We start from the raw sequence: 53,298 nt of genomic DNA, 5'->3' as shown, positions 1-53,298 counted from the left end.
GAAAGATTGTATTTGAGAAATCTGCTAGTTTGTTTTACTGCAAAGGTAAAGAGCAAACATATTTTCTTAGTCAAATAATCAGTAATTGGATCACAGGGCCTTGGCACAAAATTTTTAACCAACGTATTCATATATAAATTATATTACTCATAAATAGGTATACCAGTCTGTTGGGTAAAAAACTATCCGTAACCAGTCCCTGTGTCAAGATTTTTTCGTTTTTGGGGGGGGGGGGGGGGGTTGGTAAACTTATTTTGGATAAACGATTTTTGATAATTTTTTATATATATATAAAAAGGTGCATTTCACCATTCTCTTATATTCCTTATCACACCTTGGAATTTATACCAAAAGTTATATCTTTATTACTGTCTAAGATCTATTTTTATGTGTTGAAACTTTCCTAAGCTGTAGTGTATTCAATTTATGAAGCAAGTTTAATAAGATTTTTTAAAAAGTTATATAATTACATACATAATAACATTGTGTTACACATGTAATTTAAACCTTAGTTACTTAGAGTGAACCATACATTTTCATTTGATGTTTGTACAACAGGGACGCCATTCCAAATGTTTTTAGGGTTCGAGATGTTTTTTACAATGTTTTGTTTATTTGAAAACTACAGGTACATCAGTTTGGACTACATGTATATGGACATACAGTGGGTTGACAACCATAGGAAGATAACCAATTTCCTTTATGAAACTGAAACTCAGCCAGTTCATCACCATTTTCCAAACTGCATTATTTAAAAATACCATACCTGTATCTGACTTTTGAGTCTTTCAGAATTTAAATTCCATACAGTATTGTGAACTTTTACAAGTTACTGTGTTAAAAAATAAACGATGACAGACACAATATATAGATACATGCACATGGATATTCTATACATACATAATGCAACCAAAGGCCAAAGATACAAGATATATGTATGTGTCTACAATTCTGACAAGTCACAACACACATGTGCATGTATAGATATACGGACACCTCATAATGTAATACAGTATTGCCCGTAAAAAGAGGTGTCTAAGGCCTGTGGTAGACGCCATATATAAATATATATATATATATCTGCAATATGATCAAGACAACATACATGTACATGTATATGTTTGTAAATACAGCAGTGTATCTATGAAATGGACAAGACATATATATACGGTGCAGTGTCTACAAACTAAACAAGACATATCACAGTACATGTATGTACATTTGTATACATGTATATGGGGATTTAGTGGATGGGGGCTCCTGTCCTATAAATTACAATGGACATGTATATGTAGTATATAGATGTATAGATACTGCAGTGTATCTACAATATGGACCATACATAAAACATAATTGTATAAAGTGTATCTACACATATGGACTATACATAAAACATACTTGTATAGATACTGCAGTGTATCTACAATATGGACTATACATAAAACATACTTGTATAGATACTGCAGTGTATCTACAATATGGACTATACATAAAACATACTTGTATAGATACTGCAGTGTATCTACAATATGGACTATACATAAAACATACTTGTATAGATACTGCAGTGTATCTACAATATGGACTATACATAAAACATACATGTTAAGTGTATCTACAATCTAAATAAGACATAAACATACAATATACATTTACATGTAGATACTGCTGTATGGTCAATACATATACATGTATGTAGACACTGCAGTGTATCTACAATAAGGTCAATGCATAAAACATATACATGTATAGACACTGCAGTGTATATACAATAAGGTAAAGACATAACACATACATGTTTGTAGACAATGTATACAATGTAATATGGTAAATATACATGTTTGTAGACACAGCAAGCAATGGATCTATAATATGGTACATGTAAAGTACATATACCACAGTAAGTGTACTTACATAGTGTCTACAAATAATGGCAAAGTATATCACACATAACACAACGAATATGCACGCAGCATTTTTGTTTAGTAAATGCAGACATGTAATTGGGGAAAGTGGGATACCAACATATAAACTTGTACCTTTTTGGTTATGAAGCATCAATATAGAGCCGGTAAATTGTATCCACCATATATAACTACACAGTAAATTAACATGTTGACATTAGAAGTTTTTATATTTTCTATCATTATGAAGGAATATTAACATGCAATAAATTATCAGGTTGATTACTTGAATAAAGTGTAAAATACACAACACAATTTATTTGTCATGGGTAAGGTGAAAAAACTGAAAGCACCACATACCATTTGTCTACATGGTCTTTTAAATCATTAATTTTGATTTTTTAATATTGTTTGCTTTTTGTTTTGTTGGTTATTGGATATCCTTTTGTTCGTGGGATATATATTAATATTTAATGAATTGACACTCTCGATATAAATTGCACTAAATAGTTTTGGCCTTTATTAACTTTTTTCTTATTTATATTTACCTGCCAGTAAAACGTTTGGTCTTGCATTGCTTATTTTGTTTTTCGCTGAGTGATTACTTATAATATGATTTTTTGACAAACTTATCTAAAGCATCTTGTTTTGGGAGAAGAAGAGGGGAGAGTAGAGAAACAAGTAGGAGGGTGAAGAGTAAGGAGATCATAGGAGGGGAGGAGTGAAGAACACAAGCATCATACCTATTTGGTAATGTACAGTCTTCGACTATCGATGTCAAAGGAAATGAATTAAATATGAAATAATGTTTTTATGGAGATTGGTTTTTTGGAGTTCCACAAAAAAAAAAAATGTATGATCTGAGTCGAGTCATGTGGATGATATATAAAATATTTAATGTTCGTATAAACGGAAGCTAAACATGTACAAACAAACACAATTTTGAAAAACACAATACATTTTTTTCGATGTGTTATTCGACTGAACTAACCCATGGACAATGGATTTTCATTTCAAGCGCGCAAAACAGCATTTTTTCGTAACTTTAGTTTTTATTTTGGGTTGCCATGGTAACATTTTTTACGCAAAAAAATAATGATTTGATACTCATTCTGGCCAACGTCCTCTTTTGAAATTAATATGTTTGATAAGTTTAAAAGATTAACTGAAGCCTGAAATATAAATTAAAACTTTCTGATTGTTGATGAATGCGCAAAAGACAGGTGTTTGGGTTATAACACTGAATTTTCAACATTTTCATAAATCTTCGGGTTTTAAATGTATGATGGTTTCCAGGCGAATACATTAATAATTAAATTGATAAATAATGGCACATTTCAATTATAATTGTTCAACCCTTCTGCAATAATTTACTTGATGATCAGGTTGATTTAGATATGGAGCATTTAATTAAGTTTCGTTTATCAATAAGAGTGATATTAAGATGTAGGAAAACTTTAACTATTTTTGTTTCCATGATCCATAAAGTTTTCGGTTGCCATGGTAACATAATTAACTGTGGAAAACATTATTTTGTCCTTCAAAATTTGAAATGGATGTTGATCTACCAGATTTTTAAAGTATATAATGGAGTTGTGATTACCAAAGATTGTTGATGGCAAAAGGTCTGTGAAAAAATCCCTTTGAAAGAAAATGTCGGATTTTTCGGTAACTCTGCTTAATAATTCGATTATTGGGGAGGTATAAGGGTTTTAAACTAGTCGTGTATAATTATCAACAGTAATACCATTCGTGAAGATAAAAAATGCTTGATCTATAATGTAATTATTAATAGACCCATTAGTAGAAACACAGGTATGATATTCGTGTCATGTTGGCTAATCTTATCATGTCAGCAAGGTAAATATACGATTATCTCTCCTCCTAGCTGTTCCAAATGGGTATACTGCATTTATCACCACACCTCATTGTACACACATGTGTAGCCCCTGACATGGTCATGTAATCCTATTTGACAATAAAGATAATCGTGTGAGCACCAGACTACGGTAACTAGTGATATATTACCTCCCTTTCCATTGCCAGGGGTAGGAAAATGCATTTATATAGACGATTATATTGTGATTATAAATAGGTCTGTTGAATTGGATATTCTATAATTACAACAGCTATTTAGCTTCTCTGGTTTTAGAGTAATATGAATTTAAGATAATCAGCGATGTTGATTGATTAATATTGTCTGTACTGTTTATGTTTTTGTGTGTATTTTAATCACAAAACCATGTTATTGTTAACACGATATTTAGAACCATCAAAACACTCAAAGAAGTTATATTTGTGTTAAAACCAAAGTGCCACTGGTTTCCTACCAGAACATTTACACATATCTCCATTGTTAAGTGTACATGTTGAGTAACAGAAAAAGACCCGGTACCAGCCATTTCCAATGAAATGTAATCTGGTTTAGACCATAAATGGATATTGTTGTGTAGTAATACGTGCAATGCAATGTGAGATATATATATGTGTAGCACAGACGTTTGTGAGATGTTTGCATATATGTGAATGCCGAGGTTATTACAATATCGTCTGCTTGTGGGCCATGGCTACAAATCATTTCATCAGTTTAACAAACAATGGTGAAACAGCAAATAGGATACAAAAATAGAAGGAAATACTGGTGGGACATTAGACAACTCGCGAAGTACAAAAGAAAATATTTTCAGGGATTGGTTAAGTTCAAATATTTCTGTCAAGTATTTTATGTAATAAGTAGCTAGATGCTTGAATTTCTGATGTTATAGACAATCTGGTTGCTAAAACAGCATCACCAGCTTGAAAATAAAACCAATGTGTCTAATTATCGTTGTATCTACAACAGCTTTTCTTCAAGTTATCAAATTCAAAATAATGTTGTAGGAATGAAATGATTAAGCTGCTTTTGAATACTGAACCCATGCCGGGAGCTCTGTAGCTGCGTATGAGATTAATAGCGAACACCTGACCGAGTTAAACATAACATTTTTCATAAACAACTTCTGCTTAACTCACTGGGGATCGTAAATCTGAAACTGAAGAGCTAGCTAGAATGTATAGCAGACAGACATAGTGAATATGTCGGTCCTCAATTTATATACGTTCAAACTTATTCACAGTAGGGGTTATACCTTCTTATAGCCGGATTTTCGTCCCCAACTTGGAATAAAGTCTTTATACAGTGTAATAGTTTCTGATAATATAACATATAACGGACACCCAGGGGCTATGGCATCAATATTCTGTACAACGACAGTGTATCGTGCAGCGGAGGCCTCGGACTGAGAGACGGGTGAGTAAGGCTATTCACATTGACGGTTTGTCAGCGACATCATTGAGAGAAATCGATTTATAGGGATATAGTCTCAAAATAGTAAAAAGCATAGAGCGAGCTTTCGGATGAATGTGTGAATGTGTACATGCATTGCCTGATTGGAAAATGTTTAAGTTAATCATAGTAACTACTTTCGATTTAATGTAAGACTTAACTGCTGATGTATCGTAACGTAACAAATAACTTCTCATTCACCTCAAAAGTTCTATGCTCAGAATCTTGCTCAGAATCACGAATCTCACGTTCTCAACTTTCCTTGAGTATAGTTCTACCCCAAGTGCTCAAGATCACAATAAGTTCGCAAGATGGCAGGAGGTAGATTTGTGCAACGTGAATTAAGAGAACGTGTTCTTCCAAGACCAAGGGTATTCGTGGACAGGACAAACCCCTTAGAAACTTTAAACGAGGACGAAGTGTTCCGTCGGTTTAGGTTTAGACCAAGAACGATCATTTTTATTGTAGGTCTAATAGAAAATGTTGTAACACATCGTACGAAACGCAGCCTCGCGCTTCCGCCTCTATTGCAGGTGCTAGTAACATTAAGATTTTTAGCAACAGGCGCGTTCCAGCAGTTGATTGGCGATTCTTTGAACAGGATTTCCCAGCCCACCATTAGCAGGATTGTGCGGCGTGTCACAAGAGCTTTGACCAGTCTTGTGAAAGATTTCATCAAATTTCCGACTGGCAGGGCGGCAACAACAGTCAAACAAGAGTTTGGGTCAATAGCAGGTAAGATCGTGCATGAAAAAATATTGTTTTCAAAACAAAAAAGCTCACATATATTGAAATAACAGCAGTTACACACGCCGTCCTTCAAAACAACACTCAATCCAAACTTCAACGGTAGCGGAAGTGACGTCAGTGATGACGACGGTGTTACTAAACAAGCACCTTGTGTGACAACAAGCTACATGTAACTTGAGTTGAACACTAAAGTTGTTCATGGTTTGTTCGTTTGCATTTCATATCACAGTTTGATGTAATTAAATTATACACATCAAGCGACTACAGTATATGGAACTAATAAATGTGTATATCATAACTAATTAATGTCAATTAAAAACGCAACTAAAAAGAGTTGCATTCAAGTCAATGATCATTAGTCCGCAGTCTTATTAATGTGCCGACACGACGTTTGTTTGTCGACTTTAAAAAAATTGGAAAGGGCCTCAAATAAGATCAACACATTTTTGAAAATTCAAAGTATATTTAATAAGACAAAAACGAAATCAATATGGACAAATCATAGCAACTTACGAAATTATTTAGATAAGAGAGAGAGATTGATAAGGCCTAGTACATGTACATGTACAGTAAATGAAATACAGTAGTTAGTTTGATATATTTCAATTTAGCCTAAATATCGATTTGACGAAAAGACAATGTAAAACAATGAGCCAAAAAAACGATAAATGAAAATACATAAATAAACCAGTGTATATATAATTTCAAGCATTATTGTTCATATATAGTAATTACAGGTGCCCGGGTTCTATGTAATATAGAAAAAAATCATAACCCCCCTCCCTCCCCTATATTTTTGTACAAAATATAGTACAGTATGGGGGAGCTATATTTACTCTATATTACATAGAACCCTGGTAAATAGTTAGGAGTGTGTTGGGTTTTTTTCTATACCTGTGACGATATCTAGTACTTGCTGGAAAGCATTGCTCTCTGATAAAGAGTTAATATGAAACAATCACAAGTGTATGTTTGTATAATAGAGATAAAATGTACCGCGTATATGCAATGCACTTATATATACATGTATACTGTACCTGTGTTTCATTGATAACGAGAAAAGAAAGCTGAAACAAAACAATCATGAATAAAATACATTGATGTGAAAATATGAAATACAATACCGGTTCCCTTTACTCATTCTAAGGATTCCCTAATGTGCTCGGCTGCGTTGATGGAACCTTCATCAGAATAAAACGCCCAACACAGAACGAAGCTGACTTCCTGAATAGAAAAGGGTATCATTCCCTTAACGTACAGGTAAAATTACGAAAATAAATATTTCTTCGATACACGAAATGTATGTCTCATAACAGGTCAAGAGAGACAACTCCTACAGGGAGGTGAACTTTTTACCGGTAGATTTTTGACTGTCCAAATAGTCATTAATGCCTTGACAAAGTTAGTTGCATACGTAATGTGCACAGTCTTTCAAATAATAAATATCTTACCTGTGTTGATCTTGAAAAGTTTATGGAAAGTATTATTACTGATACAGTTTTTTTATATGCAGGAAAACTTTGATTAAATAGATCTTCTGTACATAATAAGCTATTAAATTTGTGATTAATATTAAATCGTGCTTTTTTTTTTTTTTAATTATGGTAATTCACTATATTTCACTTTCTTTTGATGTGAAATTTCACTTTTCATATGAAATGAATTATAAACCATATTGTAAGATGTTAATGTAGTTTCTATACAATGCTGAAATTCATCGTTTTTCTATATAAATAACAAGTATAAACTAATGCACATATAATAAATATGAAATACACTGTTACATGTAATGTGTATTAATGCAACAGGCAATCTGTGATGCCCACATGAGGATAACAAGCTTCAATGCATCCTGGCCAGGCAGTGTCCATGACTCCAGGATTTGGAATTCCTCTGCATTGAAAGACCAATTTGAAAATGGTAATGAGTCAATTATATTCTTAGACAGTTGATTCGAAGACGTTCACGAATTATTTCATACGTTACAATATGGAGATTTGATATCTCTACATAGATAAAGATTGATAATGAAAACAAGATGTTTATGTAGGCTAATTATTTAAGTTTTGTTGTTTCAAATAATTGAAAAGTGGGGATTTTTTTTAACACACTATTGTTGAAAGTCTAAATAGTCATCTTTTAATTACATAACAGGAGTACATGATGGTTTGTTGCTGGGAGACTCTGGGTACGCATGCAGAAGGTATATGATGACACCATACCTTCATCCAGCTGACCGGTCACAGGAACGGTTCAACAGCAGCCTGTGTAGGACCAGAGTTCGAGTAGAACAAACCTTCGGAGTATTGAAGGCCAGATTTCCTTGCCTGAGATTCGGTCTCAGAATGGCACCTGAGTGTGCAGTGACTGTGACATCAGCATGTATTATATTGCACAATATAGGTATTTTAAGGTCGGACATCTTGGATGTGGAGATTGATAACAACAATCAACTCCATATCCAAGATCAGGGAGTACTTGCTCAGCCAGATGGAAAACATGTAAGAAATCATATTGCCAGACAATACTTTTAAAATAAGTCAACTCTGTTTGATATGCCTATGTATCACTTCTTAGGTGTACTTAAACATAACTAAGTTGATAAAAAGTGTGTAACTGTTGAGTTGTAGATTGTTGTATTTTGCCAAAATTTACAAACAACACAACAATCTGTAATTATATATAAGTCAACAGATATACCTAAGGTTAAGCCCCATGCATAGCAATCTCATTAAAATTAGACTTGAAATTCTGCTCCCACTATGCTGTTCTACGTTACGTTCCAATACAAGATCTAACAACTTCCCATACAGGGTCACCTCAGACCATGTAAGAACTTGTATTAGAGCGTAAGGTAGAGTATCGTAGTGGAGCGGATTTACAAGTCTAATTTTAATAAGACTGCATGCAAAGACACTTTGTATCAACTTATTTGTGTTCAAGTATACTTTAGAAGTAATATATTGAAACTGTCGCTTGTTTTAACAAGATATAATTCAATTTTGCTTGTTACGAGCATTTTCATTGGCTTAAAAATTTACTTTATCAGCCCATAAAGGAAACAAATGGCGTCACCGTTTGTAACGTCGCTTCTGATTGGCTGAGATGACGGCGTAATAATTTTATAGACAAAAGAGTCCCAAAATGAATTTTAAATGTTGAAGAGATTATCTTTAGTAAATTGAATTATAAGGATTAATTTGAATAGATTTTTTATGTTATGGAGATATAACACAAAAATCTGAGTGTACTCTCATCATAAACCGCTTCGCGGTTTATTTAGAGTACACTCAGATTTTTGTGTTATATCTCCATAACATAAAAAATCTATTCAAGTTAATCCTTAAATAAAAGTTAAATACATGTACATTTAAAATTGAAATTCGTGCTGTAACTTCAAGGTCCAGTAGGCAAATTTTAAGTCAAGCACTTGCTTTTCTTTTTCCAACTTTTCACTTTCAGTTTTGATTCTTTTTCTGTCCTCTTTTATTTTCTCTATTTCTTCTTGAAGCCTCTGGTTGTCAAGAAGGAGGTTTTTTTCTGTCAGGACAGATGTGGTTTTCTGTTTTTCTGAAGTACAAATGTTCAAACACACATTTATGTTTAAACAATAAAAAGAACCTCTATCACAAGGTGAAATCAATAACAAAAGCATGCAAATTATGTGCAGAGTTAGATCTCTAATATTTCTAAAAGCACAGCTCAGTCATTGGATTTCTGGGATTTTGTTACATGATCATAAGATAGATGTTGTTTTAAAAATACCATTAACTAACTTATTTTTGAGATGGCTTCATTTTATGTTTACATGTTCAATAACTTTCACAGCAATTTATGTTCTTGATTTAAACTCATTTGAATATTGAATGACAGATCAAAATACTTACTACTTCTGGATTCATCACAATGTGATGTTGACAAACGTTTTCCTGAAAAAAATAGAGAAACAACTTCATTACCTCTTACCAGTATAGCAAAAAATATTTAGTACAAAATAAGAAATCAAATAACTTACTAGACTTACCAAAACTAATTTCTCAGACTCCTTGTTTTTCCACTGGTTGAGGAACTTTGAAAGATGATTTGTTTTTAAAAGAGTTGGGGGAGTTATCAAAATTAAATACTGGTAACATGTATTCATGTATACAAAAAGAGAATTTTATAACAAATTGTATTGTGTTCTAGTTAATTGATTATCTGAGTGTGTTGATAAAACACTGCAACTGTAAATACTTACCACTAATGGGCTCATCAGTAACGGTAACGGTAGTACTACATGTAGCAACGTTAGGGGCATCTGAACATGATGGGACATCTGAACATGATACAGTGACTGAAAAAAAGTTAAAAGTATTACATAGGGGTTCCAATTGTTCCTCAAGCCACGGAAACTTATTAGGTCACCTGATTCCTATTAACAATTTTTCCACGACTTACCCCCAGGAGCCCGAGAGGTGGGGCCAAAATTGGTCAAAATGGCTAAAATAAGAAAAAAAAAACTCTTCATAGATTTTTTTTGTGTCTTTGTTTCATTCTGTATCCGAACTCAGGTGACCACTAAGGCCCATGGGCCTCTTGTTTTAACATTGAAAGCACAAAGTGAGAATAAAACCGTTACAGCAGTTCAACGCTTTCACAGTTCAGATCCTTTATTTACTTACATGTAGTATTTCCTGATCCATTTGTTGATGGAAGTGCAGCTGGAAAAAAATGAGATCGAAGTAATATAATCTGTTGACTAACAAAACTGTCAATTTTGGACATATTTTTTGTACAAAATAAGATCAAATATGTTGTATTGAGGTCATAAGAATTTAATATGCTTGATTACTTCAACATTTAGATAAAAAAAATCATGACTTTTGTATGTTTGCTTCAATACTTCAGTTGGTTAGTTGGTTATCGTGTGTATTTTATGATAAGATAAGCTGCTGTTTTAATTGAGATTACTTTTACCACAAATAAGCTTTACCTTGAATTTCATTCAAACTGTCAGCACTGCAAATCCTCTCTCTGGGCAGATTGGCAACACTGCTGTTTTATAACATGAAACATCAAACAATGGTGATAAGTATGAACTACCTACAGTTATTAAGTTTTATCCCCTTAGAAATCTAAATAAAGATTGATTTACTTCAGGTATCAAGTCAGATTCTGTTTTTTTGGCTATTGAACCCTGTTCATGCATATGTGTGTAAATGTAAATTGGAGTAGATGTGTTGTTCATCAAAAGATTGTGTATGTTACTTGTACATGTATATTCACTATTTTTACAATTTAAGCCTAAAATAATTCATATATTACACAAGTTAAACTATCCCTTTCTTTATCTGAATTATGCATTTATTATCTGGCCATAATAAGGGAAAGATTACAGTCAAATAACTCATATTAAATATTTGTACACACGATTCTGTGAATCTAAAAAATAATTCTCACTAGCCTTTATTACCTATTCCTGTATTATACAAATATTTGTCTTGTTGAAACACATCTTTTGGGCTCTGTCATAGCAAATATCTGAGAACTAAATAAATGAAAGATAAATCCAGAACTATTACATTGTGTTGAATCATTAATATATATAATACATGTATGTATATATATTACAATATTATACCCCCACCCTAATAAGTGGACTTACCATCTGTATCTATCCCACTAGGGATACCCATCATTCCAGGCCTTGAGCCTGTGGCAGCTAGAATAATCTCTTCAGCAGCAGAAGGGCTTTCTGGTGGTGGTCCGCCTCCCGTCCCAGGGTGTCTGGCACTATCCAATTTGGCCTTGGCTAATTATATTGAATGAAACTATTAATGACATACAATATTACAAAAGTATCAATTTTGTATTTCACCTTCCATGAGTTTTAATGACCTTTCTGTTTAAATCAAAAGGCTTTATATAGTGTGTTCTTTCTTCAAAAGTTCAAAGTACTGACACCATTTGCAAGAAATACTGCAAGTTTTATTTAAGAAAACAAAGTCACACACTTTTATTTTTAGTTGATAGTAGTTGTTCTATTACTTAAAAAAATAATACTGAAGGACCAAACAGTTTTATATTAAAGAACTATTTATGTTTACTTGAAATAGATATATCTTAATAAACCTTCAAGTGTGTCAATACAATCAGCAGAGTTGTAGAGTAATTTACATTGGATATTTATAAATTTAGCTTAGTTAAAAATTACCTCTTTGTTTGGTATTGAAATACTTTTTCTTTACGTCTTTAGTCTCTCTTCTACAGTTCTGGAATTGCCTAAATTCAATAATTGAAGAGCATTATTTATTATGTTCAGTCTGCAGGTCAATACAAATTATGTCATACATTTATCACAAAACTAACCCTTTCAGCCCTATCATGTGACACAAATGTAAATCTGAGTCTGATTTTACCACTCTTACATGGAAACAAAATTGAAGGTTTTTTTTTATCCATATTTCTGTAGCGGGATTGGACTGGGTCGATCATCGGTGACCAGGTACATGTAGCTCAGTCGGTAGAGCACTCGGCTAGTATTCTGAGGGTCCCTGGTTTGAATCCTAGCTGGTCTGGCCGCTACATTTTCTCCTCTCCTGTTACATTTCCATAAATACTAGTCACGTTACCACTACATGTAGCTTCATTTGTATACTATGCTGACTGGACAGCAGGGGCAATATATATTTATTGCTTATCTTAACAGAACATATTCTGTTGCAAATAAAAAAGCTATTTACTACTGTAACATTTCATCTATCACTATCAAAAGTCTTTAAGTTAATGTTGAGCCCTGTTATGAAATTAAAATTATTTCAATAAATTGATATATCACAGCCATTAGGCCCCATACAGTTGTACAGGATCCGGAGCCTGACGTTCTGCAAATAAACATACAAAATTAGCCGTATATAAGCCTAAATTTCAATAATGTATAGGGGTATTTTTATATACTTATCCTGTGTATGTATTGTATGTAGATTCTAGTAATATAAGCTTTCTGTGGTTGAAAATTTAAAATTATTATGTATCCAAATACATTGTAGATCTACTTTTGTCCGATCTCTGTACATAAGTAGACCTACATTATCACATTACAAAATACACCTAGATATATTGGTGGTACAATGTAGCCCTAGTTAAAAGTTTGTGTCAGGCCATGCAGAAACAGAAAGTTGAACACCGAGGCGACGTTTTGGGCCTAGTCAGCTTAGGCTTAAATCACGTAAATTGTAAACAATATTGTAAGTGCAGTGGGATAGATTATAAAAATAATAGGCATGGGCCAGCAATTAAACTTATCGTAATGGTCAGCTTGATCCGGTAGATGACAAAAGAGCTGCTTCGTCTGTAAATGATGTCTATTCAATAACAAATCCTATATTCTAAAAATAGATACGAAACGTGATTGGGTGACGCGCGTAACACTAAAAAGCGGCACAGCTGAGAAGCGTAAACGGACAAACAACGCCAGGCCTCAACTACGGGCAGATACTGTAAAATCAGTGTTTTTCGCTATGCGGAATTGTGTAAGCTTATGACTATCAACTTAATACCCTTTTCATAATGGTATATGTACGCCTTCTGAAAATGATTTTATTATTTCATGTGTGTTTTCATGATACTTACGAATTTAGGACCTGGGTGATGTTGTCCCATGTTTCTTTCCTCTTAGCAGTTAATTTTGTAATGCCAGGCCCAGACATTGATCCAAACAGTACATTTTCGTTAGAATGTACTGCTTGGATCAAGGCTGCCTCCTCCTCCGCAGTCCACACAGTCTTTTTCTTTCTTTCCTGGCCACCTTGACTGTTGTGGTCAGCCATATTTTGTCGTCTGCTTATTTACAGGTGCGCGGATTGGCGCGTAATTTAAAAATCGGACCCCAAACATTAGAGAGTTCTCTTAGTTACCGTTCTCCACTGAGAACGTTCTCAGAAAGTTTCGTGAATAGGAGTTTTGAGTACGTTCTCACCGGAGCACAGTTTTGAGCATGAGTATAAAAGTTGAGTATGAGCATAAGAACGGTTTCATGAATACGGGCCCAAGGGTATTCGTGGACAGGACAAACCCCTTAGAAACTTTAAACGAGGACGAAGTGTTCCGTCGGTTTAGGTTTAGACCAAGAACGATCATTTTTATTGTAGGTCTAATAGAAAATGTTGTAACACATCGTACGAAACGCAGCCTCGCGCTTCCGCCTCTATTGCAGGTGCTAGTAACATTAAGATTTTTAGCAACAGGCGCGTTCCAGCAGTTGATTGGCGATTCTTTGAACAGGATTTCCCAGCCCACCATTAGCAGGATTGTGCGGCGTGTCACAAGAGCTTTGACCAGTCTTGTGAAAGATTTCATCAAATTTCCGACTGGCAGGGGCGGCAACAACAGTCAAACAAGAGTTTGGGTCAATAGCAGGTAAGATCGTGCATGAAAAAATATTGTTTTCAAAACAAAAAAGCTCACATATATATTGAAATAACAGCAGTTACACACGCCGTCCTTCAAAACAACACTCAATCCAAACTTCAACGGTAGCGGAAGTGACGTCAGTGATGACGACGGTGTTACTAAACAAGCACCTTGTGTGACAACAAGCTACATGTAACTTGAGTTGAACACTAAAGTTGTTCATGGTTTGTTCGTTTGCATTTCATATCACAGTTTGATGTAATTAAATTATACACATCAAGCGACTACATTATATGGAACTAATAAATGTGTATATCTTAACTAATTAATGTCAATTAAAAACGCAACTAAAAAGAGTTGCATTCAAGTCAATGATCATTAGTCCGCAGTCTTATTAATGTGCCGACACGACGTTTGTTTGTCGACTTTAAAAAATTGGAAAGGGCCTCAAATAAGATCAACACATTTTTGAAAATTCAAAGTATATTTAATAAGACAAAAACGAAATCAATATGGACAAATCATAGCAACTTACGAAATTATTTAGATAAGAGAGAGAGAGATTGATAAGGCCTAGTACATGTACATGTACAGTAAATGAAATACAGTAGTTAGTTTGATATATTTCAATTTAGCCTAAATATCGATTTGACGAAAAGACAATGTAAAACAATGAGCCAAAAAAAACGATAAATGAAAATACATAAATAAAACCAGTGTATATATATAATTTCAAGCATTATTGTTCATATATAGTAATTACAGGTGCCCGGGTTCTATGTAATATAGAAAAAAATCATAACCCCCCTCCCTCCCCTATATTTTTGTACAAAATATAGTACAGTATGGGGGAGCTATATTTACTCTATATTACATAGAACCCTGGTAAATAGTTAGGAGTGTGTTGGGTTTTTTTCTATACCTGTGACGATATCTAGTACTTGCTGGAAAGCATTGCTCTCTGATAAAGAGTTAATATGAAACAATCACAAGTGTATGTTTGTATAATAGAGATAAAATGTACCGCGTATATGCAATGCACTTATATATACATGTATACTGTACCTGTGTTTCATTGATAACGAGAAAAGAAAGCTGAAACAAAACAATCATGAATAAAATACATTGATGTGAAAATATGAAATACAATACCGGTTCCCTTTACTCATTCTAAGGATTCCCTAATGTGCTCGGCTGCGTTGATGGAACCTTCATCAGAATAAAACGCCCAACACAGAACGAAGCTGACTTCCTGAATAGAAAAGGGTATCATTCCCTTAACGTACAGGTAAAATTACGAAAATAAATATTTCTTCGATACACGAAATGTATGTCTCATAACAGGTCAAGAGAGACAACTCCTACAGGGAGGTGAACTTTTTACCGGTAGATTTTTGACTGTCCAAATAGTCATTAATGCCTTGACAAAGTTAGTTGCATACGTAATGTGCACAGTCTTTCAAATAATAAATATCTTACTTGTGTTGATCTTGAAAAGTTTATGGAAAGTATTATTACTGATACAGTTTTTTTATATGCAGGAAAACTTTGATTAAATAGATCTTCTGTACATAATAAGCTATTAAATTTGTGATTAATATTAAATCGTGCTTTTTTTTTTTTTTTTTTTAAATTATGGTAATTCACTATATTTCACTTTCTTTTGATGTGAAATTTCACTTTTCATATGAAATGAATTATAAACCATATTGTAAGATGTTAATGTAGTTTCTATACAATGCTGAAATTCATCGTTTTTCTATATAAATAAGAAGTATAAACTAATGCACATATAATAAATATGAAATACACTGTTACATGTAATGTGTATTCATGCAACAGGCAATCTGTGATGCCCACATGAGGATAACAAGCTTCAATGCATCCTGGCCAGGCAGTGTCCATGACTCCAGGATTTGGAATTCCTCTGCATTGAAAGACCAATTTGAAAATGGTAATGAGTCAATTATATTCTTAGACAGTTGATTCGAAGACGTTCACGAATTATTTCATACGTTACAATATGGAGATTTGATATCTCTACATAGATAAAGATTGATAATGAAAACAAGATGTTTATGTAGGCTAATTATTTAAGTTTTGTTGTTTCAAATAATTGAAAAGTGGGGATTTTTTTTAACACACTATTGTTGAAAGTCTAAATAGTCGTCTTTTAATTACATAACAGGAGTACATGATGGTTTGTTGCTGGGAGACTCTGGGTACGCATGCAGAAGGTATATGATGACACCATACCTTCATCCAGCTGACCGGTCACAGGAACGGTTCAACAGCAGCCTGTGTAGGACCAGAGTTCGAGTAGAACAAACCTTCGGAGTATTGAAGGCCAGATTTCCTTGCCTGAGATTCGGTCTCAGAATGGCACCTGAGTGTGCAGTGACTGTGACATCAGCATGTATTATATTGCACAATATAGGTATTTTAAGGTCGGACATCTTGGATGTGGAGATTGATAACAACAATCAACTCCATATCCAAGATCAGGGAGTACTTGCTCAGCCAGATGGAAAACATGTAAGAAATCATATTGCCAGACAATACTTTTAAAATAAGTCAACTCTGTTTGATATGCCTATGTATCACTTTTTAGGTATACTTAAACATAACTAAGTTGATAAAAAGTGTGTAAACTGTTGAGTTGTAGATTGTTGTATTTTGCCAAAATTTACAAACAACACAACAATCTGTAATTATATATAAGTCAACAGATATACCTAAGGTTAAGCCCCATGCATAGCAATCTCATTAAAATTAGACTTGAAATTCTGCTCCCACTATGCTGTTCTACGTTACGTTCCAATACAAGATCTAACAACTTCCCATACATGGTCACCTCAGACCATGTAAGAACTTGTATTAGAGCGTAAGGTAGAGTATCGTAGTGGAGCGGATTTACAAGTCTAATTTTAATAAGACTGCATGCAAAGACACTTTGTATCAACTTATTTGTGTTCAAGTATACTTCAGAAGTAATATATTGAAACTGTCGCTTGTTTTAACAAGATATAATTCAATTTTGCTTGTTACGAGCATTTTCATTGGCTTAAAAATTTACTTTATCAGCCCATAAAGGAAACAAATGGCGTCACCGTTTGTAACGTTGCTTCTGATTGGCTGAGATGACGGCGTAATAATTTTATAGACAAAAGAGTCCCAAAATGAATTTTAAATGTTGAAGAGATTATCTTTAGTAAATTGAATTATAAGGATTAATTTGAATAGATTTTTTATGTTATGGAGATATAACACAAAAATCTGAGTGTACTCTCATCATAATTAATTTTTCTTTGTTTTCATACCAAATCTGGCTTTCTGATTGGCCAATATTTTTTTTGCATACCACTATGAAAAAAAAAATCCGAGAATGGCGCGAAACCCCGACGTTATCGTGACGTCACAATAGAGACATTGACGTTGCGTATTAATTAGGAAAAAAGAATCCCTTGAAAAACCACTGTAATGTTACATTTAAACATACTTCAATTTATCAAATAGAGTATAAAATTAATTATAAGTATTGATGTCACTATTTTTTAATTTTATCGGGGTATGAAAAAAAAAATTGTTTGCAAACTTTCGTGAGAATCCGCTACGCGGATTCACACAGTTTGCAAACAATTTTTTTTTTCATACCCCGATAAAATTAAGAAATAGTGACATCAATGCTTAAATAAACCGCTTCGCGGTTTATTTAGAGTACACTCAGATTTTTGTGTTATATCTCCATAACATAAAAAATCTATTCAAGTTAATCCTTAAATAAAAGTTAAATACATGTACATTTAAAATTGAAATTCGTGCTGTAACTTCAAGGTCCAGTAGGCAAATTTTAAGTCAAGCACTTGCTTTTCTTTTTCCAACTTTTCACTTTCAGTTTTGATTCTTTTTCTGTCCTCTTTTATTTTCTCTATTTCTTCTTGAAGCCTCTGGTTGTCAAGAAGGAGGTTTTTTTCTGTCAGGACAGATGTGGTTTTCTGTTTTTCTGAAGTACAAATGTTCAAACACACATTTATGTTTAAACAATAAAAAGAACCTCTATCACAAGGTGAAATCAATAACAAAAGCATGCAAATTATGTGCAGAGTTAGATCTCTAATATTTCTAAAAGCACAGCTCAGTCATTGGATTTCTGGGATTTTGTTACATGATCATAAGATAGATGTTGTTTTAAAAATACCATTAAACTAATTTATTTTTGAGATGGCTTCATTTTATGTTTACATGTTCAATAACTTTCACAGCAATTTATGTTCTTGATTTAAACTCATTTGAATATTGAATGACAGATCAAAATACTTACTACTTCTGGATTCATCACAATGTGATGTTGACAAACGTTTTCCTGAAAAAAATAGAGAAACAACTTCATTACCTCTTACCAGTATAGCAAAAAATATTTAGTACAAAATAAGAAATCAAATAACTTACTAGACTTACCAAAACTAATTTCTCAGACTCCTTGTTTTTCCACTGGTTGAGGAACTTTGAAAGATGATTTGTTTTTAAAAGAGTTGGGGGAGTTATCAAAATTAAATACTGGTAACATGTATTCATGTATACAAAAAGAGAATTTTATAACAAATTGTATTGTGTTCTAGTTAATTGATTATCTGAGTGTGTTGATAAAACACTGCAACTGTAAATACTTACCACTAATGGGCTCATCAGTAACGGTAACGGTAGTACTACATGTAGCAACGTTAGGGGCATCTGAACATGATGGGACATCTGAACATGATACAGTGACTGAAAAAAAGTTAAAAGTATTACATAGGGGTTCCAATTGTTCCTCAAGCCACGGAAACTTATTAGGTCACCTGATTCCTATTAACAATTTTTCCACGACTTACCCCCAGGAGCCCGAGAGGTGGGGCCAAAATTGGTCAAAATGGCTAAAATAAGAAAAAAAAAAACTCTTCATAGATTTTTTTGTGTGTCTTTGTTTCATTCTGTATCCGAACTCAGGTGACCACTAAGGCCCATGGGCCTCTTGTTTTAACATTGAAAGCACAAAGTGAGAATAAAACCGTTACAGCAGTTCAACGCTTTCACAGTTCAGATCCTTTATTTACTTACATGTAGTATTTCCTGATCCATTTGTTGATGGAAGTGCAGCTGGAAAAAAAATGAGATCGAAGTAATATAATCTGTTGACTAACAAAACTGTCAATTTTGGACATATTTTTTGTACAAAATAAGATCAAATATGTTGTATTGAGGTCAAAAGAATTTAATATGCTTGATTACTTCAACATTTAGATAAAAAATCATGACTTTTGTATGTTTGCTTCAATACTTCAGTTGGTTAGTTGGTTATCGTGTGTATTTTATGATAAGATAAGCTGCTGTTTTAATTGAGATTACTTTTACCACAAATAAGCTTTACCTTGAATTTCATTCAAACTGTCAGCACTGCAAACTCCTCTCTCTGGGCAGATTGGCAACACTGCTGTTTTATAACATGAAACATCAAACAATGGTGATAAGTATGAACTACCTACAGTTATTAAGTTTTATCCCCTTAGAAATCTAAATAAAGATTGATTTACTTCAGGTATCAAGTCAGATTCTGTTTTTTTTGGCTATTGAACCCTGTTCATGCATATGTGTGTAAATGTAAATTGGAGTAGATGTGTTGTTCATCAAAAGATTGTGTATGTTACTTGTACATGTATATTCACTATTTTTACAATTTAAGCTTAAAATAATTCATATATTACACAAGTTAAACTATCCCTTTCTTTATCTGAATTATGCATTTATTATCTGGCCATAATAAGGGAAAGATTACAGTCAAATAACTCATATTAAATATTTGTACACACGATTCTGTGAATCTAAAAAATAATTCTCACTAGCCTTTATTACCTATTCCTGTATTATACAAATATTTGTCTTGTTGAAACACATCTTTTGGGCTCTGTCATAGCAAATATCTGAGAACTAAATAAATGAAAGATAAATCCAGAACTATTACATTGTGTTGAATCATTAATATATATATACATGTATGTATATATATTACAATATTATACCCCCACCCTAATAAGTGGACTTACCATCTGTATCTATCCCACTAGGGATACCCATCATTCCAGGCCTTGAGCCTGTGGCAGCTAGAATAATCTCTTCAGCAGCAGAAGGGCTTTCTGGTGGTGGTCCGCCTCCCGTCCCAGGGTGTCTGGCACTATCCAATTTGGCCTTGGCTAATTATATTGAATGAAACTATTAATGACATACAATATTACAAAAGTATCAATTTTGTATTTCACCTTCCATGAGTTTTAATGACCTTTCTGTTTAAATCAAAAGGCTTTATATAGTGTGTTCTTTCTTCAAAAGTTCAAAGTACTGACACCATTTGCAAGAAATACTGCAAGTTTTATTTAAGAAAACAAAGTCACACACTTTTATTTTTAGTTGATAGTAGTTGTTCTATTACTTAAAAAAATAATACTGAAGGACCAAACAGTTTTATATTAAAGAACTATTTATGTTTACTTGAAATAGATATATCTTAATAAACCTTCAAGTGTGTCAATACAATCAGCAGAGTTGTAGAGTAATTTACATTGGATATTTATAAATTTAGCTTAGTTAAAAATTACCTCTTTGTTTGGTATTGAAATACTTTTTCTTTACGTCTTTAGTCTCTCTTCTACAGTTCTGAAATTGCCTAAATTCAATAATTGAAGAGCATTATTTATTATGTTCAGTCTGCAGGTCAATACAAATTATGTCATACATTTATCACAAAACTAACCCTTTCAGCCCTATCATGTGACACAAATGTAAATCTGAGTCTGATTTTACCACTCTTACATGGAAACAAAATTGAAGGTTTTTTTTTATCCATATTTCTGTAGCGGGATTGGACTGGGTCGATCATCGGTGACCAGGTACATGTAGCTCAGTCGGTAGAGCACTCGGCTAGTATTCTGAGGGTCCCTGGTTTGAATCCTAGCTGGTCTGGCCGCTACATTTTCTCCTCTCCTGTTACATTTCCATAAATACTAGTCACGTTACCACTACATGTAGCTTCATTTGTATACTATGCTGACTGGACAGCAGGGGCAATATATATTTATTGCTTATCTTAACAGAACATATTCTGTTGCAAATAAAAAAGCTATTTACTACTGTAACATTTCATCTATCACTATCAAAAGTCTTTAAGTTAATGTTGAGCCCTGTTATGAAATTAAAATTATTTCAATAAATTGATATATCACAGCCATTAGGCCCCATACAGTTGTACAGGATCCGGAGCCTGACGTTCTGCAAATAAACATACAAAATTAGCCGTATATAAGCCTAAATTTCAATAATGTATAGGGGTATTTTTATATACTTATCCTGTGTATGTATTGTATGTAGATTCTAGTAATATAAGCTTTCTGTGGTTGAAAATTTAAAATTATTATGTATCCAAATACATTGTAGATCTACTTTTGTCCGATCTCTGTACATAAGTAGACCTACATTATCACATTACAAAATACACCTAGATATATTGGTGGTACAATGTAGCCCTAGTTAAAAGTTTGTGTCAGGCCATGCAGAAACAGAAAGTTGAACACCGATCGCGAGGCGACGTTTGGGCCTAGTCAGCTTAGGCTTAAAACACGTAAATTGTAAACAATACTGTAAGTGCAGTGGGATAGATTATAAAAATAATAGGCATGGGCCAGCAATTAAACTTATCGTAATGGTCAGCTTGATCCGGTAGATGACAAAAGAGCTGCTTCGTCTGTAAATGATGTCTATTCAATAACAAATCCTATATTCTAAAAATAGATACGAAACGTGATTGGGTGACGCGCGTAACACTAAAAAGCGGCACAGCTGAGAAGCGTAAACGGACAAACAACGCCAGGCCTCAACTACGGGCAGATACTGTAAAATCAGTGTTTTTCGCTATGCGGAATTGTGTAAGCTTATGACTATCAACTTAATACCCTTTTCATAATGGTATATGTACGCCTTCTGAAAATGATTTTATTATTTCATGTGTGTTTTCATGATACTTACGAATTTAGGACCTGGGTGATGTTGTCCCATGTTTCTTTCCTCTTAGCAGTTAATTTTGTTATGCCAGGCCCAGACATTGATCCAAACAGTACATTTTCGTTAGAATGTACTGCTTGGATCAAGGCTGCCTCCTCCTCCGCAGTCCACACAGTCTTTTTCTTTCTTTCCTGGCCACCTTGACTGTTGTGGTCAGCCATATTTTGTCGTCTGCTTATTTACAGGTGCGCGGATTGGCGCGTAATTTAAAAATCGGACCCCAAACATTAGAGAGTTCTCTTAGTTACCGTTCTCCACTGAGAACGTTCTCAGAAAGTTTCGTGAATAGGAGTTTTGAGTACGTTCTCACCGGAGCACAGTTTTGAGCATGAGTATAAAAGTTGAGTATGAGCATAAGAACGGTTTCATGAATACGGGCCCAGGTTTTTACCTGGTAATTGTCTGCCAATTTACGTGATTTAAGCCTAAGCTGACTAGGCCCAAAACGTCGCCTCGATGTTCAACTTTCTGTTTCTGCATGGCCTGACACAAACTTTTAACTAGGGCTACATTGTACCACCAATATATCTAGGTGTATTTTGTAATGTGATAATGTAGGTCTACTTATGTACAGAGATCGGACAAAAGTAGATCTACAATGTATTTGGATACATAATAATTTTAAATTTTCAACCACAGAAAGCTTATATTACTAGAATCTACATACAATACATACACAGGAAAAGCTTTCAAACAAACAATACTGGGCAAGATAAATAGTATATCAAATAAAGATTCTAAACAATTGTGGCAAGTGCTTAAAACTCTTAAGCCAAAAAGCAATGATAACTGTGAAGACCCCCCTAATTGGCAAGAGTTTATTGCACATTTCAAAAACTTGGGGAATCAAAACTTGTACCCAGATACTAAATTTAAGAGGGATATTGAATTGCAACTTGACCAACTAAAAACCCAGTTGCAACATAATGATATCACAGATAGGCCCATTACAATAAAAGAAATAAAAGAAGTAATTAAGCTTTTAAAGAATAATAAATCGGTGGGTCCTGATTCTATTAGTAACGAAATAATCAAATATTCCATAAATATCATGATGCCTCTTTTAGCAAAATATTTTAATGCTATTTTTAGTAGTGGCTGTTATCCAGAGTTTTGGAACAAATCCTTCTTAATTCCTATTTTCAAATCTGGTGATGCAGGTCTACCAACGAATTACAGAGGCATCTCTCTCCAAAGTTGTTTGGCAAAGTTATTCAATTCCATTTTAAACAAAAGGCTTACCATGTTTATGCAAAATATTATATGCCCAAATCAATTTGGGTTTCAAAAAAATAGTAGAACTACTGATGCCTTGTTCGTACTAAAAACATTGTTAACTAAATACTCACAGTCTAAGAGAAAAATCTACGCATGTTTTGTGGACTTCAATAAAGCCTTTGATAGTGTATGGAGAAATGGATTATTATTTAAGCTTGCACAGCATGGTGTCGGAAAAAATATTTTCAAAATTGTTAGTGACATGTATGGAAGAACGCAATCCTCAATAAAATTTAAAACATTCACGACAGAATATTTTAACATTATTCGGGGGGTAAAACAAGGAGATAGTTTAAGTCCTACCCTTTTCAACATGTACATCAATGATTTACCAGTCATTCTAAATAATAATCCACTACAATTAGGGGATTTAGCAGTAGGTAGTTTGTCATTTGCGGATGATTTATTGATTTTATCAGAAACTCCCGAGGGACTGCAGCAATCATTAATTGAATTGGAAAACTACTGTGAAAAATGGCAGCTTTCAATAAATTCTAAAAAAACAAAAACGATGATTTTCCAAACTAGGCAGAAAAATATAAAAACCAAACATAATGTGAAACCGTTTATGTTTAAAAATCAGGAAATTGAACAAGTCTCTGAGTATAAATATTTAGGTACAACTTTATGTAACAACGGTAAATTCATGCTAGCTGCTAAGGAACTTAGTGTAAAAAGTAGAAAAGTTCTGTTTTCAATTAAGCAATATTTAAATAAAATAGCTGATATGCCCATATGGCTCTGGAAAAAGTTGTATAATTCTTTAGTCAGACCAATCTTAACATATAATTCTGAAATATGGTATGCTGACTTTTACAGTAAAATTGCAAATGCAAGTAAAAGAGCGCATGTGAATAATTCAACATTTGACAAATTTTCAATAATAGATAAAACGCCATTTGAACAAATAAATTTAAAATTTTGCAAAATGGCCCTTGGGGTTGGAAAATATGCAGTAAATGCTGCTTCCAGGGCTGAATTAGGACAATATACACTAGACTGTTTCATTAATACTCAAGCATTGTGTTATTTGGCTAGAATATCACAAGATGACATTAATAATCTTGTAAAAGAGGCTTTGAAGGTCAGTCAAAATATTCATGAAAGTGGATCATATTCGTGGTATTCATACGTATCAAGTATTATCAACGAAAATAACATCACATTTGACATTAAAAGGGGAAAATTCAGTAGGAAGGCACAGGCCAGATTAAAACGGTCGTTAAAAAGATTCATACATGGCAGATTTGACATTATTTTCTCAAGCAAAATGCAGCTTTTAGATTGTAGTAATAAGCTATTTCTATATAGTAAACTTAAACAAAACTATAAAGAGGAATATTATCTCTCTTTGCAAAATTTTGAATATCGAAAATTGTTGACAAAACTTCGGATCAGCAATCACAACCTAGAAATTGAAGCTGGTAGGACAAAAAAGATACCTCGCCAGCACCGGTTATGCAAATTTTGCAATATTGTAGAGGATGAAGCTCACTTCATCCTCCAGTGTACAGTAAATTCTACTGAAAGAAAAAGTTTCCTATCTAAATACAACATTAATTCTATGTTCACAGACTATGAAAATTTAATAAAGTTATTGTCATCTAATGAACCACAACTTCTGCAGGATTTGGGCCTCTTCATTAAAAAGTCGTTTGAACTGAGGAAAGCGGGCTTGCTGAATGCATAAGTTGTTCTTGTTTTATTGTTATTGTGTTATACATGTAATGTTATCTTTGTAATTTGCTATCGATCCTTGTTTTTGGATGTAAAAATGCAAATAAATGAATTGAATTAAATTATAAAAATACCCCTATACATTATTGAAATTTAGGCTTATATACGGCTAATTTTGTATTTTTATTTGCAGAACGTCAGGCTCCGTATCCTGTACAACTGTATGGGGCCTAATGGCTGTGATATATCAATTTATTGAAATAATTTTAATTTCATAACAGGGCTCAACATTAACTTAAAGACTTTTGATAGTGATAGATGAAATGTTACAGTAGTAAATAGCTTTTTTATTTGCAACAGAATATGTTCTGTTAAGATAAGCAATAAATATATATTGCCCCTGCTGTCCAGTCAGCATAGTATACAAATGAAGCTACATGTAGTGGTAACGTGACTAGTATTTATGGAAATGTAACAGGAGAGGAGAAAATGTAGCGGCCAGACCAGCTAGGATTCAAACCAGGGACCCTCAGAATACTAGCCGAGTGCTCTACCGACTGAGCTACATGTACCTGGTCACCGATGATCGACCCAGTCCAATCCCGCTACAGAAATATGGATAAAAAAAAACCTTCAATTTTGTTTCCATGTAAGAGTGGTAAAATCAGACTCAGATTTACATTTGTGTCACATGATAGGGCTGAAAGGGTTAGTTTTGTGATAAATGTATGACATAATTTGTATTGACCTGCAGACTGAACATAATAAATAATGCTCTTCAATTATTGAATTTAGGCAATTCCAGAACTGTAGAAGAGAGACTAAAGACGTAAAGAAAAAGTATTTCAATACCAAACAAAGAGGTAATTTTTAACTAAGCTAAATTTATAAATATCCAATGTAAATTACTCTACAACTCTGCTGATTGTATTGACACACTTGAAGGTTTATTAAGATATATCTATTTCAAGTAAACATAAATAGTTCTTTAATATAAAACTGTTTGGTCCTTCAGTATTATTTTTTTAAGTAATAGAACAACTACTATCAACTAAAAATAAAAGTGTGTGACTTTGTTTTCTTAAATAAAACTTGCAGTATTTCTTGCAAATGGTGTCAGTACTTTGAACTTTTGAAGAAAGAACACACTATATAAAGCCTTTTGATTTAAACAGAAAGGTCATTAAAACTCATGGAAGGTGAAATACAAAATTGATACTTTTGTAATATTGTATGTCATTAATAGTTTCATTCAATATAATTAGCCAAGGCCAAATTGGATAGTGCCAGACACCCTGGGACGGGAGGCGGACCACCACCAGAAAGCCCTTCTGCTGCTGAAGAGATTATTCTAGCTGCCACAGGCTCAAGGCCTGGAATGATGGGTATCCCTAGTGGGATAGATACAGATGGTAAGTCCACTTATTAGGGTGGGGGTATAATATTGTAATATATATACATACATGTATATATATATTAATGATTCAACACAATGTAATAGTTCTGGATTTATCTTTCATTTATTTAGTTCTCAGATATTTGCTATGACAGAGCCCAAAAGATGTGTTTCAACAAGACAAATATTTGTATAATACAGGAATAGGTAATAAAGGCTAGTGAGAATTATTTTTTAGATTCACAGAATCGTGTGTACAAATATTTAATATGAGTTATTTGACTGTAATCTTTCCCTTATTATGGCCAGATAATAAATGCATAATTCAGATAAAGAAAGGGATAGTTTAACTTGTGTAATATATGAATTATTTTAGGCTTAAATTGTAAAAATAGTGAATATACATGTACAAGTAACATACACAATCTTTTGATGAACAACACATCTACTCCAATTTACATTTACACACATATGCATGAACAGGGTTCAATAGCCAAAAAAACAGAATCTGACTTGATACCTGAAGTAAATCAATCTTTATTTAGATTTCTAAGGGGATAAAACTTAATAACTGTAGGTAGTTCATACTTATCACCATTGTTTGATGTTTCATGTTATAAAACAGCAGTGTTGCCAATCTGCCCAGAGAGAGGAGTTTGCAGTGCTGACAGTTTGAATGAAATTCAAGGTAAAGCTTATTTGTGGTAAAAGTAATCTCAATTAAAACAGCAGCTTATCTTATCATAAAATACACACGATAACCAACTAACCAACTGAAGTATTGAAGCAAACATACAAAAGTCATGATTTTTTATCTAAATGTTGAAGTAATCAAGCATATTAAATTCTTATGACCTCAATACAACATATTTGATCTTATTTTGTACAAAAAATATGTCCAAAATTGACAGTTTTGTTAGTCAACAGATTATATTACTTCGATCTCATTTTTTTCCAGCTGCACTTCCATCAACAAATGGATCAGGAAATACTACATGTAAGTAAATAAAGGATCTGAACTGTGAAAGCGTTGAACTGCTGTAACGGTTTTATTCTCACTTTGTGCTTTCAATGTTAAAACAAGAGGCCCATGGGCCTTAGTGGTCACCTGAGTTCGGATACAGAATGAAACAAAGACACAAAAAAAATCTATGAAGAGTTTTTTTTTTCTTATTTTAGCCATTTTGACCAATTTTGGCCCCACCTCTCGGGCTCCTGGGGGTAAGTCGTGGAAAAATTGTTAATAGGAATCAGGTGACCTAATAAGTTTCCGTGGCTTGAGAAACAATTGGAACCCCTATGTAATACTTTTAACTTTTTTTCAGTCACTGTATCATGTTCAGATGTCCCATCATGTTCAGATGCCCCTAACGTTGCTACATGTAGTACTACCGTTACCGTTACTGATGAGCCCATTAGTGGTAAGTATTTACAGTTGCAGTGTTTTATCAACACACTCAGATAATCAATTAACTAGAACACAATACAATTTGTTATAAAATTCTCTTTTTGTATACATGAATACATGTTACCAGTATTTAATTTTGATAACTCCCCCAACTCTTTTAAAAACAAATCATCTTTCAAAGTTCCTCAACCAGTGGAAAAACAAGGAGTCTGAGAAATTAGTTTTGGTAAGTCTAGTAAGTTATTTGATTTCTTATTTTGTACTAAATATTTTTTGCTATACTGGTAAGAGGTAATGAAGTTGTTTCTCTATTTTTTTCAGGAAAACGTTTGTCAACATCACATTGTGATGAATCCAGAAGTAGTAAGTATTTTGATCTGTCATTCAATATTCAAATGAGTTTAAATCAAGAACATAAATTGCTGTGAAAGTTATTGAACATGTAAACATAAAATGAAGCCATCTCAAAAATAAGTTAGTTAATGGTATTTTTAAAACAACATCTATCTTATGATCATGTAACAAAATCCCAGAGAAATCCAATGACTGAGCTGTGCTTTTAGAAATATTAGAGATCTAACTCTGCACATAATTTGCATGCTTTTGTTATTGATTTCACCTTGTGATAGAGGTTCTTTTTATTGTTTAAACATAAATGTGTGTTTGAACATTTGTACTTCAGAAAAACAGAAAACCACATCTGTCCTGACAGAAAAAAACCTCCTTCTTGACAACCAGAGGCTTCAAGAAGAAATAGAGAAAATAAAAGAGGACAGAAAAAGAATCAAAACTGAAAGTGAAAAGTTGGAAAAAGAAAAGCAAGTGCTTGACTTAAAATTTGCCTACTGGACCTTGAAGTTACAGCACGAATTTCAATTTTAAATGTACATGTATTTAACTTTTATTTAAGGATTAACTTGAATAGATTTTTTATGTTATGGAGATATAACACAAAAATCTGAGTGTACTCTAAATAAACCGCGAAGCGGTTTATTTAAGCATTGATGTCACTATTTCTTAATTTTATCGGGGTATGAAAAAAAAAATTGTTTGCAAACTGTGTGAATCCGCGTAGCGGATTCTCACGAAAGTTTGCAAACAATTTTTTTTTTCATACCCCGATAAAATTAAAAAATAGTGACATCAATACTTATAATTAATTTTATACTCTATTTGATAAATTGAAGTATGTTTAAATGTAACATTACAGTGGTTTTTCAAGGGATTCTTTTTTCCGAATTAATACGCAACGTCAATGTCTCTATTGTGACGTCACGATAACGTCGGGGTTTCGCGCCATTCTCGGATTTTTTTTTTCATAGTGGTATGCAAAAAAAATATTGGCCAATCAGAAAGCCAGATTTGGTATGAAAACAAAGAAAAATTAATTATGATGAGAGTACACTCAGATTTTTGTGTTATATCTCCATAACATAAAAAATCTATTCAAATTAATCCTTATAATTCAATTTACTAAAGATAATCTCTTCAACATTTAAAATTCATTTTGGGACTCTTTTGTCTATAAAATTATTACGCCGTCATCTCAGCCAATCAGAAGCGACGTTACAAACGGTGACGCCATTTGTTTCCTTTATGGGCTGATAAAGTAAATTTTTAAGCCAATGAAAATGCTCGTAACAAGCAAAATTGAATTATATCTTGTTAAAACAAGCGACAGTTTCAATATATTACTTCTAAAGTATACTTGAACACAAATAAGTTGATACAAAGTGTCTTTGCATGCAGTCTTATTAAAATTAGACTTGTAAATCCGCTCCACTACGATACTCTACCTTACGCTCTAATACAAGTTCTTACATGGTCTGAGGTGACCATGTATGGGAAGTTGTTAGATCTTGTATTGGAACGTAACGTAGAACAGCATAGTGGGAGCAGAATTTCAAGTCTAATTTTAATGAGATTGCTATGCATGGGGCTTAACCTTAGGTATATCTGTTGACTTATATATAATTACAGATTGTTGTGTTGTTTGTAAATTTTGGCAAAATACAACAATCTACAACTCAACAGTTACACACTTTTTATCAACTTAGTTATGTTTAAGTACACCTAAAAAGTGATACATAGGCATATCAAACAGAGTTGACTTATTTTAAAAGTATTGTCTGGCAATATGATTTCTTACATGTTTTCCATCTGGCTGAGCAAGTACTCCCTGATCTTGGATATGGAGTTGATTGTTGTTATCAATCTCCACATCCAAGATGTCCGACCTTAAAATACCTATATTGTGCAATATAATACATGCTGATGTCACAGTCACTGCACACTCAGGTGCCATTCTGAGACCGAATCTCAGGCAAGGAAATCTGGCCTTCAATACTCCGAAGGTTTGTTCTACTCGAACTCTGGTCCTACACAGGCTGCTGTTGAACCGTTCCTGTGACCGGTCAGCTGGATGAAGGTATGGTGTCATCATATACCTTCTGCATGCGTACCCAGAGTCTCCCAGCAACAAACCATCATGTACTCCTGTTATGTAATTAAAAGATGACTATTTAGACTTTCAACAATAGTGTGTTAAAAAAAAAATCCCCACTTTTCAATTATTTGAAACAACAAAACTTAAATAATTAGCCTACATAAACATCTTGTTTTCATTATCAATCTTTATCTATGTAGAGATATCAAATCTCCATATTGTAACGTATGAAATAATTCGTGAACGTCTTCGAATCAACTGTCTAAGAATATAATTGACTCATTACCATTTTCAAATTGGTCTTTCAATGCAGAGGAATTCCAAATCCTGGAGTCATGGACACTGCCTGGCCAGGATGCATTGAAGCTTGTTATCCTCATGTGGGCATCACAGATTGCCTGTTGCATGAATACACATTACATGTAACAGTGTATTTCATATTTATTATATGTGCATTAGTTTATACTTCTTATATAGAAGTATATATAGAAAAACGATGAATTTCAGCATTGTATAGAAACTACATTAACATCTTACAATATGGTTTATAATTCATTTCATATGAAAAGTGAAATTTCACATCAAAAGAAAGTGAAATATAGTGAATTACCATAATTTAAAAAAAAAAAAAAGCACGATTTAATATTAATCACAAATTTAATAGCTTATTATGTACAGAAGATCTATTTAATCAAAGTTTTCCTGCATATAAAAAAACTGTATCAGTAATAATACTTTCCATAAACTTTTCAAGATCAACACAGGTAAGATATTTATTATTTGAAAGACTGTGCACATTACGTATGCAACTAACTTTGTCAAGGCATTAATGACTATTTGGACAGTCAAAAATCTACCGGTAAAAAGTTCACCTCCCTGTAGGAGTTGTCTCTCTTGACCTGTTATGAGACATACATTTCGTGTATCGAAGAAATATTTATTTTCGTAATTTTACCTGTACGTTAAGGGAATGATACCCTTTTCTATTCAGGAAGTCAGCTTCGTTCTGTGTTGGGCGTTTTATTCTGATGAAGGTTCCATCAACGCAGCCGAGCACATTAGGGAATCCTTAGAATGAGTAAAGGGAACCGGTATTGTATTTCATATTTTCACATCAATGTATTTTATTCATGATTGTTTTGTTTCAGCTTTCTTTTCTCGTTATCAATGAAACACAGGTACAGTATACATGTATATATAAGTGCATTGCATATACGCGGTACATTTTATCTCTATTATACAAACATACACTTGTGATTGTTTCATATTAACTCTTTATCAGAGAGCAATGCTTTCCAGCAAGTACTAGATATCGTCACAGGTATAGAAAAAAAACCCCAACACACTCCTAACTATTTACCAGGGTTCTATGTAATATAGAGTAAATATAGCTCCCCCATACTGTACTATATTTTGTACAAAAATATAGGGGAGGGAGGGGGGTTATGATTTTTTTCTATATTACATAGAACCCGGGCACCTGTAATTACTATATATGAACAATAATGCTTGAAATTATATATACACTGGTTTATTTATGTATTTTCATTTATCGTTTTTTTGGCTCATTGTTTTACATTGTCTTTTCGTCAAATCGATATTTAGGCTAAATTGAAATATATCAAACTAACTACTGTATTTCATTTACTGTACATGTACATGTACTAGGCCTTATCAATCTCTCTCTCTCTTATCTAAATAATTTCGTAAGTTGCTATGATTTGTCCATATTGATTTCGTTTTTGTCTTATTAAATATACTTTGAATTTTCAAAAATGTGTTGATCTTATTTGAGGCCCTTTCCAATTTTTTTAAAGTCGACAAACAAACGTCGTGTCGGCACATTAATAAGACTGCGGACTAATGATCATTGACTTGAATGCAACTCTTTTTAGTTGCGTTTTTAATTGACATTAATTAGTTATGATATACACATTTATTAGTTCCATATACTGTAGTCGCTTGATGTGTATAATTTAATTACATCAAACTGTGATATGAAATGCAAACGAACAAACCATGAACAACTTTAGTGTTCAACTCAAGTTACATGTAGCTTGTTGTCACACAAGGTGCTTGTTTAGTAACACCGTCGTCATCACTGACGTCACTTCCGCTACCGTTGAAGTTTGGATTGAGTGTTGTTTTGAAGGACGGCGTGTGTAACTGCTGTTATTTCAATATATGTGAGCTTTTTTGTTTTGAAAACAATATTTTTTCATGCACGATCTTACCTGCTATTGACCCAAACTCTTGTTTGACTGTTGTTGCCGCCCTGCCAGTCGGAAATTTGATGAAATCTTTCACAAGACTGGTCAAAGCTCTTGTGACACGCCGCACAATCCTGCTAATGGTGGGCTGGGAAATCCTGTTCAAAGAATCGCCAATCAACTGCTGGAACGCGCCTGTTGCTAAAAATCTTAATGTTACTAGCACCTGCAATAGAGGCGGAAGCGCGAGGCTGCGTTTCGTACGATGTGTTACAACATTTTCTATTAGACCTACAATAAAAATGATCGTTCTTGGTCTAAACCTAAACCGACGGAACACTTCGTCCTCGTTTAAAGTTTCTAAGGGGTTTGTCCTGTCCACGAATACCCTTGGTCTTGGAAGAACACGTTCTCTTAATTCACGTTGCACAAATCTACCTCCTGCCATCTTGCGAACTTATTGTGATCTTGAGCATGGGTAGAACTATACTCAAGGAAAGTTGAGAACGTGCTCAAGATTCTGAGCATAGAATTTTTCATGAATACGACCTGAGCATGAGTACGAAAACGGTGAGTACACTGACACCAACTGGAAAAAGAAATTCCTGATGGCCATGGATATGGCTGAGTCTAGGTCATGTAAATCTCTGGCCTTTCCAGCTTTGGGCACAGGTAATTCCTGAACAGTAATATGTAGTTTAGCTATGATACACTATGTAGCAATATGATACTACCTTTCTTCTTCATCAAATAAAGGAAATTCAGTGCAGCTTCTAAAAGATTAGATCAAGTTATGAAGGGCAGTTTTGTTATGTATTTGACTTACAAACTAACTATTAAAAATACATCAAAATATTAATATAATATTAAAAAAGGAGCTGATGTTTTAGTATTTTTCTTCAGTTACAAAAGTTACTTACTTTACACCATTACCACCATTGAAAAGTTTACTTAAAGTAAAAAATACAAAAAATAATTAATTGCATCCTGAAATAATTCTTTGGCACTATGTCCTATATGGAATGAAGTACTGATTGCACATGCACCGAAGGCAAAATAATTTTTTTTTTTTTTTTTTTTGTGTTAATAAGACATATATATACACGATTAAACATCAATTATTGTTCAAATGATGAATATCATTTATGCTCTGTCCGCGGAGGGGCATCTTTATAACCATTAAAACCGTATCTAAACGTTTTCAGCAAATGACGTTTGATAATATATCAGGTATATATTTAAACAATCAAAGTTTATTCCTTTGTTTATTGTTTGTTGTAGTTCTGCCCAGCTAGAGCCTAGAGTTGTTGTTTTGAAACATGATAATGGAAGAAAATTAAGACAATATATTCAGTCTATCTATACAACTACCATTATAAATAAGAGGTTTCCAACTCCATCTGGGTTTGGTATAAGCGAGTTTTACTGTGTAACAAACTATGTTTATAACAAAATAATTTTGATGGTCTCAAATGTGTTTTTTACAGCCAACCATCTGATGATGATGGGCTATTCAAATCGCTTTTCGTCCGTGGTCTGTAGTCCGTCTGTCCGTCCGTTAACAATTTTTGTAATAGCTATTTCTCAGAAAGTACTTAATTTCACATAAAGTACTGAAGGTATCTGTCTCAAATTTCATCTGTTTGATCCTCTAGGGATGTAGTTGTGCATATTGTGTTTTGGGACTGATCGGTCAACAAGATGGCAAACCGGCCGCCAACATAGATTTCATCGTTGAAATTTGTTACCTCTTTTTCTTAGAAAGTACTGAAGCGATCTGTCTCAAATTTTATATGTAGTATGTTTGAAAAAGTTAGAAAAGCAGGGAAAAGATCCCTCTTTCCATTGTCAGACATAGATCATTCTTTGGTGGGCACCAAGATCCCTTTGGGTATCTCTTGTATGACTATATGTTAATGTACCCAAGAGAAAATATGACTGGGGAATCCTGCCGGGATATTTCCCCGGGATCCCAGTTAAATCCTGGCAGGATCCCAGTCAAATCACGGCGGGATCCCGGTCCAATTTTCTCTTGGGTACACATGTGTCCTTCATTTGAGATACTTATATTCCAAGGTATTGGTTCTAAGCCTGAGGATATAGCCTCTGCATTTGTGGAAGCTCTGGTAGACTTTGAAAGAAACCATCCAGATGATGTGAAGGAAGTACGAATGGTGGTTTACCAACAGGATATGATCCAGAAGATCCTCTCAGCCATGCAAATGACTTTCCAGACCTACAAGCAATCAAAGGGATACTTAAAGCAGTTAAAAGACTATGTTACAGGTAAAAAATCACGTCTCTATGATTGCTGTGTCAATTTTACCATAAGGTGAGGATCATGGTTTAGTAGATGTTATCATTCAATATGCCTTTTTTACATCTCAATAGATTGATCTATAGTAAAGAAATGACTATGTATGGTTTGGGCTCTTTTTGGCACTCAATTCATCAAATTTTCAAAAACTGTTATTGAGTGATTAATTTGTTGTATTTTTAATACTCAATATATCCTTTATTCAACTATAATGGCTGTTTTCTAATTTTGGCAATGTATTTCCCGTGGTAATCATCCAAAATATGCATATATTATATAGAATTTTGACAATTTTTGCTATTTTTTTCTTCGTTTTTGTCTATAAAACTATAGAGAACATCCTTGAACAAACTTGATATTTACTGAGAATTAGTCTCCACTTCCAATACATCTTTAGGAGAAATATCAAGTTTGTTCAAGGATGCGCAATATAGTTTCTAAAACAAAAACCAGTTTGAAAAACGACCAAAATTGTCAAAATCTGCACATTTTCATAATTTATGCATATTTCGAGTTATTACCATGGCAACGAAAGCTGAAAAATTAGAAAACTATCATTACCATTAAATTAGGGGTATACTAAATATGTAAAATCCAACAAATAAAATACTAAATAACAGCTTTGAAAATTTTACCAATTTGGAGGCCAAAAAGTGTCCTAACCATAGTCCTTTAAGTATACTTGAGCTAACAGTGTGTAAAGCTTTCTTTTGTGGTTAAATATATTACATATTACGTTTTAACAAATTCATGTTACAAAATCTATAGATAAACAGTTGGGTCCACTTCTTCTACTACTACATATATTAGAAACTTAAGGTTTAGTTTGTACGTAGACTGGTACATGATATAATCAATAATTGATAATGCAGATAGAAGGTTTGAAAGAGGAAATTGTTGGTTATGCTGCTATTTCTACAGTATGCAAATATTTTAAAAGTAGACTTCAATAGAAAATAATAATACCTTATCAAGCTGATCTCGCATGGAATAATTATTATAGAAGATGACAAACTTCCACCTTGAATCCCCTCTTCCAAAACCTAGAGGACAGGATTTGATTCATCAAATAAAAGAATTAAATCTAGTTATTGATTTGGGTGATGTTTATAAGCTCGCCTGATAATGTTTTTTTATTGACAGGATCTGGAGGTGGCACCAAGAAAAACCAGTGGAGTCCTCGCTTCAACAAGATATCGGCAAATGCGTACTCTTTCGCTGTGATGGTGTATGGTAAAGACCAGAGGGTTATCAATATGGCCATAAGTGATCTGGAAGGAAAACTTGATGAAACATTAATGCGCAAAATCATTGAAGATGACATCATAAAAACTTTTACAGGAAGTCAGGTACAGTATGAATTTTATACAAGGCAACAAACATCAGTAATATAACTGTTTAACACAGTTGATATATGAGTTTTAAACCTATAAAGAGGTAGGGGCCAACATGGTCGAGTGGTTAAGATGTTCTGACATGAATTGATCATATTGATTGCATTACAACTGTAAAAAATTTATGAAATCCTCTCTGATGAGAATAATTTACTTTTGGAGAAATAAGATTTAATTTATATATTTTGATGAAATGTATAATATCTGAAATAATTTAGTATCAAAGAATGTCAATTTAAGATAATGTCATAGTTTCTTCCTGAAATAGAATGATGGAGACATATTATAGTATTCTTTAATGTTTTTTCTTTTACATTAATCATGAGTTATCTATGAATTAATTCTAAAACTTATCTACAGGAAAGCCAGTTGGACAATATGAGAGAAAAATTACAGATTGATGTAACAGTTGAAAAAAGAATTGGAAGAATTCAACTCCTGGGATTGCCAGATGCCATTTCTAACGCAGTAGATATAGTTCATCGGTTGATGTTAGAAGCTCAGCGTCACCAACAGGCGAAACAAGAAGCTCAACTCATTTCTGATATGGTTCAGTGGTATTATATCGAAGTTACATCTGATGGAGAAGACCTTCAGAAATATGATGCAATTGTGAACAGGAAATTAGAAAAGGGACATAGAGATGGTTTGAATGAGAGGTAGAATTTGAAGACAATAATCATCAAATTTATGTAGTGGACTTGCAAGCCTATGAAGAATATATCAAATCTGATCCCAGTGACAAAGTCAAGGTCATAAGGAGAAGTCAAATGACAGGTAATAAAGGAATTATGTGTATTATTTATGTTTTTATGTTTGGAGAGATTGGACATACTTTGTCACAGTAGTATATGTTATGATATCCAGTGTATCCAACTATTCTTAGGATCCACACCCCTGAGGTTCAGTCTTGTTGAAGTCTTGTTTTGACCTAGATCAATGTTAAAGAGGCCTAGGGTTAACTTGAGATTTTTACATATTTTATCTATATATGTAGCAAGTTGTCATTTGAAAATTTTGTCCAAAAATTGACTTCTATTTGTTGTAGATTTTTATACATGGATTTTAACAAATTACTCATTTGGTGACCATTTTGAAAATGTGCCTTTCTTCACTTTGGGTAGAACCAAATGTTTACCTTTTTTATTTCAATTGAATTTATTTTAAACAATATTTTTTAATATATTAACAGAAATTTTAGTTGTATTGAACTAAGTTTTACTGTTAATCCTTACTAGGTTCACTGTAATGATAATATTAAGCTTTAATGTGGGAAATGATACCATACAGTTTTTTCATGTTATTCAAAACCCAATATTTTAACAAATAGGCATCTTTGAGTGGCAAAAACTCAAAACCAAGATCATGAAAATGTTCTTCTTTGGTATGAACTCGTGTTTTCAAAAATCTGTTTCAAAGAAAAAAAAAATCAGAGGTGTACAACCTTAAAGATGCTCCACCGCCGACAGAGCATAAATGATATTCATCATTCGAACAATAATTTGTGTTTAATCGTGTGTATATATGCCTAATTAACACAAAAAATAATATAAAATAAACTTATTTAGCCTTTAGTGCATGCGCAATCAGTACTTCATTTCATATAGAATATAGTGCCATGGATTTTTTTCGGGAAGCAATTAATTATTTTTCATATATTTAACTTGAAGTAAAATTAGAAGCTCAAATTTTTCAATGGTGGTAATGGTGTAAAGTAAGTAACTTTTGTAACAGAAGAAAAATACTAAATCGTCTGCTCCTGTTTTTGATAGTGAAAAAATACCATTTGTCAGCGGTGGAGCATCTTTAATGAAAAAAAGATTGAATTGATAATTTGACTGATCGCAATTAAGTTTTATTTTTCCTGTTTGGTTTACATTTATGAACTTCTACAATGCTATTGCCAGATATCACACTGACTTAAAGATGCTTCTGTTAAAAGTTTTGCATAATTTTCATGCTTAAGAAATAGCATTTATTTTTTTGGCAAAATACATAACTGTAAGTCGGACACAACTTGAAACACTAAGCCAGAAATCTTTTTTGATTGGTTGACCAATCAGTAAAGACATGTTGCTTTTGAAATTAGAGGGGCTAAAAAGAAATCAATTACATTTTTTCTCTTTTTGTTTTTTGGCTGTCCAATATTGCTGATTAAAACACAAGATGCAAAGATAACACAAAAAAAAATTCAACTGAGCCTAAGAATGAAAGTTCCAGTTGATGCCTATAAATTAGTGTCCTTATATTAAAGAGCTTTAGCATCTGGTCAAAATAGCTACCCATGTTTAAATGATGAATTTTATATCACTGTGAACTTATATGATATGAGTTTATATAATTGATCTTGTCTTTAAATGAGGTGATAAAAGCGTTGTGCTAATTAATTAACTTTGTAAGAATAATCTGTTAAGGGTTTTTTGACTGCATTGAATCCTAGTAAATTTTTACTTTGATGTAAAAAAAAAAATAACATTAATTTCTCTGTCTTTTCAGATTCTACTTTTGATCCACCAAACACTTGGGCAGAAATGAAACCAACAGAGACCATGACTGTTGTGAATGTTCCCCAATCTAGTAAGGAGTTTGAAACTGTGAGCGCAAACTTTATGAGAACACTAGGTGAACCAAAGACACAAGTACACAAGGTGAGGCACGATGTTTTTCTTCTGTAACGTCATGTAACCCTGGTCAATACTAGCCGCAATATATCGCTCGGCTAGAGAGAACTTCTCTTTAGCTCGATCGGTTGAGCGTCAGACTAGTAATCCGGAGGTCCCGAGTTCGATCCCTGGCAGAGGCAGGTAATAAATTTATTGTAAATCCTGCACCCTGTTACATTGGCGCCCATGTAGGGACTCGGGAATGATACTTCACGATACCTGCGAAGGAATCGTTGTGACCCCTGGACACTCGAGGACGAGTTGTTTCCTTGAGGGGGAGTATGTAACCCTGGTCAATACTAGCCGCAATATATCGCTCGGCTAGAGAGAACTTCTCTTTAGCTCGATCGGTTGAGCGTCAGACTAGTAATCCGGAGGTCCCGAGTTCGATCCCTGGCAGAGGCAGGTAATAAATTTATTGTAAATCCTGCACCCTGTTACATTGGCGCCCATGTAGGGACTCGGGAATGATACTTCACGATACCTGCGAAGGAATCGTTGTGACCCCTGGACACTCGAGGACGAGTTGTTTCCTTGAGGGGGAGTATGTAACCCTGGTCAATACTAGCCGCAATATATCGCTCGGCTAGAGAGAACTTCTCTTTAGCTCGATCGGTTGAGCGTCAGACTAGTAATCCGGAGGTCCCGAGTTCGATCCCTGGCAGAGGCAGGTAATAAATTTATTGTAAATCCTGCACCCTGTTACAGTCATGATCATACAACAATTTCTTGTCAATATATAGCTAAAGATGCCTTCATATCTTAGGCCTGTGGGATGGTGAGATAAATCCTTAGTAAGCTAGTTTGTTCAAACTAATTACCTTGACATTCAGTCTATGTCACTAGGTTAAATAGGCTAAAATATTTAAATGACTTGTCAATACCTAAGAGACTTATAAACATGATATTAAGCCTGTATGTACATCTGTAGCATGGTGGAATTAAGATCTACAAAGTTTGAGTCACATGAGTGACATTGCCTAATTGGCTAAAATTTGTTAAAAACTTCTTGACAATAACTAAGAGGCCAAGATCCCCGATACTAGTGTAACAGGGTGAGAGTAGTATGCCACCAGGCGGATTTGAACCACGGCCTCCGGACTTCTCTACTGACTGAGCTAAATGGATTTTTTTCCTAGTGCAAAGCTAGAAGGAAACATCACTGTGTACAATTAAAACCTGCTACTCTACGCCCCCTTTTCAAATGTATCCACCAGAACACAAACCAACCCAGGTTCTGTCTCCAACAAAGCTTTATAATTTCCTATAACTTGCACTTTGAGTGATCAATGATGCCAAATGTAACAAGGTGTGAGTAGTGTGCCACCCATCGAGCTCAAATTTGTGAACCCAGACTTACTGGTCCACTGCTTCACGGACTGAGCTACCTATTGCGATGCTTCACCGACTGAGCTACCTATTGCGAAGCTAAGGCTATGTAATTAAAACCTGTCACACTCGAACAGGTATGTAGCATGCAGGGATGAAGATCAGAAGGACTACTCATTTCGTCCAGGGTCATATAGGCTAAAGTGTGTATTAAAACGACTTCTTGTCAATAACCAGATACCTTTAAAGTTAAGAAACCTGATATTGTATAGGTAGCATGGTGGAATGAAGAACTACAAGAGTGATTGGGTAATGCAGTGGTTAAGCCACTTGTCTTTCACCTAGCCGGCAGGAGTTGGATTCCCGGCACGGACGTGAAAAGGTTAGGGATCACCTGCCCAATCACGTGGGTTTTCTCCGGGCACTCCGGTTTTCCTCCCACACTAAGATCCCTGACATGCTTACATCCAGGCCATCGAGAGTGGTTTGCATAAGTTGTATAACTTGTTTCGTAATCGATGTAAAATAAATAAAGTTTCTATCCTTTTTATAGAATTACAAAGTTTGTTCAGTTGAATGATCTTGACTTTTGATCAAAGTCGCTGGGATGAAATAGGCTAAACTCCTTTAACAGAGCTTCTAGTCAATAACTAAGAGACCAAAGAGACCTGATATTGGGCATTTTCATAGCATGCTCGATTAAAGGGCTTCTAAATTGTTTACTTGAATAACCTTGACCTACTTTCAAGATCGTAATGGTCAAATAAATGAGATGTTATAGTTGTATTGAAGAGTTGCTATTGTCACGTTGCCTTAATTGTTAGCCCATTTGATTATTTGTATTATACCAAAAAATATGCTATTGTACGGTGTCTGCATCATTTGTCAACATTTCTTTTAACTTACTACTTCTTATGAAGGAATACATGGAATGTTATCAAATTTGGCCTGAAGCATTATTGTGGAAATGGGAACCAATTATGTAAAATCTTTGACTTACTAGGATTTTGTTCGGTCTTTAGCATTCTTGACTGACTGAGGAAAAGGAATCAATTTTGTATAAACCAAGAGTATGGGCTTCCAGGGTCTGGAGGGATGAGACCAAATATGGGAAATAAGTAATTTTTTTAAAATCCTTTCTCAGCTTTAGGTTGAAATGATGCATCCATCTAGCAATACCATTGAGTTTGTGGTGAGTCACACTTATACTCCAATATACATTGCTAGCTGGCTGATGGCCCAGGGGCAAGAGGAGAGGCCTAATTGGAGAAATAGAAGTAATTTATTTAAATCTTTACTAGTTAGAAAGCTTTATTTAACAAACAAGCCCGATGATTAATACAGGTCATCTGGGCCTCTTGTTTTTTTTAAAAGCTTTGTCAAATATACATACATGTAAAACCTTTTACCAATAATCTGAATGAGAACATTTTGTAAATCATTTGTTTAAAACGAATATTAGAAACCTTAGGCTAGCTGATTGGCCCTTTTATGATTTTGTTCTTCATTTAGTGACTATGTAAAGTTATGTTTTCAATTTTCTTTTGTTTCAGATTGAGAGAGTTCAAAACAGAACCCTGTATCAGCAATTTGTTGCAAAGAAAAGACAAATGGATAGTCAGAATCCAACAGCCACCCAGAATGAGCGCATGTTGTGGCATGGCACAGCCCCTACTACTGTGGATAGTATTAATGCTCATGGTTTCAACCGAAGTTATTGTGGAAAAAATGGTAAGCAGTTGATGTAGGATAACTATTTTGAATTATTTGACAGTTACTAGGCCATAACTACCAACTGATGACTATGACATTATTATATATCATGATTACACTAATTAGGAACTCTAAAGTTATCTGAAGTTCTGTGTAGACCTTTATTAGGTAGCAGTTTCCCTTACAGAATTTAAAGTGAACAGTCGGGCAAGGATAGCTGAAGTCGGTAAAAATGGTGTGAATGTATCCAGTATAATTTCTTATGAAATAGAAAAATAAAATCTCTCATCAAAAATTGTCTGCGTACGAAGAAATTAATTAGCTCGCCTATTCGAAGAATAGGGGGAGCTAATGTTGTCACCCCGGCGTCGGCGTCGGCGTCAGCGTTGGCTTTCCATTTCACGTTAAAGTTTTTGAGCAAGTTTCTGTTTCGTCAATTGTTTAAGCTTAAGTCATCATAAATGTTTATGATTTTTTTTCCTAATGTGTATGGATGCTGAACGTGATAATATAACCAATTTGGGGCCATTTAGGTTTTTTTTGAGTCTGTTAATTTGTCATATTTCCATGTTAAAGTTTTTGAGCAAGTTTTTATTTTGTCTATTGTTTAAGCTTAAGTCATCATAAATGTTTATGATTTTATTTTCCTAATGTGTATAGATGCTGAACGTGATAATACAACCAATTTGGGGCCCTTTAGGGTTTTTTTGAGTCTGTTAATTTGTCATATTTCCATGTTAAAGTTTTTGAAAAGGTTTTTATTTTGTCAATTGTTTAAGCATAAGTCATCATAAATGTTTATGATTTTATTTGCCTAATGTGTATGGATGCTGAACGTAAGAATACAACCAATTTGGGGCCCTTTAGGTTTTTTTTGAGTCTGTTAATTTGTCATATTTCCATGTTTAAATAGTAAATACTTGAACATCAACTTCTACTGAATAGGCGAGCTTTGCTGTTCTCCAACAGCTCTTGTTTAAAGTATAGGAATCCTAAAACGTCCTCCCGGCTGACTATACATATGTCCGTGGTTACATTTCCACGCAGCCTCGCTTTCAATGCTTTCAACTTTTCTTTACTTTAATGGTCAGAACTGGGAAACGTAAGCAGAACGTGACCGTCGTATTAATATGTGAGAACTTTTGGAAAGCCAATGAACGCATTTATACTGGTTTTCTTTTCCTGACTATTCACTTTAACATTTTTGTGGGGAAAGAAGAAGGGTATAAATTTTGTAGTTTATCATTTTCTGGAATTTTAAGAAAAATGAAATAATGTCATCCTTTGTGTAAAATTTTGACAGTTCATTTTACAATCACAGTCAATTTTAACATCCAATAATCCACAGGTCAGTTTTGTACTGTGTGCACAATTTCATTGCTCTTTCTCTTAGCCTAAGTTGTGTCTATTGCAAATTTTTTGGCCAGACAAGAAAACAACATGATTGACCAAGTTATTTTGCCAGCTTCTTAATCATTTCTAATTTTTATGAAAGGCCCAATATACGTAACTTTTCATATTTTTTTGTAATCAAACATTGTACCAATGACCTTAGATAAAAATGAAAGACGTGCATTATGACATTATTCTTTACAGATAAAGTAACCTATAACATTGAATGGTCAAATATTATCTGGTAAACATACCTGCCATATTGAAACAGTTGCCATTGCAAAACCGACAATTACCCAAGCATGTCATATAGGCCTAAACATATTCCGCGGCCGATAACATGTTTGTTTCTGTTTTTCCCATGCGAAGTCGATCAGGTCACATAATATTTTCCTGAAATAAAGACTTTACATGAACTTCTTTGTATCGTTTTTTGGTTTATGTCATGGCGCGGAGTCCGTCGTCCGTCGTCCGTCCGTCGTCCGTCGTCCGTCTGTCCGTCAACATTTCCTTTAAATCGCTACTAGTCATAGAGTTCTGCATGGATTTTAACCAAATTTGGCCAGAAACATCCTTGGGGGGAGGGGAACAGAACTTGTATAAATTTTGGCTCTGACCCCCCGGGGACAAGAGGGGCGGGGCCCAATAGGGGAAATTGAGGTAAATCCTATAAATCGCTACTTGTCATAGAGTTCTGCATGGATTGAAACCAAATTTGGCCAGAAACATCCTTGGGGGAAGGGGAATAGAACTTGTATAAATTTTTGCTCTGACCCCCTGGGGACAGGAGGGGTGGGGCCCAATAGGGGAAATAGAGGTAAATTCTATAAATCGCTACTTGTCCTAGAATTCTGCATGGATTGTAACCAAATTTAGCCAGAAACATTCTTAGGGGAATAGGAACAGAACTTATATAAATTTTGGCTCTGACCCCCCGGGGGCAGGAGGGGCGGGCCCAATAGGGGAAATAGAGGTAAATCCTATAAATCGCTACTTGTCCTAGAGTTCTGCATGGATTGAAACCAAATTTGGCCAGAAACATCCTTGGGGGAAGGGGAATAGAACTTGTATAAATTTTGGATCTGACCCCCTGGGGGCAGGAGGGGCGGGGCCCAATAGGGAAATTTAGGTAAATCCTATAAATCGCTACTAGTCTTAGAGTTCTGCTTGGATTTTAACCAAATTTGGCCCAGAAACATCCTTGGGGTCAACAGAATTCCTATAATTTTTGGCTTTCACCCCCTTGAGCAGAAAGAGTGGGGCCCAATAGGGGAATTAGAGGTAAATATTCAAATTCCTTCAGAAAAGAAACAATGAACCTTACTAGGCATTACAAACCAGGTGAGCGATACAGGCCCTCTGGGCCTCTTGTATTTATTGTGGGAGACATTTATTATTATTATCATTTATTTAATTTTCTTGGCTTTAGTTAACATTTTAAGCAGAGAGAACATGGTAATTTTCTTGTAAATGTTTGTGATTACAAAAAAAAAATTAAAAGTTACATATATTGGGCCTTAAAAACATCATTAATCTGTTTGATGGTATTCATAAATTTTGTTCATAAATACAAGCATTAATGACGTAAAGAAACCATTTAATTTCTTCTTTTTGCCAATTTTTTTTCCAGCCGTTGCCTATGGGAATGGAGTTTACTTTGCTGTGAACTCTCGATACTCTGCACAGCCACAATACTCTGTCCAAGATGCCAATGGGTATCGCCGTATGTACCAATGCCGAGTATTAACTGGAGAATTTGCCAAAGGTCAAGGTGGAATGAGAGTGCCCCCAACAAAGGGAGGTCAAGGTCATATCCTGTATGACTCGGTGGTAGACAAGATATCTACACCTTCCATTTTTGTCATATTTCATGACACACAGGCATACCCTGAATACCTAATCACCTTTTCTTAACTGTAATTCTGTCAAGGAAGGACAATTACTCTTAACAGTAATATATGGCTATTTTCTAACAACAATGTATGGGTACATGTATTTTGTTCTGCAAAATTAAATTATCCCCTTCCAAGGCTTAATATGCAATTTTGAATTCCATTAAATACTAGAAACTGTATGGTGTAATTATATTCTGACCATGTATTTGAATGACTTTTTAGGTCACCTGGGACGAAGCCTTCTAAGGCATAATTGAGACCAACCAATTGTGAATTATATGATTCCAACCCTCCCAGGGGGCTGTTGGAGGGGCCAAAAGGGGTAAAATTGACTAAAATTTCTTCATAGATGGAATGGTCTTAAGGTCCTTTACAAAAAAAGCAGTTTCAAAGAAATATATGTTTTTGAGTTTCAAAGTGTCCATGAAATGATTCACACATATTCTAATTCTGCTAGATATCAAAATATAAGCCATATTTGACAATGTCGGTGAAAATCCATGTGATCAATTAATGGCTAAACCCCTGTAATCAGTCTGTTTGTAATATGTGTATATATTGTACGAGTATGTATATGACATCAAGGTTCATTGGACTCTTGTTTCCAAATCAAGCCTGAGCTTACCATTAAGACATTTATTCCTTTATCGCTTATAACTGTCCATCATTCATCGTTTGTAAGACTATTTCATACAAAATCCTACTTCTCCTTGACCCTTGAGTGGATGACAACCAAACATCATTGGGGAAGGACAATCATATTTCATATAAACAAGCCAGGTTTGACCTCTGAGGACAGAGGGGCAGGACTCAGAAGGGGTAATTTTGGCTTTTAAATACTACTTCTCCTTAACCCTTCAGTAAATTACAACCATATTTGGCGTGAAACATTATTTAGGGAGGACAGTCGTATTTTATGTAAATGAGCTAGATTTGGCCTTACGGACAAAGGGGAGGGGCTCCAAAAGGAGAACTTTGCTGAAATTTTGCTTTAAAATCCTACTCCTCCTGAACCCTTGAGTGGATTACAACTATATTTTATATGAAACATCATTAGGGAAAGGCAATTATATTTTATATAAGTGAGCCAGGTTCAACACCTGGTTGCTCAGAAGAGAGAACTTTGATGAAATTTGGCTTTAAAATCCTACTTCTCCTTAACCCTTGAGTGGATTAAAAGCATAATTGGTGTGAAACATCATACGTGGGAGGATAATATTTTGTATATATGGGAAAGGTTCAACACCAGGGGACTGAGGGGTGAGACTCCAAAAGGGGAACTTTGCTGTATTTTAGCTCACCTGGCCCGAAGGGCCGGTGAGCTTATGTCATGGGGCAGCGTCCGTCCGTCAACATTTAATTTAAATCGCTACTAGTCATAGAGTTCCACATGGATTGTGACCAAATTTGGCCACAAACATCCTTGGGGGAAGGGGAACAGAACTTGTATAAATTTTGGCTCTGACCCCCCAGGGGCAGGAGGGGCAGGGCCCTATAGGGTAAATAGAGGTAAATCCTATAAATTGTTACTTGTCCTAGAGTTCTACATGGATTGTAACCAAATTTGGCCACAAACACCCTTGGGGGAAGGGAAACAGAACTGTATAGATTTCGGCTCTGACCCCCCAGGGGCAGGAGGGGCGTGGCCCAATAGGGGAAATAGAGGTAAATCCTATAAATTGCTACTTGTCCTAGAGTTCTACATGGATTGTAACCAAATTTGGCCACAAACATCCTTGGGGGAATGGGAACAGAACTTGTATAAATTTTGGCTCTGACCCCCCGGGGGCAGGAGGGGCGGGGCCCAATAGGGGTATTAGAGGTAAATCCTATAAATCGCTACTTGTCCTAGAGTTCTACATGGATTGTAACCAAATTTGGCCACAAACACCCTTGGGGGAAGGGAAACAGAACTGTATAGATTTCGGCTCTGACCTCCCGGGGGCAGGAGGGGCGGGGCCCAATAGGGGAAATAGAGGTAAATCCTATAAATCGCTACTTGTCCTAGAGTTCTACATGGATTGTAACCAAATTTGGCCACAAACACCCTTGGGGGAAGGGAAACAGAACTGTATAGATTTCGGCTCTGACCTCCCGGGGGCAGGAGGGGCGGGGCCCAATAGGGGAAATAGAGGTAAATCCTATAAATCACTACTTGTCCTAGAGTTCTGCATGGATTGTAACCAAATTTGGCCACAAATATCCTGGGGGGGGGGGGGGGGGGAAGGGGAACAGAACTTGTATAAATTTTGACTCTGACCCCCCACCCCACCCCCACCCCCACTCACCCCTGGGGGCAGGAGGGGCGGGGCCCAATAGGGAAAATAAGAGGTAAATATTAAAATTCCTTCAGAAAAGAAACAGTGAACCTGTATTCAGAACATGACTTGACATTACAAACCAGGTGAGCGATACAGGCCCTATGGGCCTCTTGTTTTTATTTAAAAGCCTACTCCTTAATCCTTGAGTTGATTACAGCCATATTTATAATGAAACATCATTAGGGGAGGATAATCATATTCTATATAAAGGACCCAGGTAAGACCCACTGGGACAGAACAGTGGGGCTCCAAAACCGAATGGCCCAGGTTACTGATATTTGGCTTGTAGAATTCTGGGCTGAAGGGCTATCAAGTTTTTTTTTCAAATTAATGACTATATGACCACCATTCATTACATCGGTCAAATAGGCTAAAATCTTTAAACCAACTTCTTGTGGATAACTAAGAGGCCTAGAACTGATATTGATTGGGCTTGCATCATGCTGGGATGAAGGACTACCAAGAATGAATGACATTGACCCCCATTCAAGGTCACAGGAGGCAAATGGGCTAAGATCTTTAAATGACTTCTTTGGAATAACTAAGAGACATAGAGTACTGATATTGGGCCTGTAGCATACAAGGATGACAGGCTACCAAGGTCAAAATCATCAATTTTGGAAACTCAGCTTCAAATAAGGAGTCTGTAGTATTGCCTTAATTGTTAGTTACTACTGTATACTACATGTATTACTATGTTGTTTTGTGCCAGCAGTCAGATGATCGACCGTTAAGACACATGTGCCTCTTGTTATTAACTTGCCAGTGACTGGGTAAATGAATGTGATATCATATGGGCTACACTATTAATTATAATGTATATACTTCCTGTATTAGCTACTGACAGTGCATTTTATTATACCTGCCACGAAGGCACTTGTAATCACATTTCTTCCGTTCACATAATTACCAACAAGGTCATAAAACTAACATACAGCGTTACATATATAAATGGTAAACTCAGGACTTGATTCGGAAAATGATTGTATTAATAACAAATTATTTTAATTATGAACAACTGCATTCCTTCTCACTGAACGTCTTTTTGAATCTAGATTTATATACGTACTTACATTTAACTCATGTTGTCAGACTACATTCAAACAAGTTTACAGCTGACAGTGACATCTGCTTCTCGCCAAATAATCATAAAACCATTGTAACCAAGTTCATTCAAGGTCACAGCTATCAAATATAGCAGAAACTTACAACTACAGAAGAGATTCTGATATACAATGTTTTATATTGTTAGTTGATGAATAGGTAACATTTTCTGTCAATATCAAAAGTTATAACCGTCATAACTAGAACAAAAAAACATGTTATTTTTTTCTACAAAACGTGCATTTTAATGGAAAAGATATGACAATCCTGCAAAGGCACTGAGAAAAATGCACGATGACCCATCAACATATATTACAATACAGAAGATTGTACTACAGGTATAATGCTTTTATGCTTTAGGTATTATCCTACCTTTATCTTGTGCACGCAAAAGTTGAATACATATATAAAACCAAATAATGTAGAGCAGTATTTCTTATCATTACATTACATTAGCTTGCAGATGTGATTAGTGATATTGTCATAGTGCTGATTGTAGTTCCTTTCATATAAAAAGTTTTTTCCCTTTAATTATTCTTATTAATTAGGGATTGGTTTCTAGAACGTATCTATTTTCTTAATGAGATTGAACTGAAAGATACTAAATATAAAATTTATTTCAATACCTGCTTTCAGCTTTATTCTTACGATGTAATATTTACCATGTTCTAATAAGATTTCGTTTAGTACTTCATCTATGTGCAATGCATGCATGTTTAAGCCAATTCAATTTATTTTTTCCATTGCTTAGATACATAGGTTACTTACAGCTGGGCATGCTCAGATGAATGTGATCAACGTCTTATTAACTTAATATCAGATGTGTACAACTCACCAATCAAAATGGAATGCATTGCAGTTTAATAATTTTGTTGTGAACTTTATTATGAAATTAATTTCATGAATAACCGAAATATGTTGAAATATCTGTGTTTTGTTCTATAATTTTAATCATATATATTTTGACGTGATTACACTTGTTAGAAATAAAAAAGCAATTATCTGAGGTTGTATTGTGTTGCTTGTTTGATAATCAAAATTCACTTATACATGATAACCGATTTAACAAATAAAGTCCACACTTAACCGTTTTACCACATAATGGATTTAGAAAGTTTTGTATTCTCGTATTAGCCCTTACTGGTTAAGACGTGGAGATTTTGAATTGGTTAACAAACAAACAAATAAATACATGTCGAATATTTCCATCAGAATTGCCATAAAGACTTTGATTTCAAAGACGCCACAAACAACAGACTCGTGAATGCCAGCCACTTGGTAGTGATAAAATTAGGTACTGTATAGTCGCTACATGTAAATTTGCGAATTAACCTTTACTTTCGAAAGAAATTCAAAATCTCCAGAAATTGCTAAAAAATAATGGTTTAAATGAATTATACAGACGCGTAGCTACATGTGCTATGATTCCCGTACTCATGTGTAACACACAATTTTCTTGCCTAAATAGGTACCATTTAAAATTCGAAATATATCCAATCAAATGCAGTACCAGAGAAGTGAAGAATTAATCTAATACACCCGCAAAAAGTTATACATCAAACGCCGAAGTGTTTCCAATGGTGTATAACTATGTATATAAAAAGTGTATAATTTAAAACTGACTTTATTATATATATAAACTTTATTAAAATAGCTATCTATGTATGCACATTGTACATGTAATGACCATTTACATGCAACTGCTTTCGCAACATTTGGTGTAGTGCCGTAATTTCAAACGTCGTGATTGTTTTCCGCATTGCTACATATAGCCCTAATGACCCGACTCCGTCATATAAGCATGCCACATTTTCATAGATTTTAGTTGTTGTTTGTAACATCGTTGTCGTGAAAAATAGCAACAGCGTTGGCATTGTTGGCTGACGTTGCAGACGATCGACGTCCACTTCTGGTCACGTGCGGAGCTTCCAATGCAAGGGGTTGTGTCCCATGGGTTATTTCCCTCGTGAAATATCTAACTTATAATGTCATAAGATCAAGTTTAATTCAATCGGAACATTCTAAATGAAAGTGAGGTATAAAGTAAAGTACATCGTACGTCTGCCGATACAAGCACTTCGATCTGTCTTAAGGCTAATGTATTGATCGTGGTTATCGCCCTTTGACCGTTGTTAGGGTTTCACATAGTAGTAAATAAAATAATACCAAAATGTACTGGAAATTGTCATTAAACAATTTGACGCGCTTTTAACCTAGAAAGAATTTCGGTCAAGGTCATTCATATCAACAAAATACTACAGGTCCAATTTCAGATCTCTAGGCCTTTCAGTACTTGACATGAAGTAGTTAAAAAGATGTTAGGATTTTTGGTCCCTGTGACATTGAATACAGGCCAAGGTCAATTATATTAAACTTTGTAGCCATTTATGTCAATATGCTACAGGCCTAATATATCAGTTCTCTATGCATTCTAGAATTCCACAAGAAGTCAATTGAAGATTTCAGGACGTTTGGCCCCTGTGACCTTGAGTAAAGGTCAAGGTCATTTATATTAAAAAACCTGATAGCCTTATACATATGTATATCAGCATGCTACAGGCCCACTATTAGGTCTCTAGGCCTTCTAGAACTTCGTATGAAGTCATTTGAAGATATCAGGTTTTTGTCCCTGTGACCTTGAATATAAGTCAAGGTCATTCATATAAACAAACCTGATAGTCATTTATGTCAACATACTACATACCTAATATGAGGTATCTTGGCCTTATAGAACACAAGAAGTCATTTGAATATTTCAGATTTTTGGCCCATGTGACCTTAAATTAAGGTCAAGGACATTTTTATTAACAAACTGCATACTCCATATTAGGTGTCTGGGCCTTCTAGAATTTTTTTCTCTCGAAAAATTGCAATTTTGAATTTTGCACTTATTTCCAGCCGGACTTATATAGTTATAACATATCAAAAACAGAAAGAAATTCGTGAAGCCGTTAAAGAGATATTGACAAAAGTTTAAAACCGGAAGGGAGGTCATAGCGGCAATATTGGATTTTTTGACCAACACAAAAATGCTGCTGTCACAGCTTCAACTCATGCTCTACAAAATGGTAACCGCGGTAACTGATTGGTAAGGCCTAAAGCATTCCGACAGAATATCCCACTAGCCCTCCACGTCTGGGTAGCGAATCCGAAACCCACGTCGCGAAGTCACAATCAACAATGTACTGACGGTTGTTCGGTGGTTACTGATGGTTGTTCAGTGATTACTGACGATTGTTTGGTGATTAATGACGGTTGTTCGGTGGTAGATTACGGTTGTTCGGTGGTAGATTACGGTTGTTCGGTGGTAGATTACGGTTGTTCGGTGGTAAATTACGGTTGTTCGGTGGTTTTTTTTCGTCTTTCCTTTACCTCCTAAGCCTGGCGCGTCATCAAATCATCATGACTGCAGGCTGTCCATCGTCCCTAAAATTCCAAAAAAATACTATTTTTCAGTTTTGCTAAAATTCCAAAAAATTTTAGAAAATCACAGGGTGATTCCTAAAAAACCCATTCTTTTTTTCATCCCAATTCCTATTTTTTAGGTCACCAATGAGGTAATGTCAGATGACATATTTTCTAGTAATATACTGAATGTTTTGTATTCATACATAAGTTAACATGCTTTGAAAGACATCCCTTCCGAGATGTCGGATAGTGCCGTTTATAATTACATGTCCAAATCCGGAGAGGTAGTTAACGGGAGTATCAAACGGGGGACAATAAAAGGGACCACTACTGAAAAAGGAACTAGATACATACAATTAGTTAAATGTCAACCGGTTTTCCCACTAACAACCGATTTTGGCAGATTTACAATACGTCTCTTTGCTGACAACAACAGAACTCCGTGTTTTAGGTGCAATGAAACAGACCACCCGTCATATCGTTGCCCTAAAAGAGGAGAAACGGTCAAGAAATGTTTTAAGTGTAACTCCTCTGATCACTTAATTCGAGATTGTACACAGAAAGACGATCGCGTTTGCCATTTCTGCGGAGAGAGCGGTCATATACAAAGAAACTGTACATCAAAGGTATTGGTATCTGCACAGTCATCCCGCGAAAAGGTAAAAGTACTCGCATACAAGAATTCAATGAAAGTGTTATATATGCCAAAGATCAGACAATCTCACAAAAATCGAAACCCGTACTGCATTTGTATTAAATGGCACTCCGATAAAAAATAACTATGACCCCAACGACCCTAGCGGTATCCACATTAACAAGAAGGGCGCAGAGGCCCTCCTCAACACCATCATGAAGCACCTAGCGTACAGTGAGGATAGAGGTCGCGAAA

General features: G+C 34.5%; 7 protein-coding genes across 9 annotated transcripts; 4 read left to right on the top strand and 3 right to left on the bottom strand.

The window, feature by feature from the left end:
• Nucleotides 1-5,521: 5,521 nt before the first annotated feature.
• Nucleotides 5,522-8,513, top strand: LOC138308033 (putative nuclease HARBI1). Its single transcript, XM_069248982.1, has 4 exons — nucleotides 5,522-5,964; nucleotides 7,127-7,239; nucleotides 7,788-7,899; nucleotides 8,134-8,513. Exons 1-4 carry the CDS (start codon nucleotides 5,541-5,543, stop codon nucleotides 8,511-8,513), a joined length of 1,029 nt encoding a protein of 342 aa, XP_069105083.1. The 5' UTR covers nucleotides 5,522-5,540.
• On the bottom strand, nucleotides 6,423-14,002 carry LOC138308002 (uncharacterized). The gene is made up of 9 exons (XM_069248959.1): nucleotides 13,591-14,002; nucleotides 12,173-12,240; nucleotides 11,624-11,770; nucleotides 11,419-11,437; nucleotides 10,952-11,013; nucleotides 10,641-10,679; nucleotides 10,217-10,312; nucleotides 9,867-9,908; nucleotides 6,423-9,549 (listed from the first exon to the last, which is right to left on the bottom strand). Exons 1-9 carry the CDS (start codon nucleotides 13,785-13,787, stop codon nucleotides 9,350-9,352), a joined length of 870 nt encoding a protein of 289 aa, XP_069105060.1. The 5' UTR covers nucleotides 13,788-14,002; the 3' UTR covers nucleotides 6,423-9,349.
• Nucleotides 14,003-15,098: 1,096 nt separating this feature from the next.
• On the top strand, nucleotides 15,099-17,340 carry LOC138308035 (putative nuclease HARBI1). The gene is made up of 3 exons (XM_069248985.1): nucleotides 15,099-15,658; nucleotides 16,213-16,324; nucleotides 16,559-17,340. The coding sequence occupies exons 2-3, from the start codon at nucleotides 16,231-16,233 to the stop codon at nucleotides 16,936-16,938; spliced, it is 474 nt and encodes a 157-aa protein (XP_069105086.1). The 5' UTR covers nucleotides 15,099-15,658; nucleotides 16,213-16,230; the 3' UTR covers nucleotides 16,939-17,340.
• A 51-nt stretch (nucleotides 17,341-17,391) lies between these two features.
• LOC138308034 (myb-related transcription factor, partner of profilin-like) lies at nucleotides 17,392-22,843 on the bottom strand. 2 transcript variants are annotated; one of them, XM_069248984.1, is made up of 8 exons: nucleotides 22,423-22,843; nucleotides 21,000-21,067; nucleotides 20,451-20,597; nucleotides 19,778-19,837; nucleotides 19,468-19,506; nucleotides 19,042-19,137; nucleotides 18,692-18,733; nucleotides 17,392-18,373 (listed from the first exon to the last, which is right to left on the bottom strand). In XM_069248984.1, the coding sequence occupies exons 1-8, from the start codon at nucleotides 22,617-22,619 to the stop codon at nucleotides 18,174-18,176; spliced, it is 849 nt and encodes a 282-aa protein (XP_069105085.1). In that variant the 5' UTR covers nucleotides 22,620-22,843; the 3' UTR covers nucleotides 17,392-18,173. The 2 variants fall into 2 exon arrangements, with proteins under 2 accessions (XP_069105085.1, XP_069105084.1); XM_069248983.1 differs by having other exon boundaries at nucleotides 19,778-19,840; nucleotides 22,423-22,840.
• A 3,846-nt stretch (nucleotides 22,844-26,689) lies between these two features.
• LOC138308032 (uncharacterized) lies at nucleotides 26,690-29,881 on the top strand. Of its 2 annotated transcripts, none has more exons than XM_069248980.1 (6): nucleotides 26,690-26,825; nucleotides 27,435-27,497; nucleotides 27,768-27,806; nucleotides 28,135-28,230; nucleotides 28,539-28,580; nucleotides 28,900-29,881. In XM_069248980.1, the coding sequence occupies exons 1-6, from the start codon at nucleotides 26,792-26,794 to the stop codon at nucleotides 29,097-29,099; spliced, it is 474 nt and encodes a 157-aa protein (XP_069105081.1). In that variant the 5' UTR covers nucleotides 26,690-26,791; the 3' UTR covers nucleotides 29,100-29,881. The 2 variants fall into 2 exon arrangements, with proteins under 2 accessions (XP_069105081.1, XP_069105082.1); XM_069248981.1 differs by having other exon boundaries at nucleotides 26,696-26,825; nucleotides 27,438-27,497.
• Nucleotides 29,882-30,333: 452 nt separating this feature from the next.
• On the bottom strand, nucleotides 30,334-33,440 carry LOC138308030 (putative nuclease HARBI1). The gene is made up of 4 exons (XM_069248977.1): nucleotides 32,898-33,440; nucleotides 31,619-31,731; nucleotides 30,950-31,061; nucleotides 30,334-30,713 (listed from the first exon to the last, which is right to left on the bottom strand). Exons 1-4 carry the CDS (start codon nucleotides 33,319-33,321, stop codon nucleotides 30,334-30,336), a joined length of 1,029 nt encoding a protein of 342 aa, XP_069105078.1. The 5' UTR covers nucleotides 33,322-33,440.
• Nucleotides 33,441-33,444: 4 nt separating this feature from the next.
• LOC138308031 (protein mono-ADP-ribosyltransferase PARP14-like) lies at nucleotides 33,445-50,008 on the top strand. Its single transcript, XM_069248979.1, has 7 exons — nucleotides 33,445-33,545; nucleotides 34,950-35,159; nucleotides 36,334-36,539; nucleotides 36,945-37,361; nucleotides 39,081-39,232; nucleotides 42,130-42,307; nucleotides 45,312-50,008. Exons 1-4 carry the CDS (start codon nucleotides 33,482-33,484, stop codon nucleotides 37,245-37,247), a joined length of 783 nt encoding a protein of 260 aa, XP_069105080.1. The 5' UTR covers nucleotides 33,445-33,481; the 3' UTR covers nucleotides 37,248-37,361; nucleotides 39,081-39,232; nucleotides 42,130-42,307; nucleotides 45,312-50,008.
• Nucleotides 50,009-53,298: the final 3,290 nt, after the last annotated feature.

The sequence above is a fragment of the Argopecten irradians genome, chromosome 14 (genome assembly GCF_041381155.1).
Source record: "Argopecten irradians isolate NY chromosome 14, Ai_NY, whole genome shotgun sequence".
Taxonomy (NCBI): Eukaryota; Metazoa; Mollusca; class Bivalvia; order Pectinida; family Pectinidae; genus Argopecten; species Argopecten irradians.
This window is presented reverse-complemented; position numbering and strand designations above follow the sequence as displayed.

What these genes read in the sequence shown, in the direction of transcription:
- LOC138308032 (XM_069248980.1), top strand. Translation starts at nt 26,792, where the DNA reads ATGATGGGTATCCCTAGTGGGATAGATACAGATG. An exon ending in TAGTGGGATAGATACAGATG is followed by an intron (nt 26,826 to 27,434) that starts GTAAGTCCACTT and finishes GTTATAAAACAG; the next exon opens with CAGTGTTGCCAATCTGCCCA. An exon ending in TTGTGATGAATCCAGAAGTA is followed by an intron (nt 28,581 to 28,899) that starts GTAAGTATTTTG and finishes TTTGTACTTCAG; the next exon opens with AAAAACAGAAAACCACATCT.
- LOC138308035 (XM_069248985.1), top strand. Translation starts at nt 16,231, where the DNA reads ATGAGGATAACAAGCTTCAATGCATCCTGGCCAGGCAGTGTCCATGAC. An exon ending in GAAAGACCAATTTGAAAATG is followed by an intron (nt 16,325 to 16,558) that starts GTAATGAGTCAA and finishes ATTACATAACAG; the next exon opens with GAGTACATGATGGTTTGTTG.
- LOC138308033 (XM_069248982.1), top strand. Translation starts at nt 5,541, where the DNA reads ATGGCAGGAGGTAGATTTGTGCAACGTGAATTAAGAGAACGTGTTCTT. An exon ending in AGAGTTTGGGTCAATAGCAG is followed by an intron (nt 5,965 to 7,126) that starts GTAAGATCGTGC and finishes ACTCATTCTAAG; the next exon opens with GATTCCCTAATGTGCTCGGC. An exon ending in GAAAGACCAATTTGAAAATG is followed by an intron (nt 7,900 to 8,133) that starts GTAATGAGTCAA and finishes ATTACATAACAG; the next exon opens with GAGTACATGATGGTTTGTTG.
- LOC138308030 (XM_069248977.1), bottom strand. Translation starts at nt 33,321, where the DNA reads ATGGCAGGAGGTAGATTTGTGCAACGTGAATTAAGAGAACGTGTTCTT. An exon ending in ATCATTCCCTTAACGTACAG is followed by an intron (nt 31,062 to 31,618) that starts GTAAAATTACGA and finishes TTCATGCAACAG; the next exon opens with GCAATCTGTGATGCCCACAT. An exon ending in GAAAGACCAATTTGAAAATG is followed by an intron (nt 30,714 to 30,949) that starts GTAATGAGTCAA and finishes ATTACATAACAG; the next exon opens with GAGTACATGATGGTTTGTTG.
- LOC138308034 (XM_069248983.1), bottom strand. Translation starts at nt 22,619, where the DNA reads ATGGCTGACCACAACAGTCAAGGTGGCCAGGAAAGAAAGAAAAAGACT. An exon ending in ATCACCCAGGTCCTAAATTC is followed by an intron (nt 21,068 to 22,422) that starts GTAAGTATCATG and finishes TATTGAATTTAG; the next exon opens with GCAATTTCAGAACTGTAGAA. An exon ending in TACTGATGAGCCCATTAGTG is followed by an intron (nt 18,734 to 19,041) that starts GTAAGTATTTAC and finishes TATTTTTTTCAG; the next exon opens with GAAAACGTTTGTCAACATCA.
- LOC138308031 (XM_069248979.1), top strand. Translation starts at nt 33,482, where the DNA reads ATGGCCATGGATATGGCTGAGTCTAGGTCATGTAAATCTCTGGCCTTT. An exon ending in CTTTCCAGCTTTGGGCACAG is followed by an intron (nt 33,546 to 34,949) that starts GTAATTCCTGAA and finishes TTATATTCCAAG; the next exon opens with GTATTGGTTCTAAGCCTGAG. An exon ending in GTTAAAAGACTATGTTACAG is followed by an intron (nt 35,160 to 36,333) that starts GTAAAAAATCAC and finishes TTTTATTGACAG; the next exon opens with GATCTGGAGGTGGCACCAAG.
- LOC138308002 (XM_069248959.1), bottom strand. Translation starts at nt 13,787, where the DNA reads ATGGCTGACCACAACAGTCAAGGTGGCCAGGAAAGAAAGAAAAAGACT. An exon ending in TTTCAATACCAAACAAAGAG is followed by an intron (nt 11,771 to 12,172) that starts GTAATTTTTAAC and finishes CAATATAATTAG; the next exon opens with CCAAGGCCAAATTGGATAGT. An exon ending in TTGTGATGAATCCAGAAGTA is followed by an intron (nt 9,550 to 9,866) that starts GTAAGTATTTTG and finishes TTTGTACTTCAG; the next exon opens with AAAAACAGAAAACCACATCT.